This window comes from Pongo abelii, chromosome 1 (genome assembly GCF_028885655.2).
Source record: "Pongo abelii isolate AG06213 chromosome 1, NHGRI_mPonAbe1-v2.0_pri, whole genome shotgun sequence".
NCBI lineage: Eukaryota > Metazoa > Chordata > Mammalia > Primates > Hominidae > Pongo > Pongo abelii.
The window spans coordinates 212,984,776-213,045,723 of NC_071985.2; the positions used below are offsets into that span (position 1 = coordinate 212,984,776).

Genomic DNA, 60,948 nt, shown 5'->3' on the forward strand with positions numbered 1-60,948 from the left:
ACTGAGATCGCGCCATTACACTCTAGCCTGGGCAACAAGAGCGAAACTCTGTCTCAAAAAAAAAAAAAAAATTCTGTAGAAACAGGTTCTATGTTGCCCAGACTGATCTCAAACTCCTGGACTCAAGTGATCCTCCCGCCTCAGCCTTTTATATTGCTAGGATTATAGGTATGAGCTACCAGGCCTGGCTGAACTCCAGCTGTTGATGGAAGGAAGGTGTAACCAGCCCCTTAGGCTTGCTAGAGTTAACATATAAAGACACAGAAAATGTAATTAAATGTGTTTCGGAGAAACAATTTTTTTTTGAGGCAGCGTCTCACTTTGTCACCCAGGTTGGACTGCAGTGGTGCTGTCTCAGCTCACTGCAACCTCTGTTTCCCGGGCTGAAGCCATTCTCATGCCTCAGCCACCCAAGTAGCTGGGATTATAGGCATGCGCCACCACACCCAGCTAACTTTTGTGTTTTTAGTAGAGACGGGGTTTCACCATGTTGGCCAGGCTGGTCTTGAACTCCTGGCCTCAAGTGATCCACCTGTCTCGGCCTCCCAAAGTGCTGGGATTACAGGTGTGGGCCACCACCCCTGGTCAGAAACAGCATTGTAAAGTCTAAGTATGTCCCAAGTATTGCATGTATCTGGCAACCCTAAGCGTCCTGCCTACCAGCGGCTAGAGATCAAGTGGCCACAGGTACGTGTGTGTGCTGCACACTGAGGGTCTCTACTCTCTCCCGAGCCTGCCCCACTTTCCTTAATCCTGGTGGTGTGGCTTCTATTCCCATTGTTCTTTGGAGAAATTCTCAGGGGATGGGGAGGGCATCACCTGGGACTGTGAGATCACAGCAAGCCCAGTAGTCTGTTTTTATGTTACAATCCCTTGACCTCAAAGCAAGCTTGGTCTTGGGCATTCTGTTCTTCCTCTAACCTTTTTCCTATAGAGCAGCGGTCTCCAACATTTTTGGTACCATTTTGGTACCAGTTTCATGCAAGACAATTTTTCCATGGAGGGGAGGGGGATGGTTTCAGGATGAAACTGTTCTGTCTCAGATCATCAGGCTTTAGTTCAATCCTTTTTCCTTTTGTTTGTTTTTGAGACAGAGTCTTGCTCTGTCACCCAGACTGGAGTGCAATGGCACGATCTTGGCTCACTGCAACCTCTGCCTCCCAAGTGATTCTCGTGCCTCAGCTTCCTGAATAGCTGGGATTACAGGCACATGTCACCACACCTGGCTAATTTTGTATTTTTAGTAGAAACAGCGTTTCACCATGTCAACTAGGCTGGTCTCAAACTCCTGGCCTCAGGTGATCCACCCGCCTCAGCCTCCCAAAGTGCTGGGATTACAGGCATGAGCTACCACACCTGGCTATCAGGCATTAGATTTTCATAAGGAGCATGCAACCTGGGTCCCTTGCATGTGCAATTCACAATAGGGTTCATGCTCCTATGAGAATCTGATGCTGCTGCTGATCTGACCAGAGGTGGAGCTGAGGCAGTAATGTTTGTTTTCCTGCCACTCACCTCCTGCTGTGCATCCCAGTTCCTAACTGACTATAGACTGGTACCGGTTGGCAGCCCGGGGGTTGGAGACCCCTAGTATAGAGGGCTCAGCTGCCCTCTGGGCTTCCACCATCCTTTCTATTTAGACGTCTGGAAAAGCTGGTCTGGTCCCAGTCATGGAGGCTGAACTCCTCATGAATGGGACCAGGGCTGCCTTCTCTGTTAAGCTTTCTCTTGATTCCTTTCCTTGGTAAGAGCTCCCAGCCTGGCACCAGGTTGTCACTACTTCATAGACTGGCATGCAGTTGGATCTTTTCTCTTTTTTTCAAACATCATTACCATATTTATACTAATATTAATTTAAAAAGCCAAATACCTGGCTTATAGTAGGCTTATAATTTAAAACAAATCAATCCCTTACCCACCCTTTTTTAGTCTCAATTCCCACTTCCACAGCCACTCTTCTACACATTTTATTTTTTTGAGACGGAGTCTGGCTCTGTCACCCAGGCTGAAGTGCAGTGGCGTGATCTCAGCTCAATGCAACCTCTGCCTCCCGGGTTCAAGCAATTCTCCTGCCAAGTAGCTGGGACTACAGGCGCTTGCCACCACGCCCAGCTAATTTTTGTATTCTTAGTAGAAATGGGGTTTCACTATGTTGGCTAGGCTGGTCTCAAACTCCTGACCTCAAGTGATCCGCCCGCCTCGGCCTCCCAAACTGCTGGGATTACAGGCGTGAGCCACCACACCTGGCTTTTCTATACATTTTAGATGGCATTTCTGTCATATGCCTCCATATCTCTGACCCTTCTAATTCAGACATTTCAGTTTTTAAATTCTTATATATTGTCTCCCTGTTACAGAAGATGAAGAATGTTGTCTTTTATCCACCCCCATCACACATAGTTTTCCTCCTCCCTCCCTCTCAGTTGAGTTAGAACATTTTGTTTTTTTTTTTGTTTTTTTTTTGAGACGGAGTCTTGCTCTGTCACCCAGGCTGGAGTGCAGTGGCGCGATCTCGGCTCACTGCAAGCTCCACCTCCTGGGTTCACGCCATTCTCCTGCCTCAGCCTCCCGAGTAACTGGGACTACAGGTGCCCGCCACCACGCCCGGCTAATTTTTTGTGTTTTTAGTAGAGATGGGGTTTCACCGTGTTAGCCAGGATGGTCTCAATCTCCTGACCTCGTGATCCGCCTGCCTCAGCCTCCCAAAGTGCTGAGATTACAGGCGTGAGCCACTGCATCCGGCCAACATTTTGTTGTTTCTGTTGCAACAGTATTCAGGGTTTAATTTTTATAACTATGTAAATATTGTTCAGAGCTGAGCCTTACAGTGGGCCATGATTCCACTTACTTCCCTTATTGGACAACTTTTTTGTTTTTTTTCAGAAGTTAGTAATTGCCTCATTTTTTAAGAAAAAAACTTTCTTGCTGGGCATGGTGGCTCATGCCTGTAATCCCAGCACTCTGAGAGGCCGAGGCGGGCAGATGACGAGGTCAGGAGATCGAGACCATCCTGGCTAACATGGTGAAACCTCGTCTCTACTAAAAATACAAGAAAAAAATTAGCCAGGCATGGTGGCGGGCACCTGTAGTCCCAGCTACTCTGGAGGCTGAGGCAGGAGAATGGCGTGAACCCAGGAGGCGGAGCTTGCAGTGAGCCGAGATTGAGCCACTGCACTCCAGCCTGGGTGACAGAGTGAGACTCCGTCTCAAACAAAAAAAAAAAAAGAAAAGAAAAGAAAAAACTTCCTTGTGTACCTATCACTAATTTATCCTCTGCTTCTTCAATGGAACGGTAAAACTCCTCTTGACCTGGTTGAACACACCAGGTGATTTTTCTAGTTCTTTGTGTTTCTTAGGGACATCCCTCTTGGAGGCATCCTCTCTGGGCTCCCATCTGGAATGCAGAGTCCTGTGGAGCTATTGTCCCGGGACCTGATGCTACTACTATCCTGGGAGTTTCCTTTGCTTCTTTCCTATGTTGGATCCTGTTTTCTGGATCCCTTGGTTTTTGATGTTATTTTCTTGTTTTGACAGAGCATATATTCTACTAGCTTTGATTGATAGTTTGCCTTGGTGTCTGTGTTAGTTCATTCTCTCATTGCTATTAAAAAGTACCCGAGACTGGGTAATTTATAAAAGGTTTAATTGACTTGGTTCTGCAGGCTATACAGGATGCACTGTGGCTTCTACTTCTGGGGAGTCCTCAGGAAACTTACAATCATGGTAGAAGGTGAAGGGAGAGCCGGGTGTCACATGGAGCAGGAGGAAGAGAGAGGGAGGGGAGGTGCTATACACTTTTAAACAACCAGATCTCACAAGAACTCACTATTGTAACATTACTAAGGAGAAAGCTGCCCCCATGATCCAATCACCTCCTACCAGGCCCCACTTCCAACGCTGGGGATTACAGTTCCACATGAGATTCGGGCGGGGACACAGATCCAAACCATATGGGTGCTGAATTCTACATTGGAGATAAATTTCCCTGAGAATTTTGAAGACATGATCCATGGTTGCTGTTGAAAAGTCGAATGACAATCTGATACCCTATCATGTGCATATGGCTTGATTTTTCCTCTGGAAGTTTTCAGGTCTTCCAGAGGTCTACGGTTTCATAATGATGTGCATTTTCTGTGGGCACTTGGTGGGCCTTTTATTCTGGAAATCAATCTCTTTTAATTTGGAAATCAATTTTGGGGAAATTTCTGTGGGTGCTAGTTTCCTCCATTCCATTTTTTCTTTTTTGTTTTCTTTCCAGATCTATTTTAGTTCAATCTCTAATTTTTCAAAGTGTTCTTTGCAATTTTCCATTTTAAAAAATGTTTTTTCTATTTCCAGGGACATTACTTCAACTTTATCATCTGACTTTTCTAACAGATTTTTTAAAATCCCTCTCCTCACAAATCTTTGCTTCTAAGAGCAATTTCTTGTTTTTTTTTTTTTTTTTTTTTTTTTTTTTTTCTGTAGCATCTTATTCTTGTTTCATGGACATAATGTTATCTCTTGTGTCTCTAAGAAAGTTAATTGTAGTTGCTTTTTGAAATTTTTAATCTTGCAATTGTGGTAACATACACATAACATAAAACTGACCATCTTAACCATTTTTAAGTGTACAGTACAGTATTGGTAAGCCTATTCGTATTGTTGTACAACCAACCTCTAAAACTTTTTCATTTTGCAAAACTGAAACTTTATACCCATTGAACAACAACTCATTTCCAGCTCTCCGTAGCCCCTGGCAACCACCATTCAACTTTCCATTTCTGTGGATTTGGCTACTCTAGATACCTCATGTAAAGGGATCACGGAGTTTTGGTCTTTTTGTGACTGGCTTATTTCACTTAGCATATCTTCATATGTATCAGAATTTCCTTTCTTTTTATGGCAGAATAATATTCCATTGTATGTGTACATCACATTTTGTTTATCCATTTATCTGTTGATGGACACTTGGGTTGCTTCAACCTTTTGGCTATTGTGAATAATGCTGCTACGAACATGTGTGTGTAAATATCTTTTTGAGTGCGTGCATGATGGCTCGCGCCTGTAATCCCAGCACTTTGGGAGAACGAGGTGGTTGGATCACCTGAGGTCTGGAGTTCGGGACCAGCCTGGCCAACATGGTGAAACTCCATCTCTACTAAACATACAAAAAATTAGCTGGGTGTGGTGGTGTGTGCCTGTAATCCCAGCTACTCTGGAGGCTGAGGCAGGAGAATTGCTTGAACCCGGCGGGGCAGAGGTTGCAGTGAGCCAAGATCGTGCCATTGCACTCCAGCCTGGGCAACAAGAGCAAAACTCCGTCTCAAAAAAAAAAAAAAAATCTTTTTGAGACCCTGCTTTCAATCGTTTTGGATATCTATCCAGAAGTAGCATTGCCAGAGCATATAATTCTATTTTTAATTTTTTGAGGAACCACTACTGTTTTCCATAGCAGGTGCACCAGTTTACATTTTCACCAACAGTGTACAAGGGATCAAATTTCTCCATATCTCCACACGCTTTTTTTTTTTAAGAAGTTGTCCGATGGGTGTGAGGTGACATCTCATTGTGGTTTTTGATTTTGCACTTCCCTAATGATTAGTGATGTTGAGCATCTTTTCACATCCTTGTTAGCTATTGTATATCTATCTTATTTGGAGAAATGTCTATTCAAGTCCTTTGCCCACTTTGAAATTGGGTTGTGTTGAGTTCTTTATATATTTTGAAGATTAATCCTTTATGAGAGGTATGCTTTGTAAATATTTTCATTTTTGAGATGGAGTTTTGCTCTATCACCCAGGCTGGAGTGTGGTGGTGTGATCTCAGCTCACTGCAACCTCCACCTCCCGGGTTCAAGCGATTCTTCTGCTTCAGCCTCCTGAGTAGCTGGGATTACAGTTGCCTGCCACCATGCCTGGCTAATTTTGTATTTTTAGTAGAGATGGGGTTTTGCCATGTTGGCCAGGCTGGTCTCAAACTCCTGACCTCAGGTGATCTGCCTGCCTTGGCCTCCCAAAGTGCTGGGATTACAGGTATGAGCCACTGTGCCCAGCCTCTTTCAGCAATGTTTTATGTTTTCCAGTGTACAAGTCTTTCACCTCGTTGGTGAAATTTATTCCTAAGTATTTTATTCCTTTTGATGTTATTGTAAATGGAATTGTTTTCTTTTCTTTTCAGATTGTTCATTGTTAATGCATGGAAATCCATCTGACAGCTGGGTACAGAGGGTGAAGCAGAAGGATTTCCTGAGCCTAGGATGCTGAATTAATGTATTAGTACTGTAAGTCTTTTTGGTGGAATATGTAGGGTTTTCTAGGGATAGTTGTTTTGTTTTTTTTTTTTTTTGGGACAGGGTCTCGCTCTGTTGCTTAGGCTGGAGTGCAGTGGCATGATCATAGCTCATTGCAGCCTTGGGCTCCCAGGTTCAAGTGATCCTCCTGTCTCAGCCTCCTGAATAGCTGGGACTACAGGTGCCTGCCATCACACCCAGCACATTTGGTTGAATTTTTAGGAGAGATGAGCTCTCGCTGTGTTGCCCTCCCACTCCTAAGCTCAAGTGATCCTCCTGTCTTGGCCTCCCAAAGTGCTGGAATTACAGGCATGAGACACTGCACACAGCCTATAGTTGTTTTTAAAAGTCGTCTTCAGTTTCCTGCATTGATCTGCTTCCTGAGTTCCTTTCTCCTGTTTTAAAAAAAATTAGGCTGGGTGTGGTTGCTCATCCCTATAATCCCAGCACTTTGGGAGGCTAAGGCGGGTGGATCACCTGGGTCAGGAATTCGAGACCAGCCAGGCCAACATGGCAAAACCCCATCTCTACTAAAAATACAAAAATTAGCTTGGTGTAGTGGCATGTGCCTGTAATCCCAGCTACTTGGGAGGCTGAGGCAGGAGAATCTCTTGAACCTGGGAGGCGGAGGTTGCAGTGAGCCGAGATTGTGCCACTGCACTCCTGCCTGGGCAACAGAGTGAGACTGTCTCAAAAAAAAAATTAGTTCAAAAATGCAAATGTCTGAATCTTATCTTTGCAGCTTTTCTCTAATGTTTGGTATTAGTGTTGTCCAGTCCTAAGCTGAGAGGCACAAAAGCTGATTGGAAGCTCCTTATTTATGAGGGCCAGGGAGTGGAGGGAAGGACAGGGAGGGAATGCCATATGTGAATGTCATTTTCTGGTGACAACTCAGCCATTTGTAAGGGAACCGAGAGTTGCAGTCACTGTTCCCAGAGAGCGCTCCTAGAGTCTCCTGCCTTCATGGAGGGGGTGCGCCAGTCTGGCTGTCCCCATACTGGGAGTGCACTGAAGACAGGCCCAGGGGGTCTCACTGATCAGTCAATGCTGTGTTCAGGATCACGGCTCCCTCACCCTTGGCTGTGCCTGGGGGCTTCAGTCTAGCACTCGTTGATTCAGCCTCCCAGAGGGTAAAGCTCTGGTGCAGCTTCTGATGTGGAGGGCAAGGTGGCCGTCTCCATGCTGCTCTGGATCCTGGAGGGTAGCTGGGGCTCTCACTGCGGGCTTTCAGTGGGTCTTCCCTTCTCACCACCCTCGCCCTCATCACCAGATATGTCTGCTGCTTGGAATTCCTGGGTGTCCAGGCTCCTCCGCACGATGTGGCTGGGCTGGTTCTCGTTGGGCTGCGGTCTTCTCCCCTCTGCTAAGCTTTTGCCCCTTGTCTTTCATCCTCCAAAGTGTTGCCGCCACCTCTCAGCTGCTGCCACCTCTCATTTGTTTCTTGTCACTTAGGTCACTTTCATTCCTTCCTGTTTTCGTGAGGCTTGGGGAAGAGATGGGGAATGCATCTCAATTTTCCATGTCTAATGAGAAGGTTCTCCTTGGTGGTTTTCTGGTGGTTCATATTGTGCTCAGGATTCATGTATCCTACTTATAGATACTTGATTGCATTATCACTTGTTCCTGGAAATGTAAAAGTACCTCCATGTTGTAGTGTTCGGATAGATGCAGGTTTTCCCTCAGGTCCTCAAGGTTCCTGGCTCATGATGCCCATAGCCCTTGTTACAGTCTTTTATCATAATGTTGGGTGCTTTAGGTCTCAGGGGCAGGGCTCAGGAAAGAGAACCTCGAAGACCTTCTTCCATCCTCCTTTCACCTGCTCCAAGGCAGGACTCTACTTTTCCCACCCACTTTTCTAAAGACTCTCATTCCCACCCCATACCCTGGAGGCCAATCACATTTCGACAACATTGTCATAAAAACCCAAAAGGCAGATCACTTGAGGTCAGGAGTTCAAGGTCAGCCTGGCTAACATGGTAAAACCCTGTCTCTACTAAAAATACAAAAATTAGCCAGGCACGGTGATGTGTGGCTGTCGTTCCAGCTAATTGGGAGGCTGAGGCAGGAGAATTGCTTGAACCTAGGAGGCAGAGGTTGTAGTGAGCCGAGATTGCACCACTACACTCCAGCCTGGGTGACAGAGAAAGTCTCTATCTCAAAAAACAAAAATCAAAAAACCCAAGAGGACCAGGTTCAGGAGCTTCCGGATAGCTGAACACATGGAGGTTCCTGGAGGGTGGTGCGTCCAGGAAGGGCATGGAAGCTTCGTGCCCCTTCCCTGTGCGTCCATGCCTCTCACCCTATGCATCTCTTCATCTGTATCTTTTGTAATATCCTTTATAGTAAGCCAGTACATGTTAAGTGCTTCCCTGAATTCTGTGAGTTGTGCCAGCAAATTAATTGAACCCAAAGTGGGGGTTGTGGGAATCCTGGTAAGAAGTTCTGGAGGCCCAGAATTGCAACTGGGATCTGCAGTGGGGAGGGGGAGGGCTGTCTTGGGGACTGAGCCCTCAACCTGTGGGATCTGACGCTATCTACTTGTGGGATCGGATAGTGTTAGAATTTAATTGAACACTCAGTTTGTGTCCACTGCTTGGTGTATGGGGGAAACCTGCCCACGTTTGGTCAGAGAAGTCTTCTGTGTTGATGGTTGCTGTTGTGGTGGTGCAAGAGCAGAGGAAAAACACGCAAACACGGTTTGCGTTTTTCCCAAACAAAGCATATCAATTGATAAATTTGTTCATATTTGTGTATCCACTCAGCAGTTTTTTTTTTTCTGACAAATGAATAGGAAAGTTGGACTAATTGCCATAGTCCCTTGTGGTTTGTAAATTTGACCGAACATCTTAAGAATCATTTTTGGAGACAGGGTTTCACTCTGTCATCCAGGCTGGAGTGCAGTGGCTTGATCGTGGCTCACTGCAGCCTTGACGTCCCTGGGCTCAGGATTTCCTTCCACCTCAGCCTCCTGGGTTCCTGGGACTATAGGTGTATACCATCATGCCTGGCTAATTTTTTGGAGACAGGGTCTTGCCATGTTGTCCAGGTTGGTCTCAAACTCCTGGGCTCAAGCATTCCTCCCACCTCGGCCTCCCAAAGTGCTGGGATTACAGGCACTTAGAGCCACCAAACTTGACCAGGAATCATTTTAAGTGGGTGCTGAGTTCAATACTAGACACTGGGTGGGGGGCACATAAGAGATATGGAAGACATTGCTGTTGCGGCCAGACTCCAAGATGGCACCCAGTGATTCTTACTTCCTGGTGTTCATGCCTGTGTGTATTCTCCTCCCACAATGAATGGGGCTGACTAAGTAATGCATAAGACATTGTGGAAGTGTCACTGTGTGATTTCTGAAGCTAGGACATGAAGGATCCTGTGGCTTCTGCTTTGTTCTCTCTTGGATTACTTGCTATGGCAGAAACCAGTGGCCTTGTCATGAGGATACTCAAGCCATCCTATGGAGAAGTCCACATGGCAAGGAACTTAGGCCTCCTGCCAACAGCCAGCAGCAAGTCAGCATCCCTGTGAGTAAGCATCTTGGAAGTGGACCCTCTGGCCCCAGTTCAACCTTCAGATGACCACAGCCCCAGCTCATATGTAGACTGCAGCCTCCTGAGAGACACTGAGCGAGGGCATGCAGCTAAGTTGCTTCTGACTTCCTAACCCATAGGAACTGTGAGATGATACATGAGTGTCATTAACTTGCTAAGCTTTGGGACAGTTTATCTCTCAGAAGAAGAAAAATACCATCCTAATCTGTCACACTGGCCCCCAAAACTCTGCACGGTTGCCTTCTCCCTAGTTACCTTGTGAGCTCCTTTCCAACATCTCTCTGCCCAAGCCATGCTATGCTAGCTTCCTTCCAGTTTCTCTAACCACTGAGTACCTTGTTGTCTTGGGTACTTTCCAGATGCTGTTCCCCCTTGTCCCCATCCCCTCTTCTTCTAGTCTATTCGTCTTTCAAGCCAATGAGTAAATGTCACTGCTCTAGGGAAAGTTTCCTGACCCCTCCTGACTTCCATGGGTCCTGTGCCTCAACATAAACCCTTCAAAGTGTCTATCTATCAGAATTATAATCAGTTAACTATTTGTGTAATCATTTATTTGGTGCCCCTCTCTCTCTTCGCTCCCAAGACGCTAACACGTAGAGGGCAGGGAATGCATCTGTCTTAGACACTGCCAACTCCGCAGTGGCCTGGACAAGCATCTGGAACACAGTAGATACTCAAAAGATGTTTGGTGAATAGCTAAACGTGATCTGCTTCTGCCAACTCCCCTCTGTTGTCATCACCTCCACTGCAAGAAAACAGCTTAGAGCAAGCTTGTCCAAGCCACGGCCCGAGGCCACATGTGGCCCAGGATGGCTATGAATGTGGCCTAGCACCAATTCATACTTTCTTAAAACATGAATTTTTTGGCCATTTTTAAATTTTTTAGCTCATCAGCTATCATTAGTGTTGGTGTATTTTACTTGTGGCCCAAGACAATTCTTCTTCCAGAGTGGCCCAGGGAAGCCAAAATATTGGACACCCCTGGCTTAGAGCAAACCTCTCATTGACGGCAAGTCAGTGTTATTCTTAAAGGACAGCACATACACTTTTATTACTTTTTTAAAATGCTCACTTCCAACAGTGACTCATTTTGTGACCTTGGGTTGCTTGCCTTTCCTCTCTGAAAAAGGTGGATAGAGATTGGTATAATGCCTCATTTGAAGGCTGGGAACTGTTTCATTTAGAGAGGTTTTGGCAGGAGTTTCAATGTTCTTGAAGTACAATTTTCTTAATATCTAGGTGGTTGTAAGTGATTATGTAAGTGATAAGTAGAAGTGAACTGTGACTGACCATGTGAATATATCTCTATCTCCATTGTAGATAGGGGTGTGTGTGTGTGTGTGTTCGTGCGCCTTTTGGTGCTAAATGTGCATGCATATTCTTCAGAAGAGTCTGTTTGCTCTAGAATGCTCATGGATATCCTAAATACTGCTGCAGACCTGTTTGAAGATGTAATTGTTTGACTTTGAAGCTATATTCATTTCTAATATAACAAAACCAATATTTACTTAAAGCTTAGTAAATACTCAGGCATTATGCAAAGCCAATTTCCTTTATCATAGCCAATCTTCACAGTTACTTTTGCAAGACAGGAACTATTATAACCTCATATGACAGATGAGGGAACTGAGGCTCAGAGGTTCAATAACTTGCCCAAGGTCACACAGCTAATAAGTGGCAGAGCAATAACTAAAATCTGTACGGCATGCTCAAAATCTTTGGCAAAATTGTACATGTGTATTTGTGACTAAGGGAATAAGGAAAAAGAGGAATGTGACAAAAGTCACCATTCTGAAGGATTTTAATCGTAAAGGAGCCCTCAGAATAGCATTAGTCTATAATCAGATACTCAGGTACTGAATGGGATGGATGCAAGAAGTGAGCAAAGCTGATGGATCCAAATGTTACCTGCAGTGCACCTGTACCCATGAGATAAGCTCTTGGCACATCCATCAAATTACAGTCCAATTCAAAGCAAAATCATGTTTGCATAACAAACAGAACAGTCCAAAAAAGGGCCAGTATTTGGATACAGCTCGATCTCAGGAATGCAGATGAGGAGACACACCAGGCTGTGAGCCACAGCAGATGGGATCGAAGACAGGGCCACCAGAGGAGGGGATTTTGAGGTTGGCTACATCTTTTTTTTTTTTTTTTTTTTGAGACAGGATCTTGCTCTGTTGCTCAGGCTGGAGTGCAGTAGCATGATCTCTGCTCACTGCAGCCTCGACCTCCTGGGCTCAAGTGATCCTCCCACCTCAGGTGTGTGCCACTACACCTGGGCAATTTTATTTTTTGTAAACATGGGGTCTTACTATGTTGCCAAGGCTGGTTTTGAAATCCTGGACTGAAGTAACCCTCCTGCCTCAGCCTCCCAAAGTGCTAGGATTATAGGCATGAGCCACCATGCCTTGCCAAGGTTGGCTACATCTTGTACTGAAACTGGTATTAACACAAATCCTTCTACTTCAGCCCCAAATCTAACCACATACAGATGCTATTCATTCACTCCAGCAGTCTTTAAACAGATGATTTCTGAACACTTACCTGCCAGGTTGTTGTGCGAGGCAGGTGGGTACACGGGAGAACAAGGGAAATGTTCCTGCCCTCCTGGAGCTTACAGTCTTGTCTGGGAGTGGAATACATATCAGTGGAATATATACATTAAACAAATTATTATTTTTTATTTTTGTATTTTTTGAGACAGAGTCACACACTGTTTCCCAGGTTGGAGTGCAGTGGTGAGATCTTGGCTCACTGCAACCTCTGCCTCCCAGTTCGAGCAATTCTTGTGCCTCAGCCTCCCGAGTAGCTGGGATTACAGGTGTGCGACACCATGCCTGGCTAATTTTTGTATTTTATTATTATTATTATTATTATTATTATTGAGATGGAGTCTTGCTCTGTCGCCCAGGCTGGAGTACAGTGGCACGATCTCGGCTCACTGCAAGCTCCGCCTCCCGGGTTCACGCCATTCTCCTGCCTCAGCCTCCCGAGTAGCTGGGACTACAGGCACCCACCACCATGCCCGGCTAATTTTTTGTATTTTTAGTAGAGACGGGGTTTCACTGTGTTAGCCAGGCTGGTCTTGATTTCCTGACCTCATGATCCACCCGCCTCAGCCTCCCAAAGTGCTGGGATTATAGGCGTGAGGCACTGCACCCGGCCTAGTTTTTGTATTTTTAGTAGAGATGGGTTTCACCATGTTGGCCAGGCAGGTCTCGAACTCCTGACCTCAATTAATCCACCTGCCTCGACCTCCCAAAGTGCTGGGATTACAGGCGTAAGCCACTGCGCCCAGCCAAGCAAATTACCATGCAATAATCATTTAATGCAGCGGAAGAACAGAGCACTGTGAGAAGGGCTCCTAATTTAATCAGCGGGGCCAATAGCAACCTGCCTGAGGAAGTCACTTCATTTGTAACTTAGAGGTGTTACCTATTAAGAAAAAAAGGAACTGGTATATTACTTGTCTATGTGGAACAAATCACCCCATAACGTAGTGACTTGAAACAACAATAATCATTTAATCTCGTTATTCCTGTGGGTCAGGAACTCAAGGGCAGCTCAGCTGCATGGTTCTGGCTTGGGGTGTCTTGTGAGGTTGCATTCATGATGCTGGCCTGGGGGGTCGGCTCTGACATGGTCACCCACGTGCCTGGCATGTTGGTGCTGGCTGTTTTCTTTTTTATTTTTGATATGGAGTCTCGCTCTGTCACCCAGGCTGAAGTGCAGTGGCGCAGTCTCAGCTCACTGCAACCTCTGCCCCCCAGATTCAAGCGATTCTCCTGCCTCAGCCTCCCAAGTAGCTGGGATTACAGGCATGTGCCACCACGCCTGGCTAAAACACATGGAGTTTCACCATGTTGGCCAGGCTGGTCCCGAACTCCTGACCTCAGGTGATCCACCCGCCTCAGCCTCCCAAAGTGCTGGGATTACAGGCATGAGCCACCGTACCTGGCCCCACTGTCACACTCTTGACCGTGCCATTATCAACAGCTGCAGCCCCTTCACAACATCAGTTTAAAGCATCCCCCAGTACAAGAATGTATTACCCCATCTCCAGTTCTTTGACCCCTTTACCTGGGCCACCAGTTCACTGACCTTTCTACCTTTTCCTTCTCATAGTTCATTTCCCTCCTTACTCAGCTTAAGTCTCATTGCTTCCTTGTGTATCCCTGTATTTGTTTTCCATTGCTGCTGTAAGAAATTACTGCAAACCTAATGGCTGAAGACAACACACATGTATTATCTTACCGTTCTGAAGGTCAGAAGTCCGAAGTGGGTTTCACTGGGCTAACATTAAGCTGTCGGCAGGGCTGGGTTCCCACTGGAAGCTCTAGGAAAAATAAATCTCCTTGCCTTTTCCACTTTCTAGAGGCCGCCTGTGTTCCTGGGCTCATTGCTGCTTCTTCCACCTTCAGTCAAAGTCCGTAGCATTGGTTGTATCTTTCTCACCATGCCATCTTTCTGGTTCTCTCTTTTCTGCCTTCTTTTTCCTCTTGTGAGGACTCCTGTGATGACACCAAGCCCACCCTGATAATGCAGGATAATCTCCGCATCTCATGGTCAACTGATTAGCTACTTTAAAAAGAATATTTTAAGATGGGGGTCTCGTGATGTTACCCAGGCTGGTCTCAAGCAATCCTCCTGCCTCAGCCTCCCAAGTAGCTGGGACTACAGGTGTGCACTACTGCACCTGGCTTGATCAGCTACTTTAATCTATCTACAGCCTTAATTCTCATTTCCTTTTGCTATGTCGCCTGACATATTCAAATTCCAGGAATTAGAAGGTGCACATCTTTGAGGGGCCATTATTCTTCCCTTCTGCTTATTGTACTGGCCTCAGTAGAAGCCCAAATCTCATTGAAAACAAGTGTCCACCTACTCCAAGCCTGCACCCAAGCAGCTCAGCACCCAAGCAGCTAAGCACTGTGGAGAAATAATCCTCCTCGTTTGTCTCCAGTAAACCCCCAGGACTGCCAGGCAATTCTACTATATCTCCCTCGTCCGTTGACACTCCCTCGCTTCTAGACGCTAATTTCACACCTCCTCCTCTCTCTTGAAGCCCCCACATTTCCTTCCCTGTTCATATTCTTAGCTGAATCTTGATTCTTACTTCCTAGAGAAAATTGGAGCAATTGGAAGAGAACTTCCCCAGACTCATCAGCGCCCACCTGCATCTGTGCTCAGGCACGGCCTTCCCTCCATCCTGTGGATAAACAGCTGAATGCCGGCCTGAAGGCAGCGCCTCCCCTGGCGCCTGGGCCCATCCCTGCTCATTGCCTCCAGGGAGGCCAGTCCAGAGAGCCCTTGCATTTTCCTCTGTGTTATCAATTACCCCCTCACCTCTCTTTTGGACTATTTTCCATCAGCATACAAACGTTTTGTCATTTCTTCCATCATACAAAACAGACTTACAAAAAAAAAAAAAAAAGAAATGAGCCTCTGTCTTGTTCTTACATCTCCTCTCCAGCCATTGCCCTATTTCTCGGCCTTTCTTTACAGCACAACTTGAAAAAAGGCTGCCTGTTGGTCAAGTTCCTTCTCTTGGATCCACTCCTATCCGGCCTTGGCTTCCACAGTGCTTCTGAAGGTCACTGACAACCACCACGCTGCTAAATCCAGCAGTCGATTCCCCTACTGAGCTCTCAGCAGCATTTGATACAGCTGATCATTGCTTCCTCCTGAATACATTTTATTTACCTCCTCTCTTGGTTTCCTTCTTATTTAGTGGCAGCTCCATCTCAAGTTCCTTTGCTGATTTCTTATCTCCTTGACCTTGAGATGCTGAAGTGCCTCATGCTCCCTTAGTGAGCTCATCAGGCTCTTGGCATAAAACACCATTTTATAAGCTAATGGCCTCCAAGTTCTATCTGTAGTCAGGACTTCTCTCAGTTCCAGACTCTTTCCTGCCCTCCACTTGGAGGTAAATAAACTCAAAGTGAAAATGACATAAACCAGCCAGGTGCAGTGGCTCATGCCTACACGCCCAGCACTTTGGGGGCCCAAAGCAGGAGGATTACTTGAACCCAGGAGTTCGAGGCTACAATGAGCTATGATCACACCACAGCACTCCAGCCTGGGCGACCGAGCAAGACCCTATCTCACCCAATCAATCAATAAAATGACATAAACCAATGATGGTAATGTCAGCCATGGTTGCTCAGGTCAAGAACTTTGGCATCATGATCTCAACTGTTCTCTTTCCTTCATACTCTTTAACCAGTCCAGACCAATTCATGTCAGCTCTATCTCCAACTGCACCCAGGATCTGACTCGTTCTCACCATGTCTGCTGCTCCTACCTGGTCCATGCTACCATCATCTCTTACCTGGATCAGTGCAGCAACCTCCTCCCTACCCTGTCGGGTCTGTCCCGCAGACCCTAGCTGATGGATGAAAGGAGTACTCAGATACAGGCATGCAGTGTAAGAGCAGCTCGGGGACTGTGTGGCTCTCTTGGCCAGAGAGCAGCCTTAAGAGGCTGAAGCTGCTTTCTTTTATTCAGTGCAGGCACAATGCCGAAAACCTGGAGCAAATACAACCTGTAGGTAATTAAGATGTATTGTTCCCCTTTCAGGGAACCTCGCATGCATGGATCATCAAAGGTCAGTTCCTGGTCAACACAAGTAAACAAGCCTGTTTAAGATAAATTCTCCCACACTCCCTTGTACCTACTCCTTGCCCTCTGCTTCAGGGTTATAGAACAGCTGCCTTCAGCTATTCTTCCCCGGGGCTCTGCAGAACCTTCTGATCTTTCAGAAGGTTTGTGTCCTTTCCCTATAGTTTTACCCACCACTCTGACCGATCCCCCACACTACCCTCCATGTCTCTTCCCAGGATCCTGCACATTCTGTTCTCAGCTGAGGGGCCCTTTTAGGATTGCAAGACCCTATCTTGTATCAAATGAGTGCTAATTGAACGCTTTAAGCTGGATCCTTAGAAAGTGAGTCTCATCATGTCCCTCCCCTATCCCAAATCCTTCATGGCTTCCCATGGCCAACTGGGCCTTGTCTCAGCCACCCCCGTGGCCTCTCTGACCTCATCCCCTAGTCCACCCCTCAGACAGTTGCCCCACTTTGGCTTCCTTGCTGTTAACCCCAACAGGCCAGGCACTCCCACTGGGAGTCTTCACATGGGCTGTTCCCTTGGCCAGGGATATTCTTCAGGCACCCAGAAGGCTCCCTCACCACTCCCTTCATGTCTGGGCCCAAATGCCACCTTCTCTGAGCAGCATGCTGGTCACCCCATTTCCAGCTCCCACCTCCCCACTCCTGCCCCAGCACACTCTGTGCGCATCTCTGCTGTAGTCTTTACTAGCACTCCTCACCATCTGTGTTAGTTTCCTATTGTTCCTGTAACAAATGCCACAAACAGTGGCTTAAAACAACACAGTTTATTATCTCACAGTTCTGGAATCAGACGTCTAAAACAGGGCCACAAGGCTGTGCTCCTTTTATTTTATTTATTTATTTATTTATTTGAGGTGGAGTCTCTGTTGCCCAGGCTGGAGTGCAGTGGCGTGATCTCGGCCCACTGCATCCTCTGCCTCCTGGATTCAAGCAATTCTCCTGCCTCAGCCTCCTGAGTACCTGGGATTACAGGCATGCGCCACCACACCTGGCTAATTTTTGTATTTTTAGTAGAGATGGGGGGGAGGTTTCACCATGTTGGCCAGGCTGGTCTCGAACTCCTGACCACAGGTGATCTGCCCGCCTTGGCCTCCCAAAGTGCTGAGATTACAGGTGTGAGCCATGGCCTTCTAATTTATTCTTATTTTTTAGTGACAGGGTCTTTCTCTGTCATCCAGATTGGAATGCAGTGGCGTGATCTTAGCTCACTGCAGCCTCAGACTCCTGGGCTCAAATGGTCCTCCTGCCTCAGCCTCCTGAGTAGCTGGGACTACAGGCATGTATCACCATGCCTGGCTAAGTTTTGTTTGTTTTTGTTTAAAAGATGGTATCTTACTACGTTGCCTGGGCTGGTCTCAAACTCCCGGCCTCAAACAACCCTCCTGCCTCAGCTTCCCAAAGTGTTGGGATTACAGGTGTGAACCACTGTGCTTAGCCAGCTATGTTCCTTCTGGAGGCTCTAAGGGAGAATCTGTTTCTCCCCTAGCTGCCTTCTCCAGCTTCTAGAGGCCACCTGCATTCCTGGGCTCATGGTTTCTTCCTCTGTCTTCAGAACCAGCATCTTTTCTCTCTGATTTCCAGCTTCTCTTTTTAGAGATAGGGTCTCAGGCCAAGCTTGGTGGCTCACACTGTAATCCCAGCATTTTTGGAGGCCAAGGCAGAAGGATCACTGGAGCCCAGGAGTTCGAGGCTGCAGTGAGCTGTGATCGCGCCACTGCCCTCCAGCCTGTGTGACAGAGTGAGACCCTGTCTTGAATAAATAGATAGATGGATGGAGAGATAGAGGGATAGAGATGAGGTCTTGCTTTGTTACCCAGACTGAACTCGAACTCCTGGCCTCGAACGATCCAACTCCTGCCTCAGCCTCCTGAGGAGCTGGGATTACAGACATGCAGCACCACACCCAGCTTCTGCCTCCTTCTTATAAGGACTCTTGCAGTTACCTTGGGCCCACCCAGAGAATCCAGGACAATCTGATCTCGAGATCCTTAACTTAATCACATCTGCACAATCCCTTTTGCTACATAAGGTAACGTATTTATGTAATTCACAGGGATTGAGAAGTGGACATCTTTGGGGGTTCCACTACTCGGCGTATAACACCTGCTGATAAACTAGTATATTTCTTTGTTTACCATCTGCCTTCTTTTTAAAAAAATAAAAATAAAAATAGACAGGCTCTCACTATGTTGCCCAGGCTTGTCTCAAAATCCTGGGCCCAAGCAATCCTCCCACCTCAGCCTCCCAAAGCGCTGGAATTACAGGCATGAGCCACTGCGCCTGGCCCCATCTGAGTTCTTGAGGGCAGGTTGTAGACTCCTCAAGGATGATTTGTATCTGTATTCACAGTGCTTAGGACTATGCAGAGCTAATAGCAGGTGCTCAATAAATATCCATTTTTGAATGAACATCTGGCTTTTTGGCTGTGGCTGTGTCTGCCTGCCCTTGGTATATGTGCCAACCAGCAACACTGCTGGTCTTTGAAAGCACTTGGTCCCTATGTGATGGGCAGTGTCAACAATGCCTGAGGTGGTTTGGAGGAGGACGCTGGGCAGCCCCTCAACCCGGGCAAGCTGAAATGGGAGCTGCACTCCTCTTCCATCGGACATTTTTCATAGGCTGCTTCAGTGCAATTCCATTGAATTCCTGTGTTTACTGAGCCCTGAGGTGACAGGCTTGGTCCCACCCTGCCACTCCAGGAGATGTCTAGAAAGAGCGTCATCGCCCTCAGATTTGAACCAGAGATGTATCTTTAGTCTGAAAATGGTATTTTGTTACCATAGCAACCAGACTTCTAAAAAAATGGATGTCAAGTAACATGCGGATCCTAGTGCTCATGGCAACCGCCATTCTGCATACTTTGGGGAGAAAATGTGCCTCACCTTTCTCCTGCCTGTGAGTTGGGCAGTGGGGAGGTGAGGTTAGCACCAGGTTTCCTTCTAGAATTGATGAGACACTGAAGTTTTTGGTTAGTGGAGTTAGAGGCTGGACCCCTCCCCAACTCCCACTGTGAAAGTGGCTCTCTTCTACAAAGTCACATAATCAATGCCTTTCCCCGATTATTTGGAAGGAGGTCTCTCTTCTGCTCTTGCCTTCTTTGATGCTGCTCAAATCCCTGGAGACGTGCTTGGGTTCTACCAGGAACACACATGATAACAGATACACACACACACACACACACACACACACACACACACCCTGTGCACTGAGAATCTGATAGGTGCAGGCATCACCATTCATCCATTCTCCTATGTATTTGCTCATTGATTCATTGGTGCCTTCTCTTAGTAAATATTCATTAAGTGCCTATTATGTATCTGGCTCTGTGCTGGAGCCTTGGAAGCAAACAGGGCACGATTAAGGATGTGATTCTCACTCTCCAGCCCCATATTACAGAAGAGATAACAAACACGTTCATTACTCAGCAGCTTCACTGAAAGAGGCGTGCACAGGAAGGAAGGGAGTGATGAACTGTAGCAGAGATGTGGGTGGTGGGTGGAAATCAAAGAATTTAGCCTTGTTTTAGGTTCTCTTACAGAAAAGATTGGTCAAACTGTATTCCTTCCAGGAAAATTTAAGAAAAGAAGTCCTCAACAAGTTTCTCGAAGGCATCTTTGACTACCCCATCGCTTCAGTTGAAGATGCAGATTCTCCCCATTATAATGTTTCTGAAATCAGAATGTTTCTTGTGACCAATGTATATATTTAATGAAATGTTTCTTTTCCTATCCCTAATTAAATTGGTGGTGTGTCTTATAATCAGTGGTGTCTTAGAATCAAGGATATTTGAGATTTCCCATTTTTACTCCCAATATTCATTCGTAACTAAGCCTGAGCCCTCAGAGAATCTTCTTGGCCTTGGACTTCTGCTCACATTTCCTCCCTGAAGAAGTGGAGCTTTCCCCATTAAAGACAGTGTATGGTTTCAGCTAGAAGGCTTTTAAGCGACTTCTGTGCACGTGTTGGCAGTTGAGTTAGTATTGAGGAACATGCATTCTGCAGCCAGATTGCCTTGGTGAATTTCCAGGAGCCATCCCTTTCTAATTTGCGGCCCTCTCTGAGCCTCAGCATCCTCTTCTATAAGATCGTAAGATTATTTACCTTTAGGGTTGATTATCCTTCAATTAATCAATTCAACACATATGTACTGAGTATCTACTGTGTTCAAGAACTATGGAAAAGGTGGAAAGGTGAAAGTGGACAAACCGCACAAAATTCCTGCCCTTGTGAGCTTACATTCTATTGGAGGAGACCAATGGTAAACATGCAAATTATTCAAATGCAATACATTAGCTGGTAATAAGTGCTCTGGAGAAAAATGAAGCAGGGAAGGGGGTAGGGACAGCCAGCACAAAGGAGTTAGGAATAGCAGTTAGGATTAGGTTCGGTTGGGAGTAACAAAAAAACCAAACAACAGTGGCTCAAAAAAGGCAAAGGTTCACTTTGCTATAATAAATATGAGAAGTCCAGGGTGGCTTTACAGCCACTGGGGACCCAGGTGTCTTTTATCTTCTTGCTCTGCCATCCTCAATACCTAGCTACTACCTCATGGTAAAAGATGGATGCTGGAGCTCCAGCTATCTTGACTACATTCCAGCCAACAGAAAGAAAGAAAGAATGTGCCTCTTTCCCTTTAAGAACATTCCCTAGAAGGCTGGGCGCAGTGGCTCACACCTGTAATCCCAGCACTTTGGGAGGCTGAGGCGAGTGGATCACCTGAGATCAGAAGTTCGAGACCAGCCTGACGGACAGGGAGAAACTCCGTCTCTACTAAAAACACAAAATTAGCTGAGCGTGGTTGAGCATGGCTGCAATCCCAGCTACTTGGGAGGCTGAGGCAGGAGAATCGCTTGAACCCGGGAGGCAGAGGTTGCAGTGAGCCAAGATTGCGCCATTGCACTCCAGCCTGGGCAACAAGAGCGAAACTCCATCTCAAAAAAAAAAAAACAAAACAAAACAAAAATTCTCTAGAAGTTTGATGTGACTCTTTCCCCTTGGCCAGAACTTAGTCACATGGTTATTCCTCTGCAAGGAGGGCTGAGAAATGCAGTTTTTAAGTGCTCAGCCAAAGAGTAGAGTTTTTTTTTTTTTTTTTAACCAGGTAACAATGGATAGGACAACTATGGGGCAAAATTAGCTGTCTCTGCACAGTTTATCACAAAGATTTGATCAGATGATGCATGCAAAGGGTTTAGCACAGAATAAGTGTTTGATAAATATTAGTTATCTTTTGACACACGTTTTCTCGATGTATATGTTCTTGGTAAACAGTGAACAGATGAGGAAAATGTAGGCTCAAGGGTCTTAGGGACCAACCTGTGGCCACTTGAAAGGTGTCAGATCCTGTCCTGTGGGCATCGAGATCCTAGACACCGTCCCCCAGCGGGCACTGTGGCGGGCGGGGCATAGAGGTTGTGCTCCGCAAGTGCTGCCCACTGGTTTCTGGGCCTGGGACAACCTCTCCAGCAGGTGGGCTTGTTATCTCTCTTCCAGGATCACCCATAGTTTGTTGGCTTTTCAGAGCAGTTTCTCTTACCCTGACATGCCTCTGCCCCCCAAAATCCTTGCTGCTTACAGAATAGAATCCAAACTTTAACATTCCTGGCACTGAATAGGCATTTAATGCAAATGTATTAAAATAATGAACTCAAGGGCCTCTATGAGCTGGCTCTAATTTCTCCTTTCTAATTTATCTCTTTCCCTATTGCCTCTTCCTGCCCCTGAGTGGAATCTATTCTGTAATTCAATAGTTGAATTTTTTTTCTTTTTCTTTTCTTTTTTTTTTTTTTTTGAGTCAGAGTCTCACTTTGTCGCCCAGGCTGGAGTGCAGTGGTGTGATTTTGGCTCACTGCAACCTCCGCCTCCCAGCTTCAAGTGATCCTCTTGCCTCAGCTCCCTAAGTAGCGGGATTACAGGCACGCACCACCACGCCTGGCTAATTTTTGTATTTTTAGTAGAGACATGGTTTCTCCATGTTGGTCAGGCTGGTCTTGAACTCCTGACCTCAGGTGATCTGCCCACCTCAGCCTCCCAAAGTGCTGGGATTACAGGCATGAGCCACCGTACCCGGCCACATTTTTTTTTTTTCTTATTTTTACTACTGGAACAAATATAGTTGAATTTTAAAAGAAACCTCCGATTATCAAACTGTGTGATATAAAAATAATTGTTTCAATAGGAAAATAAAAATAAAGGCTAGAGTATTTCAGACTTGGAATACTAAGAGTTGTCTTGGTCTGCCCATCAGATCCTCCTGTCTTCTGGTCTCAGCCTCCAGCCCCTAGACCACAGTGGTGAGTTCTGTCCAACACTGGGCAAATATATTATCACCACAGTGATTGGTCCAGGCATGCACATTGACCCAAGATAGCCAATGGGAAGTCTTTCTCCTAGTCCTCTGCCCCCCCCCCCCCCCCCCCCCCGCCAGTTCTGCTTGCAAGATGAAGAGCTTAGCCTGGTGCTGTATGTGACTATGAACTAATTGTAAGGAGAAAGACTAATGGTGGTAGGAGAGACTGAAGCAAACTGGCAGAGAAAAGCAGAGGAGAGAGTTAGGAGGGAGACAGGAGGAGACAGCAGGAGAGAAGAGTAAATAAATATGAGTGCATTTGAACCCTGGGTCCTTGTGTGCTCTAGGCCAGCTTCATCACTGTGCCTTTTCTAGGTCAACTATTGAGCCTGTAATTTTTCCTTTTTGGCTTAAGATAGTTTGAGTTGGATCAGAAATGGGAACAGAGCAAGTCAAATGAGGCACTTGAGGAGCAAAATTTAAGGAGGCGTCTTTACAAACCTGACAGTGAGCACCTTCATACATTTCTCACCCTGAGCTCCTCACTGGCCGCCTCTTAGTCTTGACTTTGAGTTGAGTTTTAATAACTTGTAACCAAACAAATTCTTGGCTAATATAAGCTCTACTTGTTACTTTCAATAAATAAAAAATTCTTGGCTAATTTAAGCTCTACTTGTTATTTTCAAATTGCAAGTTAAAAACATTATATTAGTTGATCCAGTTGGCCAAATACACCCCAATTTTTTTAGGCTGCATTATTTTTAATTAGGTACAAAGATCTTGTTAACATATCACCTAGAGACCATTTCACCCACTGCTTTAGGCTGCCAGTCTCTTGTCTCTCTCTTCAGCAGTGGTGAGGTAGATACCCTTTCCTTGGGTTTTGTTGCCCTTGCCAATAACAAAGATGCTGGAAGGCCAGGTGGCAAAGCTGTTGCTGTTGGCATCTTTCACATGAACCACATCAAAAGATCCAGGGTGCCTCTCTCTGTTGGTAATCACACCAATTCTTCCCAGGTTCGCACCTCCAGTCACCATCCACAGGTGACCAGTATCAAACTTGATGACATCACTACTCTTGCCAGTATCCAAATCAATCCGAATGATGTCATTCACCTTGATGAGGGGACCAGGGTAGCGGATGGTGCCAGCATCATCGGTTACCAGATGAGGGATTCCTTTTGTAGCCACAAGATTTTTCTCACTTTGCACAATTTGTACTTGGCCTCCTCAGCTGTAATATGGTGAATGGCAAAGTAACCCTGATGTTACAGATCAGACGGAAATTCTCTCTGGTCTTGTCAATGATGATGACATCTTTGAATCCAGCAGGGTAGGTTCTATCAGTTTGGACCTTGTTGTCAATCTTAATGAGCCGCAGCATCCAAATCTTTAGTTCATCTCCGGTCAGGGCATACTTAATTCTGTTTCTTAGGAAAAATGATGAGGGGGAGACACACTCTCAGCTTGTGGGGACTGGTGGATGGATGAGGAGCAGACACATCAGTCAGTGTCTCCAGCATCCATTGCTTTGAGCTGCTACCAGTTCAGATGCTTCTTGGGACCATAAGCCATGGCTACCTTAGGCATGGAAAGAAGTTCACCTTCCTCCCCTAAAAATTCAATGAACAAGCCAGGCACGGTAGCTCACACCTGTAATCCCAGCACTTTGGGAGGCCGAGGTGGGTGGATCACCTGAGGTCAGAATTCGAGACTAGCCTGACCAACATGGTGAAACCCCATCTCTACTAAAAATACAAAAAAGTAGCTGGGCATGGTGGTGGGTGCCTGTAATCCCAGCTACTTGGGAGGCTAAGGCTGGAGAATTGCTTGACCCTGGGAGGCGGAGGTTGCAGTGAGCCGAGATCACACCATTGCACTCCAGCCTGGGCAACAAGAGTGAAATTCCATCTAAAAATAAAAAATAAAAAATAAAAAAATTAAATTAAATTAAATGAACATATCCTGAAGAACACAGGCCCACAGACAACTGGGTCAAAGTCAGTGGGTTTCTACAGAGGCTAAGAAAGTGGATGTGGCCCATTTCACGATTGCCAGCAACTGACGTGGCTCCAGGACCAGTGATTCATTAGGGAACATGGTGTGTGTTGGTTATAACTAAGTTGGATGTCAGTTGTCACTTTCTCAGAGCTCCTGTCTTTCCGACTTGTCTTATGGTTGGTGGAATAGACACAGAATTCATTTCCCCTCCTTTGGGCAGCAGTACCTGGGATTATGCTTGTCACATAGAAATTAAAATTAGACGTGTTGAATTGAACTGATCTGGTCACGCCTTACCCTAGACACATCTAACAATGGGGGTGTCACTCATTCTTGGCCAATTGGTGCTTTTCTCCTCTGGCTTTGATGCTTAGCTCATGGGTGGACATGTGACCTGAAGCAGCTTATGAGACTCCAGTGCCAGGACTTGTGTTGAAACTATTGGGAAAGAACAGTCCTCTTCTTCTGGGGCTGCAGAGCTGTGAGACTGTGAGTCCAGTGGCCTTTTTATGATCTGGGAGTGACAGCCTAAGAATGGAGCTAGTGGAGCAGACAGAGAAAGATGAGTCCTGATTTTCTGGATCCCTGGATGTAACCAACTCTGTACTTTTCAGTTATTTGAGCCAACAATTCTGTTCTGTTTGTTTTGCTGAAGCGAGCCAGAATTGGGCTTCTGTACTTGTCACTAAAGAGCCCACATTCGCGGTGGCTCACGCCTGTAATCCCAGCACTTTGGGAGGCCGAGGCGGGTGGATCACGAGGTCAGGAGATCGAGACCATCCTGGCTAACAAGGTGAAACCCCGTCTCTACTAAAAAATACAAAAAATTAGCCGGGCTTGGTGGCAGGCACCTGTAGTCCCAGCTACTCGGGAGGCTGAGGCAGGAGAATGGCATGAACCCGGGAGGCGGAGCTTGCAGTGAGCCAAGATCGCACCACTGCACTCCAGCCTGGGCGACAGAGCGAGACTCCGTCTCAAAAAAATAAATAGATAAATAAATAAATGAGCCCACATTAATACAGTCCATTTTTAAAATCTGCATATCTGTTAGGATGCTCGTGGTGGTGGTACTTGCCAATGGCCAATTCACTGGGATTACACAATAAGGTTTATGATCTCACAGGAAATCAGGCATAGAACACCTTCAGGCACAGTTTGATCAAAGCTCCAGCTCTACTTCTCTGTGATTCTCTTAGTTATGCCCCTCTCCATGTATTGGTCTTGGTGGCAGCAACATGACTTAAGCAGTTGCAACACATTCAGATTCATCAACCAGAGGCAGAAAAGGGACTGTCTCTTCCAGCCTGTGCTGCTTCAGAGAAGCCCCTCAGCAGACTTCCCTTTCCATCTCATTGGACATAACTGAATCCCGTGCTCATTCCTAAGCCAATCCCAGGCAAGGGGGATGGGACCACCATGTTTGGCTGGGGCTGAGGCCAAGATCCACCTCCCTATAGCTTATGTCCCATAGAGGGACATATATTTATGCATTCCTCTCCCGCATCTTCACTCTGCTTGCTCTTCAGGTTCCATCCCCTACCACATAGACAACTTCCTCCCATATTGAGGAAAAGCTCTTCATATGACCTTGTGCCCTTTCCAGCCACCATAATATTTCTCTACTTCCTTCCATCAGGGTTAGGTGGCTCCATGGTTGGCAGAACTCAAAGGAAGTTTCTGAGGTGTGCAGAAAGGCTCTATGTTCAGGATAGGCAAAGGCTCTGGGTGGCAGAACCAAGGCCAAGGAGGTGAAGTGTTAGAGATTCAAGATGGCTGACAATATACTCCTTGAGAAGTAGTGAGCTCTCCACCAAGGGAAGTGTTCAAGCAAAGTCTGGGTGGCACTCTCTGAATCATTATAGAAGGACTTCACCTATTGGGAATGAGTTTGGACTGGATTTGTTAATTCATTCATTTATTCAGCAAATCTTTATTGAGCACCAGGTACTATCCTGAACACTGAGAATATGCCTGCATTTTGTAAGCCAGGAACATAAATAATAATGAAAAGAGAATTCCTAACCTGCCTACAGCAATTTCCCACACATTAGCTTATCTGGGCCTAGGGCAGTCCTGTGCAGAAAGCAGAGCTATTACTCCCTTTTCCTAGCTGCAGCGGAAACTAAGACTCATAATGTTGAGATGGTCTGCCCAGTACACAAAAAGGAGGATGCGTTCCTTTCTCTAGTTTTCAGGTAGTTTGAATAGAATCCCAGCTGAGGCCAGGCATGGTGGCTGAGGCCAGGCATGGTGGCTCATGCCTGTAATCCCAGCGCTTTGAGAGGTGAGGCAGGCGGATCACCTGAGGTCAAGGAGTTCGAGACCAGCCTGGCCAACATGGTGAAACCCCGTCTCTACTGAAGATACAAAAATTAGCCAGGTGTGGTGGTGGGCACCTGAAGTCCCAGCTACTCGGGAGGCTGAGGTAGGAGAATCACTTGAAGCTGGGAGGAGGTTGCAGCGAGCCGAGATCATGCCACTGCACTCCCTCTAGCCTGGACAACAGAGTGAGACTCTGACTCAAAAAAAAAAAAAAAAAAAAAAAGTATCCCAGCTGAAAGACACCCGAGGAATCATCTATTTCCATCTCCCCGTTTTGCAAGATGAGAAAGAGACTCAGGGACCTCAGGGCATTTGCCAGAGATCACATGGCGGGTAAGTAAATGGCAGCGTGGATCCCAGACTCCGGTGCCTGACTCCCAAGCCTGTCCTAATTCACCCTTTCCCAATCCACAGGGTACTGGCAGCTTTCAGGTGACCAGCGGGCTCCTTGATAAAGACGGGGTTCCTGTCGTTCTCAGGAACGGAGGCTGGAGGTGAAGGTAGTTACAGGTGACGGGCCCAGGGCCTGCTGGCAAATAGCAAGCCTGAGGCTGAACTGGGCCCCTGGATACAACCCGACGTGGGCCACAGTTAGCCTCAGTTTCCCCTTCAATCTCCAGACCTCCTTCACCCTTCCGCCTTCACCTCCCATTCCCGGGTCTCAGATCCTCCTTCAGGGCGCTTTGCTTCGCCTTCTCCATTCTGTGCTCCTGGTGCCTCCTTGTGGCTAAAATATCAACTGCAGCAATGACTGACTAAATTCGCAGGAAAATCCCAGAGATCTTAGGATGCCGAGATTGAAGGACCCTTAGAGATGATTTTAGAAATAACTTGCATTTGCATTTTTTCCCAGTGGCGATACTGATCTGAGCCCAGGTTAGAACCCAGGAACCCTGGTTTCTAGACAAGTTCTCCAAATGGGCAGTCACTTACTAAGTATTTGAGTAGGAGTGACTGTAATTCAAGGAAGGAAATGACCTGATCAATCAATCAATCAATCAATCAATCTGTGGACTCAGCTTGATCAATCAAGTTGATTTTAGGGACAATAACATGAACTAAATAAAAGCTAATATAGTTTTGTCCTTAAGCATATAGCTCTGGAGAAAGAAGGAGTTGGTTAAACCCTGCAACTTCACCTCACAAAGCCTGTTTCCTCATCTATAAAATGGGAGCAAAAATAATACCTGATATCTTTGCAGAAATGATGTGAGAATGACATGAAATGGTTCGTTGAAAACAGTGTGCACATTGCATGGAAACATTCATGCAAAGATGAATCTTTTTTTTTTTTTTGAGATGGAGTCTCGCTCTGTCTCTCAGGCTGGAGTGCAGTGGCGCGATCTCGGCTCACTGCAAGCTCCGCCTCTCGGGTTCACGCCATTCTCCTGTCTCAGCCTCCCAAGTAGCTGGGATTACAGGTGCCTGCCACCACACCCGGCTAATTTTTTGTATTTTTAGTAAAGACGGGGTTTTACCGTGTTAGCCAGGATGGTCTTGATCTCCTGACCTCGTGATCCACCCGCCTCGGCCTCCCAAAGTGCTGGGATTACAGGCGTGAGCCACCACGCCTGGCCCACGTGAAGATGAATCTTAGACCTAAATGTAAAACCGAAAACTATAAAACTTTTGGAAGAAAACACAGGAAAAAAATATTTGTGACCTTAGGTTAGGCAAAGATTTCTTAGATGCAACACCAAAAGAATGATCCATAAAAGAAAAAAATGGATAAATTGGACTTTATAAAAATGAAGAACTTCTGCTCTTCAGAAAGACAGTTTAAGAGAACGAGAAGTTGAGACTCATTTATCAAATGAGTCTTTTTTTTTTTTTTTTTTTTGGTGGCAGACCAGAGTTTTAATCATTACTCAAATCAGTCTCTATGAACATTCGGGGAGCAGAGTTTTAAAGGATAACTTGGTGGGTCACCTGTAACTACCTTCACCTCCAGCCTCACCTGAGAACGACAGGAACTCCGTCTTTATCAAGGAGCCCGCTGGTCACCTGAAAGCTGCCGGTACCCTGTGGATTGGGAAAGGGTGAACTAGGACAGGCTTGGGAGTCAGGCACCGGAGTCTGGGATCTGTGCTGCCGTTTACCTGCCATGTGACCTCTGGCAAGTGCCCTGAGGTCCTTGAGTCTCTTTCTCATCTGCAAAATGGGGAGATGGAAATAAATGATTCCTCAGTTGTCTTTCAGCTGGGATACTTTTTTTTTTTTTTTGAGACAAGAGTCTCACTTTGTTGTCCAGGCCGGAGGGAATGCAGTGGCACAATCTCGGCTCACTGCAACCTCCGCCTCCCAGCTTCAAGCGATTCTCCTACCTCAGTCTCCTGAGTAGCTGGGATTATAGGCATGTGCCACCATGCCCGGCTAATTTTGTATTTTTAGTAGAGAGGGGGTTTCTCCATGTTGGTCAGGCTGGTCTCGAACTCCCGACCTCAGGTGATCCACCCTCCTCGGGGAACAGAGTTCTATCAAAGCCAATTAAAAAAGCCTAAGTGAAAAATAATTATTCTTGCTGCACTTTATGCAAATAATCAGGCCAAGTACAGTAAGACTAAAGTTTACTTTGTAAACAAATCAGTTCCATCATGATTTGTTTTTAATAAAAACGGGGACTGGAGAGAGAAAAATTATGCTTCAAAAGAAAAACTAGAGTACACTGTTGTTAGCTGTTCTTGAGGTTTTTTCTGCAGTTTAGATTAAATTCTATATTCTTTGTGGGTTAGAAGTCCCCAAGCTAATGCTTTCAAAGCTTTGCTTTTAAAACTGGGAATTGTACTCCTCATCCTAGGACTCGTTACACTGTAGTAAAACTATAGATGAGATACTCATGTTTTTGCCACGCAAGCCTTGAAAGCCCATCCAGACCTGCATGAGTCGCTCAGACAGTTGCAAAGCGGTTCCACTCTTCTCACCTTGGGGTTCACTCCCATTCCCACTATGTCCGTCCCCTGTCAGCAGGAAGAAGCCAGAGTGATTGACGGCCTTTTCCCATCTTCATAGCCTACACTTTTATTAAGGTGTTATAAAACCCAAAGGGAGGGATTGAAACTGCCTTTGCAAAATTATGACTGAGACAGTGAAAGTGATCTAACTTAACTGATTCCATCTTGCCTCTAATCTCCAGGCTGCCCTTGTTCCTTCCTGGGTGTAGGCTGAAGTAACTTTGGGAGAAACTTGTTTATAGTGTTAAACAAAGATGGTAACAGCCCTTTCCCAAAATGGACTTCCTTCTTGCCAGGGGACTAGATTGCCTTTGTAGGACTAACATTAGCCACAAGAGTAGAAATTATGGTTTAGGAGTCATGCAGCTGGAGACTACAAGATTCTGACCCTCCCTAAACTGCTCTAAGATCAGTGCTTGAGATATTTTGCAGACCTTGCACTTGATGGATCAGCTGGCCCCACTCAGATCAAGAAACTGGCTTGTCTGATCTGTCTGATCTTGTGGCCACCCAGGAACTGACTGAGCACAAGAAGACAGCCCTGACTCCCTAAGATTTCATCTCTGACCAATCAGCACTCCTGGCTCACTGGCCAAATGTCATTTTTGTGCTTATATCTAAAATATTAGGTAAGAAAGAGACATGATTTATAACTTGATTTTGGAAAGTTTGTCAAATATCAAAGGTTTAAAACACTGGATATCACAAAATAGAATCCCAGGTCACCATAAGTCAATCATTTGGCCAAAATGATAACTCCAAAAAATTTTTTTAAAAGAAAAACCTTTACTCTAATAGAGGAGACTTAGCTTTCCAAACAAGACACAATGAAGACAGCATGAGGCCAACTGAATCTGTTTCTTTTCTCTCTCTTCCCTTTTTTTTTTCCTGCCATTTACCCAAAGGAGAAAACAAAACCCTTTCATTGTATTTTAACTTTACATACAAAACGTCTTCAAAAGAGAAAACCAAATTTCATGTTTGCATTAGTGCATCTTTAATGTTAAAGCAAGTTTTTAAAATAAAATTTTATATCTCTATCCAGTTTAATTAGTTTGACCATAAGGTAAGATTTTCATAAACTTTTTAGAACCCTTTATGATTTTCTATCCAACAGTAGATCAATTTCTAAGAAAACCCTGTTATTTGGACACATGGGCCCAGAATCTGGCCCCACGTCAGTATGATTTTAATGTTTTTAACCTAAGGAAAAAACTAAATAATTTCTTTTAAATTTTTGCCAATGTGTTTATACCCAAAGAATTTTTTTTTTTTTTTTAAAGACGGAGTCTCTATTGCCCAGGCTGGAGTGCAGTGGCATGATCTTGGCTCATGGGAACCTCCACCTTCTGGGTTCAAGCAATTCTCCTGCCTCAGCCTCCCAAGTAGCTGGGATTACAGATGTGCGCCACCACGCCCAGCTGATTGTTATAGTTTTAGTAGAGATGGGGTTTCACCATGTTGGCCAGGCTGGTCTTGAACTCCTGACCTCAGGTGATACACCCGCCTTGGCCTCCCAAAGTGCTGGGATTACAGGCGTGAGCCACCACACCTGGCCCAAGAATTTTTTTTTTTTTGAGATGGAGTCTTGCACTTGTTGCCGAGGCAGGAGTGCAATGACACAATCACAGCTCATTGCAACCTCTGCCTCCCTGGTTCAAGTGCTTCTCCTGCCTCAGCCTCCTGAGTAGGTAGGATTACAGGCACATGCCACCACACCTGGCTAATTTTTATATTTTTAGTAGAGACAGGTTTCACCATGTTGGCCAGGCTGGTCTCGAACTCCTGACCTCAGGTGTTCCGCCTGCCTCGGCCTCCCAAAGTGCTGGGATTACAGGTGTGAGCCGCCGTGTCCAGCCTGTATACCTACAGAATTTTTACAAGATCAACCCTTTACAAACCATTTCACTTTGCTTAAACCTTCAGTTTTGTTCTGTTACTCTTTTAGTTTAAGACAATCTTTTTTTGTTTTTGTTAAGGCAATATTTAAAACCCTCTGAACTGGACAAAATTACATTCCCTTTAACAAAAGCCATATTTCCATACTGCTGCCTTTTTTTTGTTTGTTTGTTTTTTGAGACGGAGTCTTGCTGTGTCGCCCAGGCTGGAGTGCAGTGGCACAATCTTGGCTCACTGCCTCCTGGGTTCAAGTGATTCTCCTGCCTCAGCGTCTCCAGTAGCTGGGACTACAGATGCGTGCCACCACGCCTGGCTAATTTTTGTATTTTTAGTAGGGATGGGGTTTCACCATGTTGGCCAGGCTGGTCTTGAATTCTTGGCCTCAAGTGACCCACCGGTCTCGGCCTCCCAAAGTGCTGGGATTACAGGCGTGAGCCACGGTGCCTGGTCTCTACCCTGCATTTCATTGAAAGGCAACCCAAAGCCAATCAGCCCATCTCTCATGGGAGTCTCATCTCCCAGTGGGGGGGTGGGGGGGGGTGGAGATATTTCCTTATCTTCCGGGTGGCCAAGAGCATGCTTCTCTGATCCAAGTGTCAAAGAGTCCAAGAGTCAGGTATCCCTCCATAACTATTATTAGCCATCACTTAAAGTCTAATTTAAGTCGGGAGCCACTGCGCCCGACCATTTATCCACTTTTAATTCTTGGGGTTTCACGAGGAAAACAGAGGTTTTTCCCAAAACAGGGTCTGTGATTTTCCAAATGAGTCCCAAGTTACCAGAAGTTATTTTAGGGCCTCTCGTGTGCATTAAGGGTGGCAAGACAGGCTGGGCGTGGTGGCTCATGCCTGTAATCCCAGTACTTTAGGAGGCCGAGGCGGGCGGATCACTTGAGGTCAGGAGTTTGAGACCAGCCTGGTCAACATGGCAAAACTGTCTCTACTAAAAATACAAAATTAGCAGGTGAGGTGGCGGCGTGCACCTGTAATACCACCTACTGAGGAGGCTGAGGCAGGAGAATCGCTTGAACCCAGGAGGTGGAGGTTGCAGTGAACCGAGATTGTGCCACTGCACTCCAGCCTGGGTGACAGAGCGAAACTCTGTCTCAAAAAAAAAGAAATGGACCCTTCTGGCCATGGGGCTGGTCGCGGTGTCTCATGCCTGTAATCCCCAGCACTTTGGGAGGCTGAGGTAGGCAGATCACCAGGTCAGGAGTTCAAGACCAGCCTGGCCAACATAGTGAAACCTCGTCTCTATTAAAAATACAAAAATTGGCCGGACTTGGTGGCAGGTGCCTGTAATCCCAGCTACTCAGGAGGCTGAGGCAGGAGAATCGCTTAAACCTGGGAGGCAGAGGTTGCAGTGAGCTGAGATCGTACCACTGCACTCCAGCCTGGGTAACAGAGTGAGACTCCGTCTCAAAAAAAAAAACAAAAAAGAAATTGACATTTCTGTTCCTAAACCTTACATTTGTTTTATCTGAGTTCCTTCTTCAGGAAACTCAGGCCTCTCAAAAAAAAAAAAAAAAAAAGTATCAAAGAACTGAAAGTCACCAGATTACCCCATCTGACTATGAAATGCTGGACCCCTCATTCATCGTGACTGCTTCCTTGTCCCTTCTGAGTTCCTGTTTTCTTATACGTTGTTACATTTCTTCCCTGCTATATAAAGCCCTAGTTTTAATCCAGCAGGGAGATGGATTTGAGACCGAGCTCCCGTCTCCTCAGCTGCAGCACTGGCCTAAAGCTTTCTTCCTTGGCAATACTCATTTTCTTAGTAATTGGCCTTTTGTGTGGTGAGCAGCAGGACCCAGATTGAACCCCTAGTGTTTTGGTAACAATGGTTTCACAGGGTTTCACAGGTGTATACATATGTCAAAGCTTATCAAATTATACCTTTAAATATGTGCAGTTTATTATAGGTCAGTAAGGCTGTTTCAAAAAGAAAAGTAGGCCAGGCACAGTGGCTCATGCCTATAATCCCAGCACTTTGGGACGCCAAGGCGGGCAAAACAGTTGAGGCTGGGAGTTCAAGACCAGCCTGGCCAACATGGTGAAACCCCGTCTCTACTAAAAATGCAAAAAATTAGCCAGGCGTGGTGGCAGGCGCCTATAATCATAGCTACTCAGGAGGCTGAGGCAGGAGAATCGCTTGAACCCAGGAGGCAAAGGTTGCAGTGATCTGAAATTGTGCCACTGCACTCCAGCCTGGGTGACAGAGCAAGACTCTGTCTCAAAAAAAAAAAAAAAAAAAAAAAAAAAAAAAGAAAGAAAAAGAAATACAGTGCCTGGCTCATAACACTCTGATTTGAGGAACTTCCGAGCGAAGGAGTGACTGGTGAGGCCAAGGCCCATCATTCCGTCCTCATGGACCATTTTTCTTTTTTCTTTCCACAAGGTCTCCCGTCGTCTGCTGCTGGAACCTTTGGCCAATCAATGGTGGGTAAGTCCCACTGGTCCAAAGGAGACAGAAAATGAACCCCCTGGGTGTGACCCCCACTGGATGTGACCTCTTTTTGGGAAATCCTCAAAGCCTGCATTCTTTTATGAGCTTCTGACAGCAGCATCCTCATGGATAGACAGTGGATCAACTCTATGACCTGCAGATAAATTGATGCCTTCCTCTTCATAAGACTTTTCACAGACTGCTTAGAATTGAATCTTTTTTTTTTTTTTTGAGACGGAGTCTCACTCTGTCGCCAGGCTGGAGTATAGTGGCACGATCTCAGCTCACTGCAACCTCCGCCACCCGGATTCAAGTGATTCTCCTGCCTCAGCCTCCCAAGTAGCTGGGACTATAGGCGTGCACCACCATTCCCAGCTAATTTTTGTATTTTTAGTAGAGATGGGGTTTCACCACGTTGGCCAGGATGGTCTCCATCTCTCGACCTCGTGATCCGCCCGCCTCAGCCTCCCAAAGTGCTGGGAGTACAGGCGTGAGCCACTGCGCCTGGCCGAATTGAATCTTTTGAGTGCTTGCACCATCTTCATTAGCTTGTACCCCAACACATTTCCTTTTTGTCATGGTTACTGGGAAGCTCACAGTCAAGGCTGGTGTCCAACTGTGTGATTAACTCATCTTAGGTGTCTATCACCAGTTTCCTGCTCCTTTTATTTTAGCTGAGTTCCTTCCTTCCTTCCTTTCCTTCCTTCTTTTCCCCCCTCCTTCCTCTCTCCCTCCTTCCTTCCTCTTCTCTTCTCTTTTCTTTTTTGTTAGACAGAGTCTCACTCTGTCATCCAGGCTGGAGTGCAGCAGTGCCGCCATAGCTCACTATAACCTTAAAAGGGCTCATGTAACCCTTCCGCTTCGGCCTCCCAAAGTGCTGGGATTACAGGTGTGAGCCACTGTGCCTAGTCTCTCTCTCTCTCTCTCTCTCTGCATGCCACTGTGCCTGGTCTCTCTCTCTCTCTCTGTCTTTCTTCAGAGTTTTGCTCTTGTTACCCAATGGTGCAATCTTGGCTCACTGCAACCTCTGCCTCCCTGCAACCTCTGGCCTCCCTGCAACCTCTGCCTCACGGGTTCAAGTGATACTCCTGCCTCAGCCTCCCAAGTAGCCGGGATTACAGGCTTGTGCCACCATGTCTGGCTAATTCTGTATTCTTTTAGTAGAGATGGGTTTTCACCATGTTAGTCAGGCTGGTCTTAAACCCCTGACCCCAAGTGATCCACCAGTCTTGGCCCCCCAAAGTGCTGGGATTACAGGCGTGAACCACTGCACCCGGCCCTGTATATACATATGTATGTATGTATGTATTTATTTTTTTTTTTGAGACAAGGGTCTTGCTCTGTTGCCCAGGCTAGAGTGCAGTCGTGCAATCTCAGCTCACTGCAACCTCTGCTTCCCAGGTTTAAGCAATTCTTCCACCTCAGCCTCCCGAGTAGCTGGGATTACAGGTGTGTGCTACCATGCCTGGCTATTTTTTTTTTGTATTTTTAGTAGAGATGGGGTTTCACCATGTTGGCCAGGCTGGTCTCAAACTCCTGGCCTCAAGTGATCCGCCTGCCTCAGCCTCCCAAAGTGCTGGGATTACAGGCGTGAGCCACTGCGCCTGGCCCTATTTATTTTTAATACATCTATCTTATGATGTGTCCCACTTAATGAAGTTATCTCAGATTTTTTTTTCACAAATAGGTGGGGATTAAATCATAAAAAGTCTCCCCTGTAACTTCCATAAGGCCAGGGAGCACGTCCTGCACATTACCCCTGTGTCCCACCACGCATCTGGGAGAGTGCATTGCATAGGATAAATGCTCACTAAAAATATGTTCACTTTATTAGGTAATTATTATGTCAGGTGCTCTCCCAAGAGAACATTCTGGAAGGAAACTGAGTGACCACATGATGCTGCTATTAACATCTTTTTCATTTCCTGTTTCCTGTGGCACCTGGGGGCAATGTCAGTGCAGGTGCTAAGACGCCACTCTCATACCTATTTGGTCCCTGGACCTTGGCGAATGCCTAACAGGCATTTACCCAGTGACTAACAGGGAATTTTTGCTCCTCCGAGGGGAAATCTGAATTAAATCTAAAGTGAAATGCCCCCAGTGGCATTGTCCTTAGTAACTCTGTTTCTCCCAGGAAGCGCTGCCTCCTGCGTTAGAATTTACTCCCTTTCTTGAAGTCAGAGGCTCATCTTTAACTTGTGATTCAGTGAGGACGGCCTTCCAGGCTGGGAATGGTTCCTTAGGGACATCTGGCTGCGGCTGAAATTGCCCATCTCTCATCGCTCCTAACAAAGTCCACATGATGTAAATTTCAGACTGTCCCAATAGGACGGTGCTCAGCATAGCTAATGAAGGATTTCAGCCTTTGGCAAAAAAAATGGAAGGGTTATTTAAAACCAAACTGTGTCATTTAAGAGTGATGGCTTTAATGAGCTCCCAAGGAACTCATAAAAGGGCCCAGAGAATAAAACAAGGAGGCCCAAAATAGTCAGAACCTGTAAGCAAGGACCCCTAACTTATAGCAGTGGAGCCCTCTGCCTGTTTTATTTTAAGGACCCATTTTTGTTCTCTTCCTTGCTGTAACCTAAGGATACAAGAATTTTGATTATATATATTTAAAAAAAACAGGTTAGGTTGCACCCTTGCTGATCCTCAAAAAGCTTTAGTGGAATGGATACCATCCCCAAAATGATGAAGTTTAAAGTTTTGGTTTGGCATTTAGGGACCTACAGGATCTGGCCTCAACGCTCCTTTTCAATTACTTGCTCCTTGCTCTCTGTTGCACATCCTGGGCTCTAGCTGTACTGGGCCAACTCGTGGTAGCTTTGTACCTTTGCTGTTTTTTCCCCCCTCTTCATGAAAGGCCTTTCCTACTTCCATCCCAGTCACTCCACCCTCCATTCTATTAACAGAACTCAAATTCTTTCCCTGGTGGAAATAAACAGCATCTCCCTACTGTAGCACTTGGTTGTGCTAATCTCACTGGACCTGGGGCAATCTGTAACTGTCCATGTCTACCTCCCCACAAGGCCCTAACCAGTCAGAGGGAAGAGGCTGGCTATATAAGGTGTATCTCCTAATGCCCAGCCTAGAACCTTGGATGCAGGAGGCTTTCTGTAATTGTTGGTTGTGAAGTAAATAGCATGCTCTCTCTTTTTTTTTTTTTCTTTTGAGACGGAGTCTCACTCTCTTGCCCAGGCTGGAGTGCAATGGCGCGATCTCGGCTCACTGCAACCTGTGCCTCCCGGGTTCAAGTGATTCTCCTGCCTCAGCCTCCCAAGTAGCTGGGATTATAGGCATGTGCCACCACGCCTGGCTAATTTTGTATTTTTAGTAGAGACGGGGTTTCTCTATGTTGGTCAGACTGGTCTCGAACTCCCGACCTCCCGACTTCAGGCAATCTGCCCACCTCTGCCTCCCAAAGTGCTGGGATTACAGGCGTGAGCCACAGCGCTTGGCCACGCCCAGCTAATTTTTTGTATTTTTAGTAGAGACGGGGTTCCACCATGTTGGCCAGGCTGGTCTCGAACTCCTGACCTCAGGTGATCCACCTGCCTTGGCCTCCTACAGTGCTGGGATTACAGGTGTGAGCCACCTCGCCTGGCCGCTTTTTTTTAAAATTCTAGTTTTCTTAATTCAAAATATGCTGTACATTCACACTCAAAAGATACAACAGAGTGAAAAGTCACCTTCTCTGTTCTCTAGCCACCCCCTTCCCTTCTATGGAAAGAACCAATTATTATCAGCTTTTTGTGAATCTTTCTGGAGACATGCAACATATATAGTATAGTCTTCTCTCTCCTTTTAAAAATAAACGGGGTTCCTCCTTAGTTTTGCAGTTTGCTTTTTCACCTGACTATGCACACATACACATATTTTAAAAATTTACTCAACCAATTGACTATTGATAACATTTAGTTTACTTTCATTATTTTGTTATTAAAAACAATGTTGGGCCTGGCGGGACACATTTTACATACATTGAATCAGGCCACTAGGTAAGATGTGTCTAAAAACTACAGATGATGTGTCTAAAAACTGTAGATTGCTCCACAAAAGTAAAATATCTTTATTAAATCAGCCTGTTATATATAACAGTTTTTAACTCCATTCCTTAAATACAATTGGGGTCAAATAAGAATTACTTTCTATAAGAATAGGGTTAGAATCGTTAGATTGTTAACACTCTGAGTTATCTTTGATGATTTTCAACCCAAGGGATGATCATGAATTTGGTAAACACACACACACAAACTTAAAATGAGGTCTAACCTTAAATTTTTAATAGAACTTGTCAAAAAGTTTGTTAGCAAAAGTGTGGGTGAAAAGAGATTCCCGGCCAGGCGCAGTGGCTTACTCCTGTAATCCCAATACTTTGGGAGGCCAAGGCGGGCGAATCACTTGAGGTCAGGAGTTCAAGACCAGTCTGGCTAATATGGTGAAACCTTGTCTCTACTAAAAATACAAAAATTAGCTAGGCATGGTGGTGCACGCCTGTAGTCCCAGCTACTTGGGAGGCTGAGGCATGAAAATCACTTAACTTGGGAGGCGGAAGTTGCAGTGAGCCGAGATCACGCCACTGCACTCCAACCTGGGCTACAGAGCGAGACTCCGTCTCCAGAAAAAAAGAAAAAAAAAGAAATTCCCACATATTGCTTATAAATGTAAAATTGGACATTATGGAGAAAAATTAGACAATGTTGATCAACATTAATGGTGCCGACACCCATTGACCTAGCAATTCTACCTCTAGAAATTCTCCCTACATAAATATTCATACATGTAAACATGCAAATACAAGAATTTAGGCTTGGCATGGTGACTCACGCCTGCAATCCCAGCACTTTGGGAGGGCAAGTCAGGAGGATCGCTTGAGCCTAGGAGTTCCAGATCAGCATGGGCAACACAGTGAGACCTTGACTCTACAAAAAAATTTTTAAAAAATTAACCGGGTGTGGCGTGCATCTCTAGTCCTAACTACTGGGGAGGCTGAGGTGGGAGGATCGCGGGGTGGGAGGCTGCAGGGAGCTATGATTGCACCACTGCAATCCAGCCTGGGCGACACAGCGAGACCCTGTCTCAAACAAATAAACAAAGCATAACCTGTAGGAGATAGCTCAATGAATGCTGATGTTTAGAAGAAGGATTTGGGTTATCTCCGATTATTTTAGAAAGGAGATGCATTACAGAGATCAGGGAACAGTCTCTGAAGAAGGATCCCCTGGGTTTGACAGCCATCCCTATTGCTTTTAGCTGTATAACCTTGAGCAAGTTACTTACCTGAGCCTCAGTTTCTTCATCTGTAATCTGCATTATAGCTGTGTTGTGAAGTTTCAATGGGATGGTGCCTGCAAAACTTCCCCCAGCCCCGAACCTGACACATAACAGGCACTAAGCGTAGCCGTAATTATTATTTAATAAATATGTTGTTCAATGTGGTGATGGCAGATTAAGGGGCTACTTTGGTGATATAATCTGCCCTCTTGGGGTAGAGTTGAGGGCTTTGGGGTTGGGTAAATTCCTCTCTAGCACTCACTAGACTTCGAGCACATCATTCCCTAACCTCTATGGCCTCAGTTTTCTCATCTGTAAAGTGGCCAGAATAAATTCCAAGTCTTGAGAGTTTGCTCTGAAACTTAAACGTATATTACTCATAAGAGTTTAATACACAATTATTTTATTTCCTGCCAATCTAATGGCGAAGACATGGAATAACCCATCAAACAGCCCAGTAACGCCAGGAAACAAGAGGGACGGAGACCAGGGCGATGGGCTAGTCAGTCATGGCCAGTGCGCCGCGTTTCGAAGGGGACGGCCACGGACCGGTGGGTGGTCGCTCAACTCCCCAATCGCTCTCCGACACCCGGCTGGGGAGACAGGACCTCCCCGGAGACCGCAGCAGCTTGATTGTCACCCGGGCAACCCCACCTTCCGATTCGCTCTACAACCCCTTGCCCCCGCTTCCGGTTCCGGCGTCGTGCGTCATCGCTAGGCGACTGATTTGGAGTTTCCGGTCAGGTTAGGCCGGGGGGTGCGGGCCTGGTCGGAAGGAGGTGGAGAGTCGGGGGTCACCAGGCCTATTCTTGGCGTCACAGTCGGCCACCAGGGCTCACCGCCGTCATGGAGAGCGGAGGGCGGCCCTCGCTGTGCCAGTTCATCCTCCTGGGCACCACCTCTGTGGTCACCGCCGCCCTGTACTCCGTGTACCGGCAGAAGGCCCGGGTCTCCCAAGAGCTCAAGGTCAGTGCTGGAGCCGGCCTGGCCTCAGCCGGGTCATCTCTGTCCCAGGTCCTGGGGAGCCCATGATTCACCTTGGCCGCCCCACCGTCGGAAACTGTCCAAAAAAGAAAACAGCCTCTGAAGGGTGTCATCCAGCCAGTAAATGGAGGAGCGAGGGGCAGGATTCGGGCTCGGGATAACGGCTGCTCCGCTCCTTTTCTCCCAAGTCCCTCTTATGACTCAGAATGAATCTTGACTTCATTACTTTACTCGAAAAATATTTATTGAACACCTGAGATGCGCCAGGCAGTGAGTAGAACAGATGAAAGCCCATTCCCTCGTGGAGATTCCATTTTAGTACGACTAGACAGCAAACATGTAAATCAGGCGGTGTAACAGATGGTGAGCAATGCTTTAGAGTAAGGTAGGGGAGAGAGGACGTGGAATGCTGGAGAAAGGGGGATCTCCTATCTTAAATAAGGTGACATTTGAGCAGAGCCTAGGAGGAGATGAGGGGAGTCATGCAGATATCTAGCGGGAGATGGAGGGAACAGCAAGAGCAGACATCCATTTACTGAACCACTCCACTCCTTGCTTTACAGACGCTTCCTTTTTATATTACAACTATTTTTATAAATGGCACTCTTTTTTGAACTGTGCTTTACGGTTTACACAACACATTTGCATTTATTTTTATTTTTTTGAGATGGAGTCCTGCTGTGTCGCCCAGGCTGGAGTGCAGTGGCGCGATCTGGGCTCACTGCAGCCCCTGCCTCCCGGGTTCAAGTGATTCTCCTGCTTCACCCTCCCAAGTAGCTGGGATTACTACGCCCAGCTAATTTTTTTTGTATTTTAGTAGACACAGGGTTTCACCATCCTGGCCAGGCTGGTCTCCAGCTCCTGACGTCGGTTGATCTCCCCGCCTCGGCTCTCCGAAGCGTTGGGATTACAGGCGTGAGCCACTGCGCCCAGCCACATTTTCATCTTGATTTTATTTTTTTCTTCACAATATTTTTTTTTCCTTTCTTTTCTTTTCTTTTCTTTTTTTTTTTTTTTTTTTGAGGCGGAGTCTCGCTCTGTTGCCCAGGCTGGAGTGCAATGGCACGATCTTGGCTCACTGCAACCTCCGCCTCCCGGGTTCAAGCGATTCTCCTGCCTCAGCCTCCCGAGTAGCTGGGATTACAGGCACCTGCCACCACGCCCGGCTAATTTTTGTATTTTTAGTAGAGATGGGGTTTTGCCATGTTGGCCAAGCTGGTCTCCAACTCCTGACCTCAGGTGATCCGTCTGCCTCAGCCTCCCAAAGTGCTGGGATTACAGGCGTGAGCCACTGCCCCGGGCCCACAGTAATTTTTTGAAGTAGATAAAATGACAGTTACCACCACATTGCAAATCAGAAAATTGAGATTCGGAGGAAAGGCCATACAGCTAGTCAGCTTGAAACTTAAATTTAGGTCTTTTGATTCCAAGGGTAGGATTTTAATCTGATTGACATTGCTTTATTGTGACTATCTGACTGGTCCAGAGAGATGGGCCTCTTTAGGTCAGAGACAGGGTCTTATTCATCCATTCTCTTTCCTCTAGCTTCTAACACAGTACTTGACAAGTGGTAGATGCTCAATAAATGTTTGTGGGTTCTTTTTGACTGAAGTTTCACAATACAAGAGCTAAGGGCCTAACCTAATTTGATGTTTATATGAAAGATGGATTCCTAAACCTGACTAACTTCATTATCAGATTGTTTTCAGTAAGGGTTTAGAAACTAATATGTGGGCCGGGCTACTCCAGCCTGGGTGACAAGAGCAAGACTCCATCTCAGAAAAAAAAAAACAATGTGTGAAATCCAGTCCCTGCCGTGAAGGGAGTTTTGGAATCTGGAAAGAACGAAGTTATGAGGCAACTGGATTTGCTGTGCAGTGGCGTTATAGTGAGATTCCAGCTGCCCTGTATTTCACCTGATTAAATAATCAAGTTAATCCTGAAGTGATTAGCTCTGTGTAACTGATACTTCACTTTCTGACTCCAAACCACTTTGGCCTCAAGTTGGCTGGAAGTGGGATTCTTTGAAGCTGTGAACTCTTTAGGTTTCAGCTTTGGGTGACCTTAAAACCTTTGCCAATCAGTTCCTAAATGAGGATGAAATAGCTGCTTCCTGGAAAAAGAGTTGGGACTCTTAATATTTTAGATTCTATTTTCTATTTCCTTCCTCTCTTTCTCCCTCCCTTCCTTCCTTTTCTTTCTCCTTGGCCTTCCTTCCTGTCCTTCATTTCTTTCTTCTTTTTTTTTCCTTTTTTTTTTTTTGAGACATGGTCTTACTCTGTTGCCCAGGCTGGAGTACAGTGGCACAAACATAGCTCATTGCAGCCTCAAGCTTCCAGGCCCATGCCAGTCTCCTGCCTCAGCCTCCTAAGTAGCTGGGACTACAAGTGCACACCACCACTGCCAGCTAATTTTTTATTTTTCATAGAGATGGGGTCTTGCATGTTGCTCATGCTAGTTTTGCACTGCTGGCCTCAAGCAGCTATCCCACTTTGGACTCCCAAAGTGCTGGGATTACAGGTGTGAGCTACCATGCCCGTCCTAGATTCTATTTTCTTGATCAGATGACAAAACTTCCAGAGTGGGGCTTGTGTCCTATCCTGTGTATCTCTCATAGTGAGGAGAATGCATATTTATTGCGTGCCTCCAATGTGCCAGCCCCTGGGCTGGATTCTTTCACACCTTGAAGTTCATTTAACCCACATAAAAATCCTGTGAAATTGCATTTTCCCTGTCCTTTATGGTTTTGGAGCCTGAGACTCATAAATGAAGTAGTTCCAAGTCACAGTGGTTGCATTGGAGCTTGATTAAACTCCAGATCTTTCTGATCATATTCTCCCTCTTCCCCCTTTAAAATTCGAATTGGCCGTCCTGTGATGGATATTTACTAGCTGTCTCACTTTGGGCAAATCACTTCACCTCTCTGAGCCTGTTTCCTTGTCTGTAATTGGTGATAATAATGTCTATCGTAAAGGGATGGTGTGGGCATTAAGTGGTTTATGCATTTGAAGTGCCTAGCATATTACCTGGTACATAGTATATTTAAATGCTTATTTATTCATTAATCTATTCATCAAATAATGTATTAAATGCTTGCTGTGTGTCAGGCACAGTTCTCAGCACTAGGGGGATAGCAGTGAACGGGACAAACAATGTCCAAGCCCTCCTAGGGTTTAACATTCTAGTGGAAGGAGACAGATAATGAGTAAATTGTTAGTTGTTATTGCTGTCATTTTGGTATCTTCACAGTGTAAGTGGCTAAGAAATTTTGATTGACCTTGCTCCTGTCACTTACTGTGTAGCAGTAGCTTAAACTCAGAGTGACCTTCATATACATCTTGTATCTCATCACCTCTTTAGAGGTTACTGAATCTGGCATCCTTAAGAATTGTTTTTGGGAATACCCTGAAAGCAGAGATGGTCCTTTATTCGTCCCTGAATCTCTGACACTCAGCACACTGCCTGGCACATAGATGCTCAGGAAATGATTGTTGATTTTATTCCTTTTCTCTTATTTTTGAAACAGCAGTAACAGGATTGGTTTCCCAAGTGCAATGGGTTGGATGCTCTGAGTTGGAAGGCAGAGGAGAACTAGGGATTGTTAGAGGAAGACAGCAGCAGAAGGAACCATGCTCACTTAATTATGACCGTGAAAAAAGGCAAAAAGTAGAACAGACTGGGTGCGGTGGCTCACACCCGTAATCCCAGCACTTTGGGAGGCCGAGGCAGGAGGATCACTTGAGCCCAGGAGCTCAAGACCAGCCTGGGCAACGTTGGGAGACCCTGTCTCTGCAAAATAAAAAAATTAGCCAGGTGTGGTGGTGCATGCCTGTGGTCTTAGCAACTTGGGGGCCTGAGGTGGGAGGATCACTTGAGCCTGGGAGGTTGAGGCTGCGGTGAGCCATGACTGCACTACTGCACTCTGGTCTGGGTATAACAGTGAGACCCCATCTCAAAAAAAAAAAAAAAAAAAAAAATGTAGAATGGCATTTGGCACCAGTTAACAGTCTTCCTGTTGAAGCAAAGGCAACCCCCCTGCTTTGTTTTTTTAATAACATACAATGCAGAGCATTGGTTCGTAAAGATGTGGTAATATTAATAATAACGCCTACCAGTTCTCAAACCACTACCATGTGCTAGGTGATAGGTTAGGTACTTTATACCTGAAACCTTTGGATCATAGCTCTGTGTTGTCAAGAAGAGATTGAATGATGTTCAGTCTGTGGTATGTAAATTGACTAGTACCTTTTATATTTTCACTAAAAAGTCTTAACATGAAAAGGAGTGTAGGTTTTGGTTAACTGGAACAAGAATGTATGTGGCACCCCCATTCTGCAGTGATGGAAGAGGGCAGAGGCATGGCTCCATTCCTGTTGATGTACACAGCTTTGAAATCTGATTCTCTGTAGTCACCTTCCTGTCCAATTTCCATATTGTCTTGACACGAAAAAAACAGAATCTTTTTCTTTTTTTTTTTGCCTGTAAGTTTGATTGAGCATGTCAGTGTTCAATGGCAATTTATTTAAAAATTTTTTTTTTTTTTTGTATTTAGGGAGCTAAAAAAGTTCATTTGGGTGAAGATTTAAAGAGTATTCTTTCAGAAGCTCCAGGAAAATGTGTGCCTTATGCTGTTATAGAAGGTATGTTTGCTTATTGGTCAGTGGAAAACAACTTCTTTTTCCCAAAAGATTGATAAAGATCATCTTGGCTAATATTAAGTGCCTTTTGTGGTGTTGGGTCCATGGTCCAGAACATACTTTGGGGTCAGAAAGACGTGGGTTATTGCTTTGTGATCGCTAAGATTACCAAACCTCCCTGAACCACTGTTACCCGATCTCGAAAATAATGCTTACCTTTATGGGGTTGTTATAAGACAAATTATGTGATCCATGCAAAGTGCTTAGGAGAGTGCTTCTAAAATGTGACTTATGGTGATGGGAATGTCATTGTTTTGATTAATTAGCAAAAGTCAACTGAAAACATTTATTTTTAACATTTTTTAAATTAAAAAAATTTTTTTTTTTTTTTGAGGCCAGGTGTGGTAGCTCATGCCTGTAATCCCAGCACTTTGGGAGGCTGAGATGGGCTGATCACTTGAGCTCAGGAGTTTGAGACCAGCCTGGTCAACATGGTGAAACCCCGTCTCTACTAAAAATACAAAAATTAGCTGGATGTGGTGGCACATACCCGTAATCCCAGCTACTCGGGGGGCTGAGGCAGGAGAATTGCTTGAACCCAGGCGGAGGTTGCAGTGAGCCAAGACTGCACCACTGTACTCCTGCCTGGGTAACAGAGTGAGACTCCGTCTCAAATAGAGTCTTGGCTCTGTCACCCAGGTAGCTGTAGTACGGTGGTGTGATCATAGCTCACTGCAGCCTCAAACTCCTGAGCTCAAGTGATTCTCCTGCCTCAGCCTCCCAAGTACCTGGGACTACAGGCACATGCCACCACACCCTGCTAACTTTTTAATTTTTTGTAAAGATGGAATCTCACTGTGTTAACCAGGCTGGTCTCAAACTCGTGGCCCCAAGTGATCCTTCTGCCTTGGCTTCCCAAAGTGTTGGGATTATAGGTGTGACCTACTGTGCCAGACCAGAAAACACATTTTAAATTATCTGAAAGGAGAGGGCAGAAAAATTCTTCAGAAATAATAGAATTTGTGTCCACTTAGGAGCTGTGCGGTCTGTTAAAGAAACGCTTAACAGCCAGTTTGTGGAAAACTGCAAGGGGGTAATTCAGCGGCTGACACTTCAGGAGCACAAGATGGTGTGGAATCGAACCACCCACCTTTGGTATGTATCACTTCTCCACTGGCCAAAACCCTTGCAGTTGGTCTATTCAAATGCTGGGGTCCTGGGTGCTGTTGCCGTGACTTCAGCTTCTTCTGAGACAGGTTGAAGCCCAGTCTCTTAATGCAGGTCATATTCTTGTGTGTAGCCTGTGGGCCTCCTATGTCGGAATCACCGAGGCATCTTGTTGAAATGCAGATTTCTGAGCTCCCTTCAGTCCCTGAAGTGGATAAGTCAGTCCCTGGTGACGTATCCAACCAGAATTTCCAGGATCGGGGACCTGGAATCTGTTGTTAGGCACACTGAAGTTTGAGAACCACTGAATCAGTGATTTCAGTATTTCCTAAAATGTTTTGTGCCATCATATGAAATACCAGTTTTCCAACTGGTCCTAGTGGGTTTTGTTTTAGATGTTTGTTTTACAGTGGAAAGGGAAATGATAGTCTGTGGCGGTATTTGTTGCCCACTGATATCACCCCAGGACCTAAAAATGGAGCCTCCTTGTTAGGAGGCAACTGGAGATAGTGATCTTCCTGCCTTCTTCCAGTTACTTCAGACCGTATGCTGTCCTCCGCATTTAGTTGATCTCCAGCTCTGCCTGGATGTTTGCTGTTTGCTACCCTGTATCTTTAGTTCTCTTATTCTTCTAGGAACGATTGCTCAAAGATCATTCATCAGAGGACCAACACAGTGCCCTTTGACCTGGTGCCCCACGAGGATGGCATGGATGTGGCCGTGCGAGTGCTGAAGCCCCTGGACTCAGTGGATCTGGGCCTAGAGACTGTGTATGAGAAGTTCCACCCCTCGATTCAGTCCTTCACTGATGTCATCGGCCACTACATCAGTGGTGAGCGGCCCAAAGGCATCCAAGAGACCGAAGAGATGCTGAAGGTGGGGGCCACCCTCACAGGGGTTGGCGAACTGGTCCTGGACAACAACTCTGTCCGCCTGCAGCCGCCCAAACAAGGCATGCAGTACTATCTAAGCAGCCAGGACTTTGACAGCCTGCTGCAGAGGCAGGAGTCGAGCGTCAGGCTCTGGAAGGTGCTGGCGCTGGTTTTTGGCTTTGCCACATGTGCCACACTCTTCTTCATCCTCCGGAAGCAGTATCTGCAGCGGCAGGAGCGCCTGCGCCTCAAGCAGATGCAGGAGGAGTTCCAGGAGCATGAGGCCCAGCTGCTGAGCCGAGCCAAGCCTGAGGACAGGGAGAGTCTGAAGAGCGCCTGTGTAGTGTGTTTGAGCAGCTTCAAGTCCTGCGTCTTTCTGGAGTGTGGGCACGTTTGTTCCTGCACCGAGTGCTACCGTGCCTTGCCAGAGCCCAAGAAGTGCCCTATCTGCAGACAGGCGATTACCCGGGTGATACCCCTGTACAACAGCTAATGGTTTGGAAGCCGCACAACTTGACGTGGAAGCACCCCTGCCCCCTTTTCAGGGATTTTTATCTCGAGGCCTTTGGAGGAGCAGTGGTGGGGGTAGCTGTCACCTCCAGGTATGATTGAGGGAGGAATTGGGTAGAAACTCTCCAGACCCACGCCTCCAATGGCAAGATGCTGCCTTTCCCACCTGAGAGGGGACCCTGTCCATGTGCGGCCTGATCAGTGCCTCACCCTGGGAGGATGCCGTGGCGTCTCCTCCCAGGAGCCAGATCAGTGCGAGTGTGACTGAAAACGCCTCATCGCTTAAGCACCAAAGCCAGTGATCAGCAGCTCTTCTGTTCCTGTGTCTTCTGTTTTTTTTTCTGGTGAATCATTGCTTGCTGTGGACTTGGTGGAGGACTCAGGGGAGGAAAGGCTGGGCCCCGAGTACAACGGATGCCTTGGGTGCTGCCTCCGAAGAGACTCTGCCGCAGCTTTTCTTCTTTTTCTTCATGCCCCGGGAAACAGTCTTTCTTCAGAATTGTCAGGCTGGGCAGGTCACCTTGTGTTCCTTTCCCCTCACCTGCTTGCCTCCTTAACGCCTGCACGTGTGTGTAGAGGACAAAAGCAAGTGAAGTCAGCACATCCGCTTCTGCCCAAATGGTCGGGGCCCCGGGCAACAGGTTGAAGAGAGGTCACGTGAGGGCAGTTGGTCAGGCAGCCCTCCTGGTTTCGCCACTGGCCCTGATTTGAACTTCTGCCACTTGGGAGAGCTCAGGGGTGGTCCCTGGTTTTCCCTCCTGGAGAATGAGGCGCAGAGGCCTCGCCTCCTGAAGGACGCAGTGTGGACGCCACTGGCCTAGTGTCCTGGCCTCACAGCTTCCTTGCAAGGCTGTCACAAGGAAAAGCAGCCGGCTGGCACCCTGAGCCTATGCCCTCTCGGGGCTCCCTCATCCAGCCCGTCACAGCGTTGACATCTTGGTGTACTCATGTCGCTTCTCCTTGTGTTACCCCCTCCCTGTATTACCATTTGCCCCTCACCTGCCCTTGGTGAGCCTTTTAGTGTGAGACAAATGGGGCTGTTTCCCCCCAACCTCTGAGTAGTGGGAGGTCACATACACAGCTCTTTTTTTATTGCCCTTTTCTGCCTTTGAATGTTCATCTCTCGTCCTCCTTTGTGCAGGCGAGGAAGGGGTGCCCTCAGGGGCCGACACTAGTATGATGCAGTGTCCAGTCTGAACAGCACAAATTAAACATGTTGCAACCAAGCGCTAGCCTGTTGCTTTGTTAACAGGAGTTAAATGGCTAAGCTTAAGTGTCCCCAGGATGGGATTGAATCCCTACCACAATGGAGTGAAAGGTGGGGGAGTTTGAGGCCTCTGCGTCCTTTTCCTCGGCTATAGTGGTTTGGGGCTCCCCCAGATGGTGTGATGCAGAGGCCGGGATGCCTGCCCCCTGGGGAGGAATCTGGACAGCCTGTGCGTGGGTCATACCTGGCCTTGCTGACCATCTTTGAAGTCTGTCCCGACAGCCTACAAATTAGGGCAGTGAGATTTCTCCTGCTGGGAGAATGGGATGGGGATGGGGTGCTGGGGGACAGCCGAGAGGAAATGAGCATTTAGCAATACTGCTGTGTACGAGGTACTGTGCCGTGTGCTGTTTCAAACTCATTTCAGAGTGAGTTCATCCTCACAAAACCCCTGCAGGCTGAGTCCTGGTGTCTCTGCTCTACAGGTGAGGAAGTAGGCCCAGGGAGGGTACATTCATTGGGCTGAGGGCACAGATACAGCAAGTCACAGGTCTGAATTTAAACCCCAAGCTATTTCTAAAGTCCTCATCTTCCTGCTCACCAGTGTGGGGCCAGCGAATTCCTCAGTGCTGATAGGAACACTTACAAGAGACGTGCTCCCCAAGTCCATAGAGGAGAACTGGTGGCCACACTAGAGGAACAGGCAAAAATTGGGGTGAGAATCCACTTGCCAATATTGAGTCCGTCCAGTGACGTACGAAGACTTTGGTTTTACACAAGGTGCTGGAAGGTGGGGCAAGGTGAAAGGCCCTTGATGGGAATGGCCTCTTTGCGCACCTTGAAAGCCTCCGTCCCCTTTTCATCGTCCTTCTGGCGCTTAGCTTGTACTAGAAGGTGAATGAAGTGGCCCAGTGGGATTTGCATGGTAAGCTATCTGAGTTCAGCCCTTGGCATAGCTTTCATGGGGAAATCTGATCAAAGAGATTAAAAAGGAGCAGGCAGGCTGCTTTCCCCAGCCCACCTCAATCTTGGACAGACTCCAATTCATCCCGAGTGTTCTTCCCCACTGAGCTTCCCAACTGAGCTCCCTGTCGTGGGAGACCCAGGACCGGCACACAGCCCCTGCCTCAGGAAGCTGGCATGTGCCTGGACCCCCTGGGTGCAAGGGCCCTGCTTGGTCCTAGCCTGCTGGGAACTGAGACTGTCCCATACTCTACTTCAGCTATCACTGGCCGTTCCCACCTATTTTAGGAGCCTAATCTCCAGGAGGGTTGCATGGGCCCTAAATGGATGTGTGGAACCAAGGCTGGCAGGAGGGATGACAGAGAAAAGGGGAAGCAGGAAGTCAGTTCTGAACTGACCATGGGATGATGATGAATTTTGAGTCTCCCCTAAATCACCCCTGTGCTCAGTCACTTTACTCCCAGGCAGCCAGCGTTGGGCAGGAATCTTGAATAATTGCTGCTGGTGTTCTGACTGTCCGTGCCAGGCACTTCATTTGCATTAATGTGGCCCTATGCAGTGGATATTGTTGCCTCCAATTAGTGGGGCCCAATGGGGTTACATTTTGCCTGCATCCACACGTCCTCACAAGCCCAGCAATGTCAGCCTCTTCACAGGTATTGTTTCTAATATAGCAAACCAGCAAGGGAGGCCACATCACCCTTTTACAGGTTGTGTGACTTGTTCAAGGCTACCACGATCTGACTATAAAACCTGCAATCTTTGCTTTTTATCACGAGGCCTGGGAGGCTAAAAAGGGAAGTTGTCCATGAGACAACTGAGTATTACCATAAATACACAGCATTTTACAAGCTGAGCAGCACCTCGGGAAGAACCAATCACATCCCCAGCTGAGCTAGTGGATGGGGGCTGGAAGGCAGTCTTCGGAATCCAATTTAATTCAGAATTCTAATGGAAAATCTAAAAAGCAACAACCTGTGGGAAAATTAAAAAGCAATAACATGACAAACTAGCCACTCTGACACCCTCTGCAGCCCTGATCATAGGCCATGACAACTCCAGTTGGGGGATGGATGCTGATGGTCCCACAGGGCCTCTGGAATGCTCAAAGTTGGTATCATAGATGGGCATTTATTTTTTGAGACGGAGTTTCGCTCTCGTTGCCCAGGGTGGAGTGCAGTGGCATGACCTCTGCTCGTTGCAACCTCCGCCTCCTGGGTTCAAGCAATTCTCCTGCCTCAGCTTCCCAAGTGGCTGGGATTACAGGCATGCGCCACCACGCCTGGCTAATTTTTTGTGTTTAGTGGAGACGGGGTTTCACCATGTTGGTCAGCTGGTCTCCAACTGACCTCATGTGATCCGTCCACCTCAGCCTCCCAAAGTACTGGGATTACAGGTGTGCCCCACCGCGCCCGGCTCATGGATGGACGTTTATTCACCCAACAAACATTTGCTGAATGTGTATTTTGTGCCTGGAAATAAAAGACGAATAAGACAGTCTGTGCCTGCAAAGGGCTCAGAGTTGTTTCAAAGGATCTGAATTGTTTGAACAGGGGTAAACCCTGTTTGACAGGTGTATTAGTCCCTTCTCACTCTGCTAGAAAGAAATACCTGAGACTGGGTAATTCATAAAGAAAAGAGGTTTAATTGGTTCACGGTTCTGCAGGCTGTACAGGAAGCATAGCAGCTGTTGCTCCGCTTCTGGGGAGGCCTCAGGGAGCTTTCAGTCATGGCAGAAGGCAAGGAGGAGAAGCACTTCATATGGCCGGAGCAGGAGGAAGTGGAGGGAGATGCTACACGCTTAAACAACCAGCTCTCGCATCACTCACTCACTCACTATCATGCGAACAGCGCTGAGGGGGTGGTGTTAACCCATTCATGAGAACTTTGCCCCCACGATCCCGTCACCTACTACCAGACCCCACCTCTGACACTGAGGATTACAATTCGACATGAGATCCAAACCATATCAGCATGTATGGTGACTCAGATCCAAACCATATCAACAGGTATGGCAACTCAGATCCAAACCATATCAACAGGTATGGTGACTCAGTTGTCGGGAACATTTGTGGTTCACAGAATATAGGACTTGAAAGGAGCCTTTGTGGCAGGCCTGGTTAGAGCACATTCTATGACCATTAGTGATCAACCAACCAAGGGTGGCATCATTGCTGAAGGGAAGCAGAGAAAACATATCCCACAGAGTTGAGAATGATCTGTTAAAACCACCAACTTTACCATGTCCCGCCTCTGCTTCAAGTTCACCTCCAGGTTCTCTGCCATCTGCAACATTGTGTCCTGACTCTTCCATGGCATGAGAAGCCCTGCATGACCTCGTCCCTGGCCACCTCCCACGGTTTTCTGCGTCCCTTTCAGTCTCATACTTGTGACTCCAACAACATTGGACTGTTGAGTTTCCTTAAACATGCCATGCTGGCCAGGCAGTGGCTCACACCTGTAATCCCAGCACTTTGGGAGGCCAAGGCAGGAGGATCACTTGAGGCTAGGAAGTAGAATTTGAGATGAGCCTGGACAACATAGCAGGACACTTTCTCTACAAAAAGTAAAAACTAAAAAAGCTGACCATGGTGGTACACACCTGTAGTCCCAGCCACTGAGGAGACTGAGGTGGGAGGATGGCTTGAGCCCAGGAGGTTGAGGTTGCAGTGAGCTGTAATCATGCCACAGCACTCCAGCCTGGGCAACAGAGTGGGACCCCAACTCCAAAAACAAATAAAAACAAAAACAAACAGAACCCTATGCCATGCTGTTGTCTGTCTTTGCTCACATGAATTCCTGATCTGGAATGCTGGTCCTTTCTTCACCTTGCTAACATCGATTCACCCTTTAACACTCAGCTTTAGGTGTGTCCTCCAGGGAAAATCTTCCCTGTCCCTCCCCACCTAGGCTGGGTTAGGTATCCCTCCTCTGAGATTCCATAATAAAAGTCTCAAATCTCGATTCCTGCTCTTAGCCATATTGTCAATGTCTTGGACAGGGACTGTCTCATAGCTTTTCCTTCTCCAGCACAAATTCTGGGTTGTCAGTGCAGACTAATTAGAACTCACATCAGGGTTCACTATTTGCAAGGTACCCTGAGAAGTGCAGTACATAATGAACCCTTCCGATCCTCACTTGCGAGGTACAGAGCAATGTGTTTGTATTATTCTTAAATAAAAGGAAACGGAGGCCCAGAGAGGTCAAGTGTCTTGCCCAAGTGCACAAGAGGGATAGGACTTAAACCCAGGCAGTCTGACTCCAGAGCCCAAGCTCTTAACTACAGAATGTACATGGAATGAATGAGTCAACCCATGAATGAAATAGTAGGTGTGGGCGAAACAATCCTGGAAGACTGCCTAGAGGAGCTGGTTTTTGGACCATAGATGAAAGTGGTGATTGTAAGGAGTGAGGGCAGCCCCCCTTTTAGGACCTGGGAGCCAGGATGGATGAATTGTACAGGAGGAATGCCATGTCCAGTGACCTGTCCAGAGCTTTGAGGACTCCACACAGGAAAGTCAGGGCAGTGTCACCGGATGGTGATAAATGGTCTTGACTGGGAGCCCAATGACTGGCTTTCTCTCTGGTCCTGCTCCATTGCTGTGTGATCTTGATCAAGTGATTTAACCTCTCTGGGCCTTAGTTCTGTCTATGAAAGGAGCAAGCTGGGTTAGAAGCTCTCCTCAGTTCAGCTCTATTTTGCATGTCTTTGAGATGCAGCATGGGTGAGGGACTAGGGAGGGCAGTCCTGGAGCTGGTCTGAGAGATGAGATGTGGCTCCTCTGCAGGCTAGCTGGGTGCCACAGCCTCCAGACCATGCTCCCAGAAAGCCGGGTGCTCAGCACATTTTCTCTCTAATTAGATAGTGTTAACTGATCAATTTTGAATGAGATCAGTTTCCATGTGTGCTGTCCCGAATTGCTCCCCGAAGTGCTCATTAGTCACTTCCCCTGCAGCTGCCTTATTGTTTTCCAGATGCCAGCAAGGGACTTGGCATTTCCCTTCCCTGAGACTGGAGCACGTGAGGCTGAGCCAGTGCCACTGGTGTGGGGCAGGGGGCGCTGAGCCAGTCTGGGTGAAGCCCCTCATCTCCTGCTCTTAACCCTTAGTCCCTGCTGGAGCCATTGCTTCTCATTAGGGACGTCACATCCACATTTTGTGGCCACGTGCTGCTGCTGCTGCCATTGAGCGATGACTCTGGGGGGCCACAGCCGAACTCAACAAACGTTTATTAAGCGCTTAGTGGGCCGGGCACCTTGCATCTGTAACCTGAAGAATGCTCCCTAGGCCTGCGGGGGGTACAAACGAGGTCGTACTAATGTTAATGTCCAGATGACCATAATTGCAGGCTTCCATCCCCTCACGTTCTTCCCTAGCTATTAAAGGTGCTTCCTGCATTCCTAGTTACTGGGCTGTGCTCCACACGTGCTTGCAACAAATCGCTCATCTTCATTTCCTCATTTCCTTCCTTCCCCAGCCCGTCCTAATGCTGCAGTCTCCACAATGCCCTCCAGGTGGCGCTATGTCTCTGTGGTAGAGGAGGGCTGGAGGCCTTGGAGGACAAACAGGTTGTGCTTCCAAAGGCCTGTGCAATTTTCCCTTCCCCAAGTGGTGGGGAACAGGCCTTGGAAGTCAGAGAGCAGAATCTGAGGAGGACGCTGGCCTCCTGATCCCAGGGCCAGCTGGGAACAGCCCGGAAAGGGCGAAGCAGTCTCTTCAATTTCCTCCTTTGTTGGCCCAACTCACCAGGGAGTTGGCTGCAGATGTGAAAGTTTTGAGAAACCCAGAAAATTCAGGGGGGACCAAAAATCCCACATTTCTCCTCTGTAATTTCCCAGGCATTCACATCTTTAAATATACTAACCATAATTTCTTTAAACAAAAACGAGATATGCATAATGCATTGCATGTTCTTAAAATATGCAAATGACTTCACACTGGGAAAGGATGCTTGAAAAAAAATTGTATGGCACAGATTTTGATTTTTCTCCCCAGAAGATTTTCCTCCGTGGAGAAATTCTGCTTCCCCAGCCTGGCCAGCTCTCTTCACTGCCTCGTCCTTTCTCCTGTGCTTCCGGCTTCTCTCTCTGCCTTCTCACTTCCCCGTCTTCTGCTTCCTCTTTTCCTCTGTCCCCTACTTTACTTGGAAGTTCTGCTTCCTGTCTGCCCAGTTTGTCTCCTGCCTCGGAGCCTGTGGAAGAGTTTCTTCCTCTGTGTGGGGATCTGTCTCCTTCTTTGAGGTTGTTTTTAGTCTCTTGGATTCTGTTTCTGCCAATTTCTGCAAGTCTCGTTTTCACCTGTCCCTAGCACCTGCCTTCCCGATCAGATTGTCCTCTGGCATGTCCAGCCCAGGGCCTGGGAGGGCTGGATGGGGAGGGCCTCTGTGGCCATGCACTGGTGGCTCTGTAGTCTCCTATTCTCCCTATTACGTAGGAAGTCGCTTCCTAGGAAGAAGAGACCCTTTCCTCCTCTCCTGAAGGCCGGAGGAGGCTCTGGGCCGTGGGACTCACTGCTGGAGCTGTCCCTTGCTCTCACTGTAATGACTCAGTCTGCAACTCATTTGAGCCCCACAATCTCCCTTTGAGGCTGATCTTGTCCCACTCATTTTATGGCACAGAGGGATTCTGGCTCAGAGAGTGGAGTAACTGCCTCAAGACCACACAGGTTGCAGGGGGTGGAGCTGGGATTGAACTCAGGTCTCTGGGTCTACCCTCATTTAACTGGCTTTTCATGGGATTCAGTGAGCAGGGTGCTGCACTGGTTCTTGGGAGACCTGGTCTCAGTGCTAGTGGCTCTGTCTCCAGTTGAGCAGCTCATCTTCCTTATGTGGGACTCACTTTTCCCATCACACAGTGGGAAAGCATCCCTGCTGCGTCCTGCCCACTTTACAGGGCTATCATGGATGTTAAATACCTCACATCCATCGAATGGGAAAGTGCTTGAATGCAGTGCTTGGGAACTGAGGGTCCAGAGACCTGCACAGCCAGGCTTCTCGGTGGGATCCTGGGCTCAGCAGTGAGGGGCCGTATCCCTCTGATCATAATGGAGCCATCACAGGTCTGACCCAGATCTGGGGACCTCCTCAGTGGGTCCTGGCACCTCTTAGCTTAAGGAGTAAAGAGCTCTTCTGTTGTCACGGAACACTAGTGGGGGATCCTGTAATGCCACTTGAGGATCCAGCCCTGACTTTTTCATGTGAGGGGTCTTTGGGGTTCAGCAATCCCCTGGAAATTGTTTACGCAATGTTCTGCCTCTGGGAAAGAGAATTGTCTCTTTCATCAGATTCCCGAAGGGGTCCTCAGTGTGTGAGAGCTTCGGATTCTAATCTACACCCACTCTGTTTCTGTGGCTAGGCTGAGGTGTAGGGACTGGAAGAGGTTTGCTGGGCTTTCCTGGCCCCGGGCCTGCTCAGGGAGGCAGTGCCACCCAACAGTGGCGAGCCTGGCCTCTGGCGTCCGAACTGCTGTCTCCCATTGGCTGTGTGGTTTTGGGTTCATCTGTGAACTTTTCTGGCCTCGGAGCCCTCCTTCGTGGTATAGATGTGACAGTCACAAGCCACCTTCTACGGCAAGCTCTCAGTAATGACTGGGGGTGGGTATTGAATTTGGAATCAGAGGGCAGTGGCGCCCCTTCTGAACCGGGGTGGGGTCAGCTCCTCCTTAGCCCCCTTTAGTGGCCACAGTTTGGCTCAGTTCATTGCTCTGCTGAAGTCAGGGGCTGCTTAGTTAGGGGGACTTCTAGCTTCTTCAGAGCCCTGGGCAAGGAGAAACCTGATAGGCCCTGTGACATTTTCAGAGCCTGGGCTTTGGAGCCCGGCCATGTTTCCAAACCTCTTGAGCCTCAGTTTCACCATCTGCCCATTGGGGCTAAAGTCATACCTGCCCTTACCTTCCCCCCAGGACACACTCCTGTGGTTGTAAAAGTCTGATTGTGCCAGGTCTGTCTGCTGTTCTCTCCTCCCTGTCCGGGCTTGAGAGGCAGCGAGAGTTTTCCAGGGCACCCAGAGCCCCAGCACCTCCCACCAGCTAGGTCTGGGCTGGGAGTTGTAGACAGAATTTCTCCCTCAGAGCTCCAAGCCCAGAGTCCCCTGCCCAGCCCCAGGCCATTGGTCCTCACGCACTGCTGACGTGGAATGATGGGGATGGGGGCGCACAGGCAGGGGACAGGGCCAGGCACCTTGGTGGCCTTACCCCCTCCCATGCCCTGTTGATGCTTGGCTCCTAAACCCCTCCCAGCTCTCCTCATGGTTTTTTACATTTTCCTGAAGAGCCCATGAGACTCTCATTGTGTAGGTTGTTGGTGCAATAAGAACTTTAGACAATGACCCTGTGATCTTTGTATTTTATTTTGAAGAAACACCCCAAACTTCATTGTCAGAAAAAATGAGCTTTTGTGACTGATCGCTCATTGCTGGAACTTCCCTCCCTTTTGCGACTCCAAGTGTGACACATGTCATGTCAGGGTGGCAGGAATGTGAAACGGAGTGAGGAAACCTGTGTTTTACCATTCCCTGGCTGGGCCTCAGTTTCCCCAGCTGTCATGTGAGGAGTTAGACTAGATGAGCTCTAGGGGTGGTTTTACACTAAGCCTGGCAGAGCTTTGGGGGCTCTTTGGAGACCGTTGGAGACCAGCTGGGAGATGGAGGGCCCAGAAGGTGAGGTTCTGACCACTGTGAACCCATCAGCTTATCCTTTGTCTAAGTTTCATCTACTGAATTTCCTTAAGATTTTATTTGGAGAGAGGGTCTTAGTGATTAGACAGACAAATAAGTTAACACCCTTTGAGTTGTACTGGGGGCAGGGTTGTGTCTGCCACAGAAGTCCTCAACAAGTGTTTGCTGAATGAATGAATCCTTCTCTTAACATTCGTTGATTCTGGATCTAAGCCACCTCCAGTCAGTCCGTGTGCTCGTCTCTCACCGTGTGTGTGTGTGTGTGTGTGTGTGTGTGTGTGTGTGTGTGTGTGTGTGTGTGTGTGTGTGTGTGTGTGTGTGTGTGTGTGTGTGTGTGTGTGTGTGTGTGTGTGTGTGTGTGTGTGTGTGTGTGTGGTCACGAGGCAGGGACGGGGGCAGAGGCCCTGCCTTTCAAGGAGGGTAGGGAAGGGAAGTGGCTGCAACCCAGGTTCCAGTCACTGAGCTGAGAGGGGTGGTGGGGACTTGGGTTTTTATCCAACTCTGGCTCAGAGTGGTGAGTCCCTGCTGGGTGGCCACTTAGCCTCTCCTGAGGTGACCAGCTGGCTATTGAGAGGGCAATGCCCCCTGGCCTTTCCTGCTGACAGTCTAGGGTCTGAGCCAGCCCTGGCAAACCTCAGCATTCCCAGCACCCCATCTCTACTGGAGCCTGGGCTTGGCCTGCCATCCAATGCCCAGGTGAAGGAATGGAGCCCAGAAGGCAGGTGCAGAGGCCTGGGCTGGGCTGTCCCACAGCCATGTTCTTCTCTACGTCTTGCCATCACTGTCTGATGCCGCTGCCTGTGCCTCAGTTTCCCCATCTGGATTGGAGGGAGGAGACGAGATCAAGGGGAAACTGATGTGTGCTGAACCTCCCTTCTGTGCTGGGCCCTGCTGGGGCTGACCTTCCCCTTTCTTATCCCACCAGCTTGAGTGTGGGGCTTGGTGCACAGTCTGGGCTATCGAATACATATTTTTGATCCTGGAATGTCTGTGCTGAAAGGGTCCATGGAGATGGTCTGGTCCTGTGGTTCTTATTTCTAGAGTCCTGTGGTTTGGTGAAGCAGTTTCAGATGAAGTTTTGGGGGGAATTTGGAGTAAGGCCCTGGGACCCCACCTTTGCTTCAAGCAGGTTTTTTCTACTTTGGATTTGGGAAAACTGGTTTTGCCGCTGAAAAGATGTGATCGTCTCCAGGTTTCCCATTGGATGATGTAGAGTCAGCGGCAGCTTTTTCAAAGCCACAAAGAGAGCCTATAGCAAGTAATAACAACCACCTTTATTGAGGACTGACTCTGTGCTAGGCGTGGTGTGTGTATGATCTCCTCCCCACAATAAACCACCAAGTAATAATGATTCTTATGCCAATTTGACAGATGAAAAAACTTAGGCACAGAGAGTGAAAGGATCACAGACCTAGGAAATGACCGAGCAGGGCTTTGAACTTTTTTCTTTGAGATGGCATCTCGCTCTGTTGCCCGTGCTGGAATGCAGTGGTGCAATCATGGCTCACTCCAGCTTCAATTTCCCTGGCTCAAACAATCCTCCCTGATCAGCCTCCCGAGTAGCTGGGATCACAAGTGTGCTCCACCATGCCCGATTCATTTTTAAATTTTTTGTAGAGATGAGGGTCTCACTATATTGCCCAGGCTGGTCTCAAACTCCTAGACTCAAGCGATCCGACTGCCTCAGCCTCCCAAAGTACTGGGATTATAGGTGTGAGCGACCACGTCCAACCAGGGCTTTGAACTTGACTGCCCCAGCGGGCTCTTCATCCTAGACTACTGCCCCAGATCATGTACTGCCAGGCTTCCTTGTGGAGAGGTGGGGAGGGAAGCCTTCATTCCTGCCTTATTAGGTTCCTTCACCTGGGTCTGGCCTCTTCAACACAGCTCCGGGCCTCTGGTTCAGAACTAGCCTCTTGGCTTTGGGGAATGAGTGTAAACAGGCAGGAATGGAGTCCCAGCACATGTGTTGACTTCAAGATGAAGAGATGCCCCCACCAAATGCTGGAAGGAATGGAGGACTGAGTGAGGCCTTTGTGATAAAGACAAGTGGGAGAAATGGAGGTGGAGGAAAGCCATACTGATTCGCAATTGCCCTTGCAGAACTTCTGTGTGACCCTGGGGACATCACCCCACCTTCAGGAACCTTGTTTGTGAAATGGGCCTGACAGTCCCAGTCCCCTCCACTTCCGAAGCTTAGCGATTAATGAGCGAATAGTCATGGAGATGCTTTTCAAGCTGTCAAGCACCATGTGCTGGGAGGCGCGTATGCTTCCTGAAGAGGGTGGGTACTGAGTTGGGAACGTGGGATGCTGTCATCTTTAACCTTATTTGGAACAAGGCAAGGTAAACATAAAAACAGATGGGGTGGAAAAGGGACTTCTCTTCTTGCTCTCACTTGCTGTGTGTGCAGGGATTCGTCAGCCCTTGCTGGGTCTTTCTGCTTACCTTCTGTGCAGTGGGACTGTCGTAGGTGCTCAGCGTGTAAACTGCTTTGTGCCTCTCAGCAGCAAGGAAGGAGCCAGGTGGATGTGAGATGAATGGGGTGGTCCCAGCCCTGTATGCTGTCACCACTGCAGGGAGTCCCCTACGGAATCAGGGCTGGCCACAGTGGCTTCTCCTGGCTCTATCACTAGGCTGTGACCTTGGGCAAGTCATTTATCCTCTTTCTGCTAAGTCAGTTAAACAGGGATGCAACGTCTCCTCTTTCTACCTCAAAAGGTATTTATTTTGAGAAGCAAGGTCAATAATAGATGTGAAAACGCTTTGGGGGAAAATAAGAAAGCAGGAGACAAATGTCAGCGCTTCTTGGAACTTTATCATCCTGCTTGTTACGCTCTTGTTTTCTCTCTTAGCATTTGGCCTTGGCACTAACCTCAAAGCAGGCACTCGGGAAAGTCCTAATGAATGAGCCAGGTGGCTTGTGGAGAGGAACAAGGTCAGTCTGGGGACCTGAGGCTTCTGCCATCGACAAGCTGTGGGATTTGGGGCTAGCCCCTGGCCCTCTGGACTTCTGTTTCCCCATATGGAAATGAGAGATAGGCCCAGCTCATCTCTAAGGATTCTCCCAGCTCATGTGATCCTGAAATGGAAACAAATGAAGTGCTACCGTTCTTTCTTACTCATTAAGTCATCTCTCAAATGTCTATTGAGCATCCACTCTCAGCCAGGCATCAGAGCCTGATTTTATTTTTGTTTTCATAACTGTCCTGCAGGGTATACAGGTAGTAGCTAGCCATATACCCATTTGACAGCTGACACCATGGAAGCTCAGAGAGGAGAGATGACCCACCCAG

General features: G+C 47.2%; 1 protein-coding gene and 1 pseudogene across 1 annotated transcript; one reads left to right on the plus strand and one right to left on the minus strand.

The window, feature by feature from the left end:
• Window positions 1-22,598: 22,598 nt before the first annotated feature.
• LOC129051966 (small ribosomal subunit protein eS4-like) lies at window positions 22,599-39,772 on the minus strand (annotated as a pseudogene).
• Window positions 39,772-49,036, plus strand: MUL1 (mitochondrial E3 ubiquitin protein ligase 1). The gene is made up of 4 exons (XM_002811352.3): window positions 39,772-40,606; window positions 45,177-45,264; window positions 46,296-46,416; window positions 47,064-49,036. The coding sequence occupies exons 1-4, from the start codon at window positions 40,487-40,489 to the stop codon at window positions 47,791-47,793; spliced, it is 1,059 nt and encodes a 352-aa protein (XP_002811398.1). The 5' UTR covers window positions 39,772-40,486; the 3' UTR covers window positions 47,794-49,036.
• The last annotated feature ends 11,912 nt before the right edge of the window (window positions 49,037-60,948 follow it).

What these genes read in the sequence shown, in the direction of transcription:
- MUL1 (XM_002811352.3), top strand. Translation starts at nt 40,487, where the DNA reads ATGGAGAGCGGAGGGCGGCCCTCGCTGTGCCAGTTCATCCTCCTGGGC. An exon ending in GGGTCTCCCAAGAGCTCAAG is followed by an intron (nt 40,607 to 45,176) that starts GTCAGTGCTGGA and finishes TTTTGTATTTAG; the next exon opens with GGAGCTAAAAAAGTTCATTT. An exon ending in AATCGAACCACCCACCTTTG is followed by an intron (nt 46,417 to 47,063) that starts GTATGTATCACT and finishes TTATTCTTCTAG; the next exon opens with GAACGATTGCTCAAAGATCA.